This window comes from Rhinopithecus roxellana, chromosome 14 (genome assembly GCF_007565055.1).
Source record: "Rhinopithecus roxellana isolate Shanxi Qingling chromosome 14, ASM756505v1, whole genome shotgun sequence".
Taxonomy (NCBI): Eukaryota; Metazoa; Chordata; class Mammalia; order Primates; family Cercopithecidae; genus Rhinopithecus; species Rhinopithecus roxellana.
The window spans coordinates 32938780-32999727 of NC_044562.1; the positions used below are offsets into that span (position 1 = coordinate 32938780).

The 60948-nt window shown below is 47.7% G+C and overlaps 1 protein-coding gene across 1 annotated transcript; it reads left to right on the forward strand.

Annotated features, from left to right (window-relative positions):
* Positions 1 to 38978: 38978 nt before the first annotated feature.
* On the forward strand, positions 38979 to 60630 carry IGFBP5 (insulin like growth factor binding protein 5). The gene is made up of 4 exons (XM_010362313.2): positions 38979 to 40128; positions 53705 to 53934; positions 54549 to 54668; positions 55866 to 60630. Exons 1-4 carry the CDS (start codon positions 39792 to 39794, stop codon positions 55995 to 55997), a joined length of 819 nt encoding a protein of 272 aa, XP_010360615.1. The 5' UTR covers positions 38979 to 39791; the 3' UTR covers positions 55998 to 60630.
* The last annotated feature ends 318 nt before the right edge of the window (positions 60631 to 60948 follow it).

The window sequence follows — 60948 nt, forward strand, 5'->3', positions numbered from 1 at the left end:
CTATAAAGTTTTATGAAAAACATACTACACAGTCTGGGCATGGTGGCTTATGCCTATAATCCTAGAATTTTGGGAGGCCGAGATGGGAGGATCACCTGAGCTCAGGAGTTTGAGAGCAGCTTGGCCAACATGGTGAAACCCTGTCTCTACTAAAAACACAAAATTAGCTGAGTGGTGTGGCACATGCCTGTAATCCCAGCTACTCGGGAAGCTCAGGCAGGAGAATCGCTTGAACCCGGGAGACAGAGGTTGCAGTAAGCTGAGATCGCGCCATTGCACTCCAGCCTGGGTGACAAAAGCAAACTCCATCTGAATGAACGAATGAATAAAGCATTTGATATCAAAAACATAGGATGAACACAATTTCGTGATAAAGGGTGAGGGTTTTGATTGAATGCCCATAAGTTTTATGAAAAACTTACTACACTGATTGCAAATGGAAAGAGAGGAAGAAGACAGTGGATGGGTGGTCTCCGGCTTGAGAAGAGGTGAAAAAAGGTGGCAGAGGAGGGCATTTACTCAAACAAAGCAACAAAGGAAGCAAGTTTGGGGTAGAAACTTGAATTCCACTTTGGACATGTTGAGCTTGACCAGGACCTGGAAGATAGCCAGGTCAGACAACTGAATATGGAGATTTGGGGCTCAGACAGCTCCAAAATTCTAAAATTTGGGCTATACAGAAAATGCATAAAGAAGGAAATAAAAATCACCCAAATTCTCATAACCCAGAGGCAACTGTGATTAAGACGTCGTTCTAGTTTCTAACAGACATATTCCTTGGTTTACTGAGAGGCAAAGCAGCGTGAAGGTTAAAAGCAAAATCTCAGAGCCAGGAGCTAAGCCAGTTACTAGCTCTGTGACCGCATACCCTTATACAAGTGATGGCCTTCTCTCTACTTCAGCTGCTTCATGTGTAAAATGTGGATCATCATGGTACCTATGCTAGAAGGAAGGAATTTCAGGAAAGGTGACCCCCATTAAGTCCCCACCTTGTTCTTCTCAGTAACCCCTTAATTTAGCACAGTTACATGGCGAGTGCTTGCTAAATATTCAACTAATAAATATGATTTTCACAGATGATATATAAGGAAGGAAGGAATTAAAACCACCCCAAAGAGGAAGTTTAGGAGGACTTCCTAACTCAAAACCATCTAAAACCAAAGCGCATATTCCCCAGAGATATTTCCCAACATGATAGACTTCAGTCAGTTTCAGATGGGAGCAGAGGCAGAGGAATGGCCACAGTGACCCATAACGATTCTAAGGGCCTGAGCAGAGGCAGTATGTCCTAGTTAAAAAGCAAACATTAAAAAATCATCTGGGTTTGAGTCCCAGCTTGTAGAGGTTTATAAAACGTGAGGGTTTATGGGACTTCAGGGATGTTCCCCACTTCCCCCACAGCACACATGCAAATCCCTCCCACACTGTCACCATCTTGCAACCTGACCTCTAATCCCATCTGACCACTTCCACGACGAGGGGACTTATTCTCCAAAGAGCCCATTTTAGTTACAGGTCCTTGGAAAGATCTGAAGCAAACCTCTTTGAAAATATCATTGACATGACATTTTCTGTCCTAGAATGACGAAGCTGGTTGATATCCTAGCTGGAATGTTTATGAGACGGACTCTGCCTTTTCTCTTGCCCATGGGAGATACCACCTCTAGTAAGAACAAACAAACCTACCTCAATAGACGCCATTTTAGAACACTTGATCCATTTTTCCAAGTAGTTTTTTTCAAATAAGAAAAACCTCTGCTAACTCTGTGAACTTGATTAAATTTCTAACCTTTCTTAGCCCTCCATTTCCTCATCTGTAAAATGAGAAAATTAGATTAGACAACTTCTCACTGAAATCTAATCTAAGACTAACACTGCAATCCTGTGATTACTCTTGCAGGCAAACTGGCAGGTGGGGAGAGAACAGGTACACAGGATTTATGTGGGAGTCAAACCTGAGCTCCAGGTATAAACCAGCCATGGCAATTAGCAAAGGCTGGAAACATGGAAAGGAGGTGTATTTGCACTTGAGAGTCAATGGCTGCCCAGGGCTCCAGGTGCACAGAGAAGGCCAGGGTCTCAAGCTGCTTGAGGGCACGCCCACCTGAAGGGAAGGCCCCACCTGCCCGACTGCTGTCAGGGCTGTAAAGGAGGGTGCTCAGAGCTCCACCCAGAAGCCAGAACTTCAGAAAGTGCCCCCCTTCCCAGGTATAGCTCTGGGACTGCAAGGTGATTGGGGAGGCAGGTGACTATCTGGGGAAGGTTTGGCAGGGTCTTTTCTAGGTGAGGTTTCCAAAAGTTCTTGACAAGGCTTGGGAAACCACTGGGCAGATTATAACTGAGGAGGGATTCATACTGAGCATTAGCAGTAAGACATCAGGGAAGGGCAAGCAAAAATAGGAAGTTACACATTCAAGGTCACAGCCCAGAAAATGCCAGCCATAGTATGGATGAGATGGGGATGGCGCCAAAATGCCGCTGCTGTGTTCCCCAGCCCCGTTCCAGCGCAGTGCCAGGGCAGGAGGAGTGCTGCCATGGACAGGGTGGGCTCTAGCAGAGATCATGGAGCTCAAGTCCCACCACACTTTGATTCACAGCTGTGTAACTTGGACCAAAAACTTAACCTTTCTAAGTTCAATTTCCTCGTCTGTATTACGGGCGTAATAATAGTATCTACCTCGGCCGGGCGCAGTGGCTCAAGCCTGTAATCCCAGCACTTTGGGAGGCCAAGAAGGGCGGATCACGAGGTCAGGAGATCGAGACCATCCTGGCTAACACGGTGAAACCCCGTCTCTACTGAAAAATACAAAAAACTAGCCGGGCGCGGTGGCGGGCGTCTGTAGTCCCAGCTACTGGGGAGGCTGAGGCAGGAGAATGGCGTGAACCCGGGAGGCGGAGCTTGCAGTGAGCTGAGATCCGGCCACTGCACTCCAGCCTGGGCGACAGAGCGAGACTCCATCTCAAAAAAAAAAGAAAAAAGAAAATAATAGTATCTACCTCATAAGGTCCTTATGGGGATTAAGTGAGATAATTTTCCAAACAGAAACCTAAGATGCACCCACTAACGTGAGTAGCAGTGGCAGTCAGAGCAGCCGTCATTGTCATCTTACAGATCAGCCCTCCCCCAGCCCTGTGCCAACAATGAAGCTCCCGCTCATTCTCGAAGTTCCAGTGTTTGGAGGAGATGACGGAAGGGAGGAGGCAGGAAGGAAAAATCAACCCCAATGATAAGCCCGAAGAAAGAGTCCTTTTCTTCTCTGCAGGCCACCTCCCACCCCCATCCCCAGACCCAGCTATGCCTCTCATAGCTTCTGGCGAGGAGTCTGCAGAGAGCAGTGGCAGCGGGCCCACAGGCCATCTGGACTCCCACAGGGGCTGCTGGAGTGGTGGAGAGGCTATCCTCATAGGTGACAGACAGGGAGCCTATGGGACAGCAGGGGACCACACACTCAATGGAAAGACAGGAAAAGAAATGTTTTACAGTGATGTGAAAGGGGAGAAATGGGAAAGCGTTGGCTAAAACAGTGTGGAAAGTAGAATTGTCAGATAAAATGCAGGACACCCAATTAAATCCAAATTTCAGATAAGGAATAATTTGTAATACAAGTATGTCCCAAATAGTGCATAGGATATATATTTTTTAAAAAATTGTTGGTTATCTAAATATCAAACTTAACTGGACATCCTGTATTTGTATTTGCTAAATCTAGCAACCTTAGCAAGAAGTACCACTATAGCAGGCTGAAGAGGGTCCTCTGTGGGCAGGAAGAGGGGAGCTGGACTCAGCCTGGCAGAGGAGGGGAGGCGGCAAGGTCAGACCAAGTGTGCAGAGGAGTTGACGGGGAACCCGATGCGTAAGCTGTGAAAGATAACAGAGGCTGCTCAGCCAGAAAAGGAAAGGAAGAGCGCTACAGATCTCATTTACAAAGGCCCAGATTCTGAAATAGCTGGGAGTTTTTGGAGAACCACTGGCATCCAGTGTGGCTGGAGCAGAGGGCATGAAGCAGAGAGGGCCGAGGCAGGCCACCTAGCAGGTCCTCTCGGAAAGGGTCTGGGCAAGGTGACTCTGGTTCAGGATATGTTTGTGTAGAACGTGTTTAGCATCACCATGTGCTGGACTTTCTTCCTGAGGCTACAGTAGTGAACAGACAGACAAGATCTGCTCTTATGGTGCCACTTATTCTAGCAGGAAGTGAGGGCATTCCAGACAATAAACTAGCAAACAAGACCATGACAGAAAGAGACCAAAACTGACCACCACTCCCATGCATATCCGGTTAATTCTAATTCACCTTTAGGTTCTTTCTGGATATTGTGTCATTGAGGAAGCCTTTCCTAAACCCCTTAGCTAAGGTTAGGTGCCCCTCTTGGTTTTCCCAGCACCTCCTGGACTTCTGCCGGCACAGCACTCAGTACCTTGTTGAAATGGGGTGTTTACTTCTCTATGCCACACACTAGATCCCAATACACAGGTGCCCCTTATAATTATGAAGCTTTACCAAACTCAGAATGCAAAGTGCTAGAACAGGGGACCCAAGGATGCTCAAAGTCTCCTACGGTAATTTCCTTAGGAGATTCCTCCTAAGGAAACCCCTCCTCCTAGGTAACCCCTGTCTCAGATTATTTCAAGGGAACATTGACTGAAAGTAGAAGAATATGCTGCAGAATATCTTTAGTTGTTCTTTCTAGATCTACAAGAATTGACGTTCCAGGAGAACCTGAATGGTTTGATATTATTGTTAGTGTGTTTTTCTGTGTGAGATAGCATGAAGTCATGCTGTTTCGTTTTTGGTGTGGTGGTGATGGTAAGGGCAGAGGGCACAATGAGGTGAGTGACTGGAATAACCAACTTCAGGTTTAGTGGGTGATGTCTAATCTATGTATAGATGTGTGTTCAGTGTGCAGGTGCATATGTCAAGATAGACATCTAGACATGTTGGTATGCTGCAGGCAAGCTGCCCTCCTGTTAGAGCACCTGGGATGTACAGATTTGGAAAAGGCCCCCCCATGCAAGCAACTGTCAAGAATGATGGATACTGAAACCTCAGGGAAGAGGAAGGCAAAAACAAGAGGCTTGAGCTTTGGGAACCTGTTGGAACTTAGCTCCATTCTCTCCATCCTTGACTATCAATGACCAGTGATTGGTGGTTCTTTCTAGTTTGCCTAGAGGACATTGGAGCCTAGAAACCAGAGAAGTGATTGGAGAGGTGATAAGAACAGCTATTTGAGGGAGAGGAGCACGGTGGAGGAGGGTGATCATGGGACAAGGAGGCAATGGTGCAGAGACCCAATGGGGAACACCAAGAGGTGATTTTGCATGTTGGAAAGAAAACTGGGATAGTTTTCCTTTAAAACTATTGTTTTAGATAGGAAATCCTATTCTCCAGCTGTAATACTGAGTATCTTTCTCCTGATTTTCAAAGCTCAAGAGCCTTTTCATGGCCTTCCCAAATTTCCCTGCCCAATTTATCTTTCCTTTCACTTCCCATTCCTTTGTTTCCCACTTCACATCTAAAGGAGACCAGAAAATAAGCAGTCAAAATGTTAAAGTCAACAGGCACTATTTCACCAAGTTTTAAAATAGCAGCAGTCGGCTGGGCACAGTGGCTCACGCCTATAATCCCAGCACTTTGGGAGGCTGAGACGAGCAGATCACTGAAAGTGGAGAGATCGAGACCAGCCTGACCAACATGGTGAAACCTCATTTCTACTGAAAATACAAAAATTAGCCAGGCATGGTGGTGGGCGCCTGTAATCTCAGCTACTCAGGAGGCTGAGGCAGGAGAATCGCTTGAATCTGGGAGGCAGAGGTTGCAGTGAGCCAAGATCGTGCCACTGTACTCCAGCCTGGGTAACAGAGCAAGACTCTGTCAGGCAGGCAGACAGGCAGGAAGGGAGGGAGGGAGGGAGGGAGGGAGGGAAAGAAAGAAGGAAAGGAAGAGAAAGAAAATAGCAGCAGTCCTTTTCATATGTATGGTAATTACCAGATTGGAAAGCATTTCCATGTATGCAATCCTATCTGATTGTCAATCAGCCCTCTGAAATAAGAAAGGCAGTCATTATTTTTCTTGAGAGATAAGAAAACAGTAATGGAGAGGCCGAGTGCAGTGGCTCACGCCTGTAATCCCAGCACTTTGGGAGGCTGAGGCGGGTGGACCAAGAGGTCAGGAGGTCGAGACCTTCCTGGCTAACACGGTGAAACCCTGTCTCTACTAAAAATACAAAAAATTAGCCAGGCATGGTGGCGGGTGCCTGTAGTCCCAGCTACTTGGGAGGCTGAGGCAGGAGAATGGCATAAGCCCAAGAGGCGGAGCTTGCAGTGAGCCGAGATGGTACCACTGCACTCCTGCCTGGGCCACAGAGCGAGACTTCGTCTCAAAAGAAAAAAAAGAAAAGAAAAGAAAAGAAAACAGTAATGGAAAACTAAAGACAAGTGTTCAAGATGATGTGTCTGAAAAGGAGCAAAGTGGAGAGAGGTGAATCCCTTTCTTCTTAATGTAAATTCAGAGTTCTTTCCGTAACACCACATTGCCTGAAACCTATGCTCTTAACTGCTTACCAGAAGGGAGTGTGATTTACTCTGGACAAGAGGAAAGGAGTAGAAAATAACATCAAAGTTTCTTGGAATGGTAGCCCATTGCAAATGCTCCTCTGATAAGGAGATACTGCCTGATCCATCCATTCTGAAACTATGTGCAGAACCACTGATACAGGTAGCTGCCCCTCCTCCTTTACCATGTAGCCCTTGTAGGTTGGGTGGAGTGTGACCCACCCAACTCCAAAGACAGGCCCCGATTGGTCTAAACCAGTCAGATAATCCCTTTCAATTTACCGTAAGAGTTGATCCAGGAATGAGCAATAATCCAAATTTAAGTGAAGCAGCCCATGGCATTCCCCTGGGAATCACAGTGATGGATTCAAATTGGCCCAATGGGAGTGAACCACAGGACCAGCCCCAACCTCATGGGCACGTGACCTTTGAGGTCAAGGCCCCATACTTACTGGGTCCCACAATTGGTTTAATACTCGGTTTTGCCTCCTTGAAATTCTTAACCATTGTTGAACAAGGGGTCCCACATTTTCCTTTCACACTAAACCCACAAATTACGTAGACTGTCCTGCACAGGACTTTGGTCTGTTGGCAGAGGGAGGATAAGAACAAGAAGCATGCAGCCATGGTCGTGGCGGGCTGCCATCTTCAGCCATTGGGCGAGTCAGCCTGAGGATGCAGCCAACATTTAGAGGAGGACAGAGCTCAGAGAATCACAGTGAGCTGCGGTCCTGATAGAGCCTGACCTAAAGCAGCCGCCACTCAGTCGGACTTCTCGATATTAACAACTAAAACATCCCCTTCCTGGTTTAAGCAAATTTCAGGGAAATTTTCTATTACTTGCAATTGAACATATCCTAACTGATACAATGACTAAGGATGACTGTCAGTGCAGTAACTTAGCATCACACCTCCAGGGCAGGATGCAGTGGCCTCAGCTACTTCCTCTACATATTCGCACTCGGTTCTCTCTCGTGCCATAAAACCTGTCCTGTCCACTCACTCTAGGCCCCAAAGGAGCCCCCATTCCTCCATATTCCCAAAACAATTCAACCAAATCAACACACGTTTCTTGATCATTTGGCATAAGACGCGTGCTAAAGACCAAGCTGGGCTGAGTCATTCATGTGCCTTATAGTGTGTGTATTTATACAAAAAGCATTAGAAGTGTAATATTTAGAGCTGGACATGATCTATCAGATCGAGTCCAACACCACTGCATTTTCCAGAAGGAAGAAAGCCCACAGAGAAAGTGGCTTGTTCTAGGGCACAAGTGAGTCAGAGGCTGAGCCAGGCCTGAGTCTCCACCCCTTACCCCCAGCTTTCTCCACGCCACTCTGCCTCTGGAACTGTCCAGGTATTTCTACACATAAGTTGAAAGATTGAGTTTAGTCCTACTAAAGTTGAAGAAGGTGCAGTAACTCTGCCAGTCATAAAGAGCTTGGTTCACAAAATCCCTTCTACCTTCTCCAAGAGTTAGACTCCACCATTTACAAATGTCAAAAATCTTCCCAATATCTATCATAATAAAAATTGCTTCTTCTCCCTATTGCAATTTATTTATTTTTAATTTTATTTTATTTGAGACGGGGTCTCGCTCTGTTGCCCATGCTGGAGTGTAGTGGCTCAATCTCAGCTCACTGCAACCTCCGCTTTCTGGGTTCAAGCAATTCTCCTGCCTCAGCCTCCCAAGTAGCTGGGATTACAGGTGTGTGCCACTATGCCCGGCTGATTTTTTGTATTTTTAGTAGAGACAGGGTTTCACCACGTTCACCAAGGTAATCTCAATCTCCTGACCTCGTGATCTGCCCACTTCACCCTCCCAAAGTGCTAGGATTACAGGAGTGAGTCACCACGCCTGGCCCCTATTGCAATTTAATTATTCATCTTCTGGTATTAAATTATCTGGGTTCATTTCCTGAAATCTTGCACTTACTAACCCTGTGATACTAGGCAAATTTTTCTGCATCTCTATGACTCAGTTTCCTACCCTGTAAAATGAGATAATAGTTCCTACCTCAAAAGAGAAAAACAGGGATGAAATAAACTAATGAATATGAAGTACTTAGAGCAGGCCTTGCACATAGTAAGTGCTTAGTAAAAGTTAGCTATTATTACTATGATTATTATTATACTCTCCCTAGTGATATGGCACATGGCTGTCTTGCATTGACATTTAACCCTTAAGTTGATGTTTATCTTTTCATAGATATGCGCTTTACCCTCTCCCAAAGCTCCTTCAGGACAAAGGCCATGCCATAATTGATTTATTTCTCCTATAATACTTGACCCACCTCTTCCTCTTCTACTAGTTGGGATCCAAGAACTTCCTCCCCATAAGCTTTAGAAAAGCCTAGCTTTGCAAGATGGGGATCCAACCAATGAACTTTAAAAGCTGGCTAGTTCAGAGAAGAGTCCATGGGCTCCTTGAAGTGGTAGAAATAAGTTACCTGTCCTTCATGCCAAGGTAGACAGGACCAAAAACAAGAGGGCTCCACTACAGCTGAAGAAATTTGAGTTAGGTATCAAGAAGAACTTCCTCATGGTATTGGGCTCTGATAAACTTTCAAAAAAAGGATCATGGTGTTTTCTTTTCTGGATATTTTTAGAAAAGGCAGAGACTGCTTTATTTCTAGCATGATTAGCATGAGGTCCTCCCACAGCAGACACGTAGACATCTAGTGTTCTTTTGCGGGCCTGGGATGAAGGCAGAATAAAAACACCAGAGCCCTGGGCCCCAAGTCCTGAAAGCCTCATATCCCAGCAGATCCCCTGGAGCATCCATCCTGGCCACAGAAGCTGGGGTGTCTCTGGATTGGGATGGGAGAGAATAGTTTGGGGACAAGGAAGGCAGGGATGAGGTTGAGAGGAATGAATGACATCATCTCCCTACGGTATTCTGAGCTCCTTGGGAGAAAGGTGTGGTGTAAATAGCAGGTATTATTATTATGAATCAGAATTTCTTCTTTTTAAATCCCTTATACACCTTAATTCTCTTAACAATGGACCATTTCTACGAAAGAGAACAAAAGACTTGCAAGGTGGCCTTCCAAAAGAGTGGAGCATTTGGGATCCCTTCCACCAGGCTTCCCAGGCTTTTCTTCTCTCAGGGATCAAATGTCACCAAGTGACCAGACACCATTCTGTCTAAACAGGAAATTCTCTGTTCCCGACCCCAACCTTCCCTTCCCAACCCCCATTTTACTTACCCTTTGACCTGAACATAACATAAATATTTAATGTCATTTGTTACATGAAAATTATCTGTATTTATCCTGTTTATTTACTGGCAGTTCCTTAAAAACAAAACAAAAACTACAGGATTGGGTCAGACAACACCAGTTTGTCTGATTTTTCCACTGAAGTCGTCATTTCTGTATTTGATTTAAGTCACTGACTAGTTGCTCCCCAAACACACCATAGATTTTTTCCAGCCTTCTTGCTCTGGGCCTTGCTCCCTGCCATATCTCTTCTCTGCCTGGCAAAATCCTACTCACTTTTCAAAACCTATTTCAATACCCCCTCCTCTGCGGAGCCTTCCTTGAGAGACCCCTCCACCCTCTGCAGGCTGGATCCACTGCTGTCCCCTCTGTGTTCCTGCAGTGCTTTGTGTGTCCCATATCATAGGTGTGGGAGGCGAGAAGGTGGAGGTATCCAAGCAGGATTCTGGAATCACACTGCTTGGTTTCAAACACAGGCTCTACAGAGTCCTAGTTTTGAGACCCAAAGCAGGTGTCTTAGCTTTGGGCCAGGGATCCCATCTTAGTTTGTTTTTTTGTTTGTTTGTTTTTTTTTCTTTTTTTTTCCAAGATGGAGTCTTGCTCTGTTTCCCCGGGCCAGAGTACAGTGGCGCAACTTCTGCCTACCAAGATCAAGCAATTCTCTTGCCTCAAACTCCCGAGTAGTTGGGACTACAGGCGCCCACCACCACGCCTGTATTTTTGTATTTTGTATTTTGTATTTTGACTTGAGACGGGGTTTCACTGTATTGACAGGGTGGTCTCAAACTCCTGATCTCAAGTGATCCACCTGCCTCAGCCTCCCAAAGTGCTGGGATTACAGGCATGAGCCACAGCACCTGACCCAACTTTGTTCGTTTCTGCTTGACAAACTTCTGACTCTTAGGAGATACTATGCAGTCCTCAGAGGATGGAAAATAAGGGAAAAAAAGGAAAGTAAGCAGAAGAATAAATAAAGATGGGGCTGGGAGAATGAGAAGGAAAGGGGAAGAAAAGAGGAACAAGTTTTTAAAGAGGGAAGAATCTATCATTTGGCAGTGGTTGAGATATCCAACATCTAACTCCTAAGTTAGTATCCCACACCCTAACCCGACAGCTACTCTGGGCTTCTGGTTTGGGGGCTGCAGCCAATCTGTCAGCTAGCTCTGCGTTCCTGCACCCCAGCGAGGTCTTGGGCTGAGGCTTGCCTGCAGCGACAGGATGAGACGTGAGCAGGCAGGTTACAACAGTCCGCCCTGGCACCGTGTGCAAAGTCTGCCTGTAGGGCAGGACCTGGCTTTGGGACTATCCTGCCGCCTCCCCTACTAAGCCAGATCTGCTTAGCCTTGAGCTGGAAGAAGCCTATAGCTGTAGAACTTGGGAATCAACTTATCCTTTTAACACACAAGCCAGACCATGCCACTCCCTTGTTCTCATGGCTCTCATGGTGTCCTCAGTGCCTTAGGAAACAATCCAAGGTCCTTACCATGGCCCCAGCTCCTGGCTACTTCTCTGCACTCTGTTCTCACCTGGTCTTCCTGCTGTTTCTCAAATACACCAAACAGGCTCCCTTCTAATGGCCTTGCATTTTCAGTTCCTTTGCTGAGGATCCACTCCTCCAGATATACGTGTGGCCTGCTCCCTCCTTTCATTCAGTCTCTGCCCAAATGTCACCTCTTGGGAGACATCTTCTCTAAGGTGGGCCCACCACTCTCACCCCACTTACCTGCCGAGTTTACCTTCGTGACACGCATCTCATCTGACATTACATCCATTACCTATTGCTCACTGCTTTATTTGGTTTTCACCTGCCTCTGCTCTAAATGTGCCCCATGACTGTAGAAGCTGAATCATTGAAGTGCCTGTCACATAGTAGGTACTCAGGGAACAACTGTTGAGGACAGAATGAAGGAATCCATTCTCCTTATTCTTAGTGAGAATCTTGGGACCCAGAGTGGGAAGAACTTGTTCAATGTCACCTTTGCCAGTTTGTGTAGACCTAAGTTCACCCACATCCCCTGGCTCCCAGATGGAGGTTTTGGTGCCCGTTCACACAGACTGTGACCTGGGAAGGGCCGCCTACCCTCACCAGTCACCTACACAGACCCCAAGGTGGACTCTGCAAGGGGGTCTTAAGCACAGAAAGCCCAGTGCATGAGGGCACCTTGCACCCAGGTCTCTTCCTGTGCTGTGCCTAAGTCTCTTCTCATCACTTACCCATTCTGAATCTGAATGAAAAGGTGCTTTTAGACACCAGATCAAGATGATCATGGGCTGGGGGTCACCAGTCCTAGACTAGGTCCACAGAGGATAGGACAAGAGCCCACTGGATTTAGCTGGAGTGGGGTTAGAGGGCAGAAGGCATCCATGACAACACAGGACAGCCAAGTCTGAAGTTGGTGTCCAAGACAGGGTGAAATATTTTGAGAGTCCTTCAGAGACAGGGGAAAGCCACTGCTATACATTTATGTAACGTCCTCTTGGTCCTTCAGCATTTATGTATTGAATGACTACTACAGCATTCTGGTATGTGCAAGGTCAGGTGTGTGCAAGGTCAGATGTGTGACAGATGACTTGTGGGGCCTCTCACAAGCCCAAAGAGCCTGAACCTGTGTAACTTGGTCCTCAAAGAACCTCATTCTAGAACAGCTTGTTCATCAGTGAAGTGCCAGCCCTCAGGGACAGGAAGTGCCCAACAGAGAAAGTGACGCAACCTCCCCACTCTGCTTCAGCAACAAGGGATAACAATGACACCCCCATAGCTGAGTCATGGATGCTGGGATACCTGGGCCCTCCATGGCTCATTTTGACCATCACCCTAAGAATAAGTAATACTTTCTTTCTCCCAGACAAGTGTGGGTCATTCTTGGAGCTTCCTCAGCCTCATTAATTCCACAGCCTCCTTTTTTCAACTTTCAGTGACCAGTGGCCCTTTCCATCGTAAAGTTCCTTCTGAAGTCTGCCTTTATACCTCCCTGCTACTTCTTTTAAAGTTCTTTCTTCAAGTTAGTTTCAGTTATTCATCCTAAACAACTCTCTTGACACCTGGACCTTTTTGCACTGTTTATTGAAGAATACATTTAAAAAATTAATCAATTGGTCCTCCACAAATATGTACTGGGTATCAATTATATGTGAGAATCTATAGTAGTTTTAGGGAGAGGAACAAAGAGAAGGCAGAAGGGAGAGCAGTGGATCTGGAGACAGAGATCTAGGTTGGAAATTCCAGCTCTGATACTTGTCTCCATGAGAGCAAATCCTCATTCTCAGGCCAGGTTTATTATCTGTGAAAAGGGATGAGGAACTCTTGCTCTATCTATCTCATTGGGCTGCTGTGAGGCTCAATAAAAATTGTCAATAATCAGAGACTTTACAAATTGTAAAATTCCATAGAAGTGTAAGTGAAATGCAATATGGTGCAGTGGAAAAATAACTGAACTTAAAACCACAGGTTGAGCAGGGCCCAAGGACTGACTGTGTCATTTGCTTCCCTTGGGACTTTGGGAAAGTCATTTAACCTCAGTTTCCTTATCTATAAAAATCACTTTTGGTGAACATTGAGATGCTGCCTGCAGAAGCATCCATCATTAGCTGCTGGTACCTAGCAGCTCTTCAGTCTGTATTTGTTCATTCATTGGCAACCGACCAAGGGAGAGCTGTGCTTGCAAGTGGACAAAGAAGAGATGCAGCAGCAGTGAGCACCTTGGTCTGACCAGGCTTGAAGGGTCTGCCACGGAGCAATGAGAAATGTGACTGGAAGGACTGTGAAGGAGGCGCGGGGCAAGGGCAAATGCCAGACTAAGGAGTTTGCACCTTAGAGAGTCATTCATGGGCATTAAGGAGCCATTGATGGTTTTAGAGCAAGGGAGTAACAAATGAAAAGTTCTCTGGGGAAAATGGCTCCGGAATGGGGAATGCTCTGGAATTGTCAGGTTCTCTATTCCAGGGCTGCAAAGCTGGAATAGAATGTGGGTTTCAGAGGCCTGACTAGCACCTCCTTTGACATAGCCAAACCAGAGCAAAACCTGTTCAGACTTATGGAACTTAGGCCTTGTATTAGTCTTCTATGAGTGTGTAACAAATTGCTTCAAGAATTAGTGTCTAAAAAGAAAAATCAACACTTGTTATCTCACAGATTCCATGGGTCAGAAATTTGGGAGTGCCCTAGTTGGGTAGTTTGGACTCTGGGTCTCTCATGAAGTTACAGTTAAGATAGCAGCTGGGGCTGCAGTCACCTGAGGGTCTGACTAAGCTGGGATCCACTTTCCAAGATGGTTCATTCACAATTGGCCCATGGGTGCTGGCTGTTGGCAGGAGGCTTCAGTGACTCACCATGTGAACCTCTCCACAGGGCTGTTAGAGAGTCCTTATGGCATGGCATCTAGACCCCAGGGCAAGTGTCCAAGAGAACAAGGCAAAAGCTATAGTGTCTTTGCAACCCAGCCTCAGAAGACACACACCATCACTTTCCTGGTATCCCATTCATCACACTGACCAATCCTGATACAGTGTGGGAAGGGTCTCCATAGGAGAGTGATCAGGGTCATCGGAGCCTGGCTACCATGGTAGGGAGAGTGTCATGTTGAACGGAATGATCCTGGAATCAAATAGACCAGGGTTCAAATCTCAGGTCCTTGACTTACTCCTTGTATGACCTCAAGCAAGTTGCTTAAACGCTCAGTCTTTATAGAGCTTCTTCTCTATAAGGCAGGAACAAATGAAATGGTGCCAGCATCATGGAAAGGCTGTAAAAAGTCAGCAAGATGATGCCCGCACATAGAGTGCCAGTCTAGTTCCAGCTACAGAGTCCATGCTGTTGTTTACTGGTATAACGGACAGGCAGGTTGAAAGAAGGCAATTCTAGATGCACAAACCATCCCTCTGGTCAATTGAAAAATGCCTCCCAAAGATGCCCATGCCCTAATCCCAGAAACTGTGAATACATTACCTTATATGGCAAAAGGGACTGTGCAGAAGTAAACAAAGGATTTGGAGACGGGGAGATTGTCCCAGATTATCTGAACGGGCCCAGTGATATAATTACATAGGTCTTATGATAAGAGAGGCAGGCAGTGGATATAGAGAAAGGAAAGGGTGATGTGATGACAAACAGAGGCAGAGATTGGAGTGATGCAGCCATGAGCCAAGAAGCTAAGGTGTGCCAACAGCTAGAAACTGGAGGAGGCAAGGAATAGATTTTCCCCTGGAGCCTCCAGAAGAAACCAGCCCTGCAACACCCTGATTTTAGCCTCCTAAGGCTCATTTCTAACTTGTGACTTTCAGGACTATAAAAGAATAAATTTGTGCTGTTTTAATTCACTAACTTAGGAGTAACTTGGTACAGCGGCAAGAGGAAATTACTACAATCCTTCAAGGGTACCTAACTGCCACCTGCAGTCTAGGGAGGAACACAAATGGGGAGAGAAAGGATGGCAGAGGAGGAGGGGTAGGTGCACATTACTGAACTGCCTCCAGGGAAATCCATCATCCTCCTGCAAGGCAGAGTGACAGCCCTAATTCTGAAGGCTCTGGAGCTACCTAAGTGAGAGGAATGGGTTCAGAACCCAAAGATGGATGAAGGTAGAAAGCAGAGGGTGACAGCTGTTTTGAAGTTGACTGGCCAGGCTTGTGGACTTAAAGTGCCTTTTTGCTTTGCAAGAAATAAAGCTGTGTTGGTCAGTTCCTGACGGTCTCAGTGGCCCTGCTCCAAGATGGGCATTCTACAAATGTCTTTTGCAGAATGAGACTAGGAAAAGCCATCTCCAGAAACCATGGGGAAGGGGAAAGAAGGAGGCTCTAGTGAGAGGGTACTGTAGACGCCTGTAAAGAAAAAAGGCACAGAATTAAAAGGCAGAAAATTTTCTTTTATCTCCAACTCTGCCACTTGCTGCTTAGGGACACCGAAAAGGTTCATTTCACCTCTCCAGGTCTCAGTTTCTTTATCTGTCAAATGAGATTGTTTCAAGGATTACATAGGGGAATGCATGTGGTATAGTCTACAGAACAGACATATAGTAAGCAATTAATGTTAGCTATTATTATGGTGACCAATTTCATTTAGAAAGCAACTGTTAAGTGTTTACTATACATAAGGCAGTGTAGATGCCAACTGAGTAAGCACAGTCTCCCCGCAGAAGTACCTCATACCAGATGGATGACACCAAAGAATCCTTCTGCTCTCCTGCGACCTGTGCTGCTCACCTGGGGGCCACTGCACAGGAATGATGGCAAAAGGTGAGAACTCAGTTCTAGGCATAGCTGATTGGATAGGGACAGGAGAGGAGTGATCGCCCAGCCGGGAGCTGCACCAGCCACAGTGCCCTCTGTTGCATGCACAGCCACCTCCAGGCATCCTCGCCAGTGGACCCGCTCTGGTTCAATGCAAAGGCAACACCTCTGTATCAACTGTTTACAGATGGAAGTTCTCACTGGCATGGAATCTCAGTCCTTCCTGCTGCAGCAAACTCTGAATGGGACAAGAAGGCAGGAGGGCCCTGTTCACAAACAAAACCCCTGTGGTCTCCCACTATAGCAATAACAGAAGCTGATACCTATGCTCACCATGTACCAGGGGCTATGCTGAGCAGCCTTCTTAAGGAAATATATTACCATTATACCCATTTGCTGGATGAGTAAACTGGGGGACAGAGAGAAATTGAGTAACTTGTTGCAGCTTACGCAGACGGTAAGCAGACTCAGGTTTCAAATCTAGTCATCTGACTTTGAAGGCCCTGCCCCCTCACCACCAGGCCATGCAGGGACACTGTTCCTGGGACCCACGATAGGAGGAAATTACCCTCATTGATGGCCATGGCTGCTCCCATGCTGAAAGGCAACAGGTGCTCACCTGGAAATTCTGGGATTTTAAGAGGCTTTCTGCCTGGAGAGATCCAGCCAGACTGCACTTGTCCCTGCAGGATCCTGGCCCTCCCCCTTCCTCCTTCAGGACCTTCCCTACGACATCCCCCAAGCCCTTTTAGGAGCTGGCTCCTGAGTCACTGTGGAAAGAAGCCTGCCTCGACCACCTCCTTCCCAGCATCTCCAGACCAGCCCTGTAGGAAAGGCTTCTTGGCTGAGGACACTAAAATGTCTCAAACCCCCCACAAGCCCCTCCCAGGCAGGGAATTCAAACAAAAAGACAGAGAGGGAGGAGGAACCATCTGAGAACGGAGTCTTTGCCCCAAACGCCGTGCCAGCCTCACACATCCTGTGGACTGGAGCCCAACAAGTTGCAACTCACCCAGGGTTCTTCCCTCCAGCTGCGTCCACTAATTATAAGGGAAAAGTTGAAAGGAAGGTTTCAAATTTTTCATGATGGTGCAGTTTTCTCTTTTGCTCTTCTTTCTCTCTCCTCCAGTCTCCCTTTCCCATTCCCTCTCCTTCTCTTCTCCTCTTCTGGATCCTGGCGACAGGCTCCCCCAGATAAGTACGGGAAAGGACCATGCGCATTGGGCACAGAATGGTGTACTACAAAATCCTTCCAGAGGTCATGGAACTGAATCTCTGCCTCCTTACATAAAACCATCGCTCACCCCTTAGCACCCTTGAGAAGGAGGTGAACAAATGACCTCTCCCTCTCATAACAGTCTTTAAAAGTTTACTTTAAAGTCTTTATGGTTTATTTCTCACTGTACCAAAAAACAAAAATGCATATCTATATATAAAGGTTCAAAGAAGACTTTTCAGATCATCCATTGTCCCAGAACACAAGATAACACACTATCAATATTTTAATGTACAGTAAACTCTTGACATTCCCAAGGATTATATCTCGAGATCTTCAGTGAATCCCCAAATTTAAGAAAATGGGAATATCAGAGACAACCCCGAGAACCTTTACAAAGTGGTTCTTAACTCTAAGTCTGATCTACATCCGCAAAGGCTTAAGGAAGGGATGTCCTAGTTTAAAGCTGAGTTATGAAGTGCCACCCACTTTACAGACGAGGAAACCGAGGCTAAAGAGATATATGGTTTTGTCTGCGACCCTGAGCTAAATGAGAGTTCAAGGTGTGGCAAAGAGGAGAAAAATGCCTTGGCAGGGTCAGCAGGGAAGTGGCTGGTGCCTGCATTGGCCAGTAAATTGGAGGGACAGGGAAAACAGCAGAAATCCTGCCCTCCCACGTGCACTAACACGTTGAGTCCTCCCATTTGACCAGACCCAGCTTTTCCAGGAGCTGGAGTCAGGCATATTGTCTGGGTCTAGAGAATGAGACACTGGTGGGTTGAACAGCCTGCCCTGGCCCAGGAGGCCCCTCACTCACTGTGGTGAAGTGTGGGCTTCCAGGCATTAGAGCTGGGACCCAAATGTCTCCCAAGAAGGTAGCCAAGAAGGCAAGGAGCAGATGCTTACCCTGGATGCCACAGGAACACTTGGTTCCAGAGGACACGTCCTACCAGGCAAACAGGAGAGCTTGCCAGAGCTGGAAACCTGGAACCAGCTTACTTCCTCACCTCCGTCCCACACTTAACACTACTTAATATTGGTCAAGTCTTCTGACAAACTAGCATCAAACAGTGGCAAATATGCCCTGAACAAAAAGATCCAGACATCCCAGCCTGGTGATGGTACTTACACCGCTATTCCAGGGCAACCAGAGTGCTCTGAGGAATCTGTTTTTTTTTTTTGTTTTGTTTTGTTTTGTTTTGTTTTAAGATAGTCTCACTGTGTGGCCAGGCTGTAGTGCAGTGGCATGATCTCGGCTCACTGCAACCTCCGCCTCCCAGGTTCAAGCGATTCTCCTGCCTCAGCCTCTCAAGTAGCTAGGATTGCAGGAGTGCAACACTATGCCCAGCTAATTTTTGTGTTTTTACTAGAGACGTGGTTTCACCATGTTGGCCAGGATGACCTCGATCTCTTGACCTCATGATCCACCCACCTCAGCCTCCCAAAGTGCTGGGATTACAGGCATGAGCCACCGCTCCCGGCCTGTGCAATCTTTTGGAGTTTGTTGAAACCTGTGATGTCAGGGTGCCCACCCTCCCTCCTCCAGGATCCAGCCAGGGGCTAACAGCCCTCACCTGCCACTCCCTTTGCACAGCCCGGAGCCAGCTGTGTGGAGTCTGCCATTCCTAGACCGGCGGAGGACTGATTCAACTCCTGCCAAACTTCCCTGAGTCCTAGCCCCAAGCTTTTTCTCGCCGCGCCCACAAAGCCCTTGCTGGATACCCCTCTCTCATGCACTCACACCTCTCTAAGGTTTGATTTATTTTTCACCACCACGCCTAAGCTCTTAGGGCTTCTGGCTTCGTATTTTATCTCCTTGGTGGCTCGTCAGAGAGAAGAAAGAGGAGTGCAGGAGAGCGATCCAAAATAATGACAGAAAGAAAGGGGGAAGATCACATATGCCTCTACGACTCCCAGCTAGCTCCTTCTTCCTAATGACCTAGTGGGGAAATTTAATTAAGAAGATCCATCAGTCAAGTTTCTGGAGGGCCTCTGGAATTCTCCAAGGATCTCCAAGGACTTGAGAAATGTTTCGAAATAGAAAATTAACAATTATGGAATCATTCAAAAAACAAAACAAAACAAACACTGAAATGACCTCTGGCCTAGACATTCCTATTTGCTTTGGTACCCCAAATGTCCTACACGCAGATGTACATGCACACCAGCTCCACAAAAACCTGAAGATGCCAGGGACTGGGCCCACCCAGGAGGAGCTGCCAGAGTTAACAAATAAAAATATAGCACACTCAATTAAATTTGAATTATAGACAATTTTTGTGGGCACCTGTAATCCCAGCTACTTGGGAGGCTGAAGCAGGAGAATCACTTGAACCTAGGAAGCAGATGTTGCAGTGAGCCAAGATCGCGGCCCTGCACTCCAGCCTGGGCAACAAGAGCAGAGCTCCATCTCAAATAATAATAATAATTTTCAAAATAAGTTTGTCTACTATGGAGTGGGAGACACTTTTGCTGCAATTTATTTGCTGTTTATCTGAAATTCAAATTTAACTGGACTCCCTAGATTTTATCAGGCTTCCCTAACCCTAAGGCATCTGCTTCTAGGCTCTCCACAGAGGTACTCTCACCTAGGCCCACATAAACATTCTATCCATGAACGTGAACCTCGATCCATTGTGAATTCTCCCTATTTGCATGTAGTCATCTAAAAATTACCCAGGGCTGGGGAGCTAGGGAGTAGTGCATTTTTTTCATGCCTCTTACCACCTCCCTGACCCCTGATCTCTCTCAGGAATGTCATCCGTGACTCGAAATCTAGTCATCTGATTTTGGAGGCCCTGCCCCCTCACCAGGCCATGCAGAGACACTGTCCCTGGGACATGTGGTGTAAGGAAATTGCCCTCATTGATGGCCATGGCCCCTGCAATGTTGAAAGGAAGCAGGTGCCCGCCTGGAAATTCTGGGATTTTAAAAGGCACCCTACCTGGAGAGATCCAACCAAACTGCACTTACCCTTGAGTACTAGGAGTACTCAAACTCACCACATGTCAAAGACCTTTGGCATCCCGGAAGGTTCTTAGCTCACCCGTTCTAAATTCCCCCTCCACAGCAGTCCTGGGAGAAGAAGTTTGGGTTAACAAAAAGGCTAAAAGTATTGGCTCATGTAAAAAGTTCAATTTCCAGATGCTAGAGAAAATCAAAGAAGTGGCTTAGATTGCTTTTTCTGGTTTCTAAGGTAACATCACAGAGATGTCCAGGTCAGTGGGGGTGCTGTCTTGGCAGCTGTCTTGCTAAAGTGCCAGAGGAGTGCTTTGTGCCTGTTATGAATGGTCCCGACCCTGCACTCCATAGAGACAGACCACGGCCCTGGAGCCAGGGTCTCAGGACATCTCTAATTCTTTTCCTGGCACTCAGTCTGGAGAGCTGGGCATCCGCCAAGTGGGTGGGCTGTCTCTCCCAATAGAGAAGAGAAAAGATCTCCCAAGTATCTGGTAGGACTCCTTGAAACATCTCCCTTGGGGCTTTTCCCTTGGTCGGCATGTGAGAACAAGACTCCCTCATGTTTCTGACTCACTCTGAAATGATTTCTGCCTAGAGCTCGGGTCTCTAGTTGGCAGTTTGGCAACGAGCCTGGGATAGTGGGGAAAGAAGGCATTCTTCCCAGGTTCCCAAAACTGACTTGCCTCAGAGACCCAAGCCCCTAGCCAGCCTTCTTCTAGGCTTCTATTTCCAGGTTGGGAGAATGTGTTCACTGAGCCAGCCAGATATTGTGGGAAGGACCAAGAGATGACGTCTGTGAATGTATGGTGAATTCTCAAAAAAATAGGGCTGAGATCCAAAACATCAGGCATCTTGCAAAGGTAAGATATAGTTTAAAACTTTCAAAACAGATTTTATGTCTCCAGAATCTCTCCCTTGAGAAATTCAGAGTCTGATCTGTGGTCTCCTTGAACGCAATCAATTAAAAAAAAAAAAAAAAAAAAAAAAAAAAGAGCTACAAGGCTTCCAAAGGGGGAGGGGGAGAAAGGAACAATGAGGCCAGGCACAGTGGCTCACACCTGTAATCCCAGCACTTTGGGAGGCCAAGGTGGGCAGATCACCTGAGGTCAGGAGTTCAAGACCAGCCTGGCCAACATGGCAAAACCCCGTCTCTACTAAAAATACAAAAATTAGCTGGGTGTGGTGGCAGGCGCCTGTAATCCCAGCTACTCAGGAGGCTGAAACAGGAGAATCGCTTGAACCCAGGAGACCAAGTTTGTAGTGAACCAAAATTACACCATTGCACTCCAGCCTGGGAAACAAGAGCAAAACTCCATCTCAAAAAAGAAAAAAAAAAGAACAATGAGAAGAAGAGTTCAGACTGCAGCAAGAGGAACATTGCTGGATGCTGCAGGAGTTTCCTAAGCATGAAAGTTGTCTAGCATGAAAACTGATGGAAGAATGAACTCCTGTCATGCAGCACCTTGCAGAATTGACATTCCATGAAGACACAGAATCCCCAACCCTTCAAGGTGAGAGAAGAAGAGGACTTCTGTGACAGCCAAGCAGCACTCAAAATCAGAAAATCCATGACAATGTTCTCATAAAGCCTCTTTGGATTGCAAGGAACAGAAACCTTCTCCAACTAATTCAAGAGAATAGAGCAGTGGTTGAAAAGGTAACAGGAAAGTCGTGGGATAATGGGGAAGATGTCATGGGTCCCTGAAACAGGAGAACCAAAAGTCTTTGCGATCCAGGGCCACTGTCTCTTGATTCCATCTTCCTCGCCTGCTACTATGTGTTCATCTTATCCTTGTTCCAATATTCCATCTTCCTAAGCCTTCTCACCTCCCACGACTGCCCCTAACTGATCCTTCCTCCTGTGTGCCTTTCATTCCCATTTATGAAAGAGAGAATCGAATTGTCCCAGACTCACCCATGGGTGGATCCTGATGGGATCAGGTGTCCTGCCTTGAGCAGTCACCGTGATGGGGCAGGAGAGGTTCGAAGCATTAAAGCTCACTCCCCATGAACAGAGGCAGGACAATCATCATTATGCCTGGTACAGAAGGATACGGGAATACACTAAGAGGAGAAGCCAAGGCTATCTTAAACAGAGGGAATACTCTTTGCTATCCCCAGTGAATGTGAAGAGTTGGAACTTCAGATGGAAAGCCCATTTACTTATTGAACAGTATGCTTAAGAATGTTATGTATATTATCCCGTTTCTCATTCCTACCAACCTTGCATTGTGGGTTAAATTATTTCCATTTTACAAGTAAGGAGCACCAAAGCTCAAAACGGAACACACCAGGGTCACTCAGCTAACTGAGGGAAGCGTCGTGGTCCAACTCAGTTTTGCGTGACTCCGAGCCGGTATGTTTTCAGACAGAGTCAGACACTGAACAAGGGTCTCCCTCTGAAAATTGAGTCAAATGAAATGTAGACAATTCAAGTCAAGCTACTCTCCAAATCACCCTACATGAGGAAGAATGGGATGGGAGAGGAAGGCCGGGGGAGGTAAATGGATTTTTCTTTCTGATAAATAGGAAGGATGCAGGGGTAGAAAGATGGAAGATGTGTGGCCTGAGGACTCTGCGGGTAAGGCACGGGGTGGCAAAGAAAAATGAAATCCAAGGCCATAGAAAAGTACATACTTTAAAGGAGTGGGTTTTTTTCTTGTTGTTGTTCTTTGTTCCTGTACCAGAAGTGCCTATTAAACAAATAAATAAATAAATATCTGCTGTTGCTCCAGCAACGAACAGAGCCAGAGCCCTGCAAGGCCTTTGCCAGGTCAAGAGTTTTGTCTATTCCCCCACCCCCAACATTTCTATTGTCAAGGAGGAAGAGCAGAGGCCGCCGAGACACACCACTCAGAAGACTCAGCAGAAACCCAGACCTTGCTTGAACTAGAAGGGAAGTTAAAGACAGGTATAGGGAGGTGGGTGGGGGGAGGGGGATACTACAGACTCTGCCCAGTGATACCTGAAGACAGTGACCGAGGCAGACACCGAAATCAAGCCCTGACGTGGATCTATATGGAAAGTAAAAGGACAGAGAACAGAGAAAAATGCTCAAAGCTAAAAGAGACACACACACATACACACTCCCAGACACCCAGAAACAGACACATGCACAAAGCGAGAAACATGGGCCAGAGAAAGAAAGGAGGGCTGCCTTGTTTATTCTCGTGAAAGACATCTGGATTTCTCGGTGAGGTCTCCACTTGGGTCCTTCTCTCATTTTCCAGCTGGACTGGCTGGTGGAATGCTGGCTGCAGAGGTGCCGTGAGTCAGCACCGGACCCTAGCTTAGTCCCGCTGCCCCTCTGCTCTGCCTTGTGCCAGACCACACAGCCTTCCGCCCCTTCCTGCCAAGCATGGCTCAGCTCCTCGTCCAGGTAACACACTTCAAAGGCACTGGGGTGAGATGGGGCAGGCTGGGCCAGCCTCAGGATGGGAGCGGTTTCCAAAAGGCCCCAGCCCAAACACTCCTCATCAATTTTCTAGAATGTCTTCCCTCTGCCACTCCCTGCCCCACTTCCCTGACACTTTGAATAACCCCTGGAAGTCAGAATTGGAGAACTCAGTTTTTCACTGGGGCTGTCAGCCTCTTCTGCACTTTGAGTCTGTGCAGTTTTAGTATTGTAGGGTTGACCAGATGTCAGTCAGTGTCGAAGCGCAGCCCTATAATAACATAATTGGTATGTTCTTCCCTGAAGCTGGTCATGCTCTCTGGGAGAGTCAAAAAGACAAGGGGGTGTTTAAATGGCTAGGAAGCATAGGACATCTATCAAGGTGTGTGTACCATAGAGACACCCCTGGGAGTGAGTCTTAATCCCCAGCCCCCAGGCTGGTTGCCTACATCTCTCTGAAGATAGTACCTGTATGCTGCTTTGTACTAACTATATGTGTCCAGTCTTCCATAGAAAACCATAAAGATCTCTGCAATCAGGAAACATACTCAACTTTGTGTTCCTGGTAACACAAAACAAAGCACAGTGCCTGGTGCTGAAGTACTCTCATGAAACATCAGCTGACTTGGGTTCATTTGCTGGTGGTTTCTTCTGACTTTTTAAAAACACTACAGAACTTTAGAACCATGAAAACAACTTAATGTTTCTTCTTCTTGTAAGTCCTTTCTCTCTTGTCAATTGGGTTCATGCTTGAGATCCAGCACTGACCCAAGGACTCAGCTTAAGGATGATGGATGACCCATATGTCATCTTGGACATGTAACTTAGCCTCTATAACAATGCCCAGTAAAACTTTTTGCATTTATGGGAATATTCTATATGTGCACTGTCCAATACAGTAGCCACTAGGCACATGTGGCTGTAGAGCCCTTGAAATATAGGTTGCAGTGAGCCAAGATCACGCTGCTGCACTCCAGCCTGGGTGACAAAACAAGACTCCATCTTAAAGAAAAACAAAATAATATAAAATGAAATGAAAAGCGATGGATCTGAACAGACATCTCTCCAAAGATAGACAAATGGCCAATTAGTACATAGAAAGATGCTTAACATCATTAGTCATCAGGCAAATCAAAATCACAATGGATACCACTTTATATACAGTAAGATGATTGTAATCAAAGAGTCAGATAATAATAAGTGTTGACAAGACTGTGGACAATTGGGACTCTCATACACTGCCCCAGAGAATGGAAAAAGATGAGCTACTTTGGAAAACAGTCGGTCATTTCCTCAAAAAGTTAAGCATAGAGTTACCATATGACCCAGCAATCTCAATTCCAGGTATATCACCCAAGAGAAATAAAAACATATGTTCACACAAAAAAACTTGTATACAAGTGTTCACAGAAGCATTATTCTTAATAGTCAAAAACTAGAAATGACTAAAATGTCCATCAACTGATAAATGAATACACAAACTATGGTATATTCATACACTGGAATATTATTCAGCCATAAAAAAGAATGAAGTACTGATACATGCTGCAACACGGTTGAACCTTGAAACCGTTATACGAACTGAAAGAAGCCAGACACAGAAGACCACATATTATATGATTCCATTTACATGAAATATCCAGAATAGGCAAATCTATAGACAGAAAGTAGATTAGTAGTTGCTTAGGGGTAGGGGATGTTGGGGAGATTGTAGGGTAATAGCTAAATGGCTCAGGGTTTCTTTCAAGGTGGTAAAATATTTTTAAATTAATTGTGGTGATAGTTGCACAGCTCTATGAATATGCTAAAAATCATTGACTTATACACTTTAAATGGTTGAATTGTATGGTGTGTAAATAATTATATTCCAATAAAGCTGTTACTAAAAAGGTACCCCAGACTTCTCAACTAGCATTGATCCTGCTCACATTCCCCAGTGGGCTTTAACTGGGCCACACCTTTCTCTTCCTGTTGCTGTCGTATTGTATGGCTAAGAGAAACCAACCTGCTTGTAGCCAATGCCTGTGGCAGAGCCCCATCCGTGTAAGTCTAGAAAGGAGATGGCAGCTTTACTCATGTTTCTTTGAGCCTGCTGGGAATTTGGAGTTGGGTTAGGAGTTGGGGGCACTGGCTACTACCCCAGGAGTTCAGGGAGAATAAAGTACTTGGGTGCCTGCTCTGAATTGGGCCACCTGAGTCGACCTCCTCACTCCCAAGCTCACTGCAGTGCTGCCTGGGTGGTGGCAGGAGGTAGGGCAAGTAGTTCTTACTCTGGGGACAGGGACCACTCTGAGAATCTGAACCTTAGGCATAAATGGCCATCCTGGTAAAGAGTGAGGCTGAAAGCATAGAACTCCTAAGCATGCTTCACACCTCCCAGAAGCTGGTGGGAAAGGAGTGTGCTGAGACGTGTGAGATCACCATGCTCCCGCCAGCCACCTCTCTCTGAAATATGGTTAGAGAGATGGCTCGGCCAGCCCTGGGTCTGGGCAGCAACTTGCTCTGAGAGGATACTCTCAGTCACCTGAGTCAGCCTCCTCATCCTTGAGCTCACTGCAGTGCTGCCCACGTGGTGGCAGGAGGTAGGGTAAGGCGGGGATGTGGGCTCCCTGCCTCCTGCTTCCAAACCACCTCTCTTTCCCATCCTGCACGCCAGGCACAGAGCTGGCAGAGGGAGGGAGAAGGCACTGAGGAGCAAGTTTGATCTGATTTCCAGGCCTCTATCTGCCTTAACCGATTTCTGCAATGCTGGCCTCTGTGGTCAAGTTGAACCACTACCAAGAAAACTTGAGAAATGTAAGTGCACACTTCTCTGGGACTCAGGCTAAGCAACTTCTTGGCAATCTCAAGAGTCTGCCATCCTACCCAGTTTATCCCAGCTGTTTCACACACTCATTTCTCTCCATAGGTTCCAGTCTCTTCTCACCTTGACATGATGACAAGCTCTTGACTTCCTTCACCGTGATCAAATCAAACAGGTGCCCTTTATCCCTCCATCTTTCCTGGAATCACGTCTCTGCCTTCACGCCTGTACAGAAACCAAGCCCCTCCACCCACACCAAAAAGTATCTGTTCCAGCTCTCTTCCTATGTCCACTCCCTGCCTTCGCCTCTTGTCTCCCTTGTCACCAGCTTCTCCATTTCCCTCTCTATTTTGCAGAAAACCAGGGTTTTCCTAGGGCCATTATGTCAGTCAGAGTTCTCCAGAGAAGCAAAACCAATAGGATAGATGAATGGTTGAATGATTGGTTGAATGGATGGATGGATGATGGATGGATGGATGGATGGATGATGGATGGATGGATGGATGAATGGATGGGTGGATGGATTGATGACTAATACATAGATACACAGATACATACAGAAATACATAGATATATAGCTAAAAGGAGTTTTTTTTTTTCTTTTTTTTTGAGATGGAGTCTCACTCGTCACCAAGGCTGGAGTGCAGTGGTGTAAAAGGCTGTTTTTTTTATTGGATTGGTTCATGCAATTATGGAGCCTAGGAAAGCCAGTAGTGTAATTCAGTTTGAGTCCAAAGGCCTAAGAACAAGCAGAGCCTCTGGTGTAACTCCTAGTCCAAAGGCCTGAAAATTGGAGGGGATTGGGGGTGAGACTCAGGGGAACTTTGAACCAGGAGCTCTGATGTCCAAGGGCAGGAGAAAATGGATATCCCAGCTCAGGAAAAGACAGAGCCAGTTCGCCCAATCTTCCTTGCCTTTTTATTCTATTTGGGCCCTCAATGAATTGGCTGATGCCAGCCCATGTTGGTAAGGGTGAATCTACTTTACTCAGTTCACTGACTGAAATGCCAATCTGTTCCAGAAACATCCTCACAAACACACCCAGAAATAATGTTTTACCAGCCCTCTGGGTGTCCCTTAACCCAGTTAAGTTGACACATAAGTTAACCATCACAGTCATCGATCTAGCCACTACCTCTCTCTTCTCTCTTCTAAGAATGATCTCTTAGACTGGTTGGTCTGTACTGATGACTCCATGTGGTGGCTCTCATTGACTTCTACTCTTGGCAACCCACCACCCTTTCCCTTAATTCAGGCTTCAGTGGTGGTTCTTCACCATGTGAAACCAACCATGGCTTCCCCAGGCAGGCAGGTTAGCATGGTTAAGTGTAGAGACTGCCAGCTCAAAGTTCCTGAGCTCATAGCCCAACTCTTCTACCTAGTAGCTGTGTGGTCTTGGGCTTGTTTAAGCCATTCACTGCTTCCAGTTCCTCAGTTATAAAGTGAAGTTAATAAATGTGCTTTCCCTTATAAGGTTGTAGTGACGATTAAGTGAAATAATGCATGTCAGGTGACTCGCATGTAAGAAACCTTCTATGAAAGTTGGCTAATGGTGTTATTATGGTGATTTTCTTCTTTCCCTTAGAGCATTCCTAGTTCAAGAAGGCAGAGACTGATGCCTCAGTTGCTCCTTTTATTTCCAGACTGTTCTTTCTCTGTTCCTCTTTTCCTCTCTAGCAATAACTCAGGCTCTTCTCCTAAGTTCAGACCAGGTGCTCTCTTCTGCACAGTGATTCCTCGTGGAAGGTCATGTTCATGTTGCCACGATTTTGTGGATGATCCCCAGATAGGTACCACCAGCCCCACTTGTTCCAGTCCTGTGGGCTCCCCTATGCTCAGGACGCTTCACCTGGATGTGCCCTCTCCACCTCCTTTTCTCCACCTCTTGCTTCACTGCTTCCTCTGCCCAGATCATCTGCCCCCCACCCCATCCTCTTGTATGTCCAGACTCTGGAACCTCACCTGCATCCTCCACTGACTCACTTTCCCCAAACACTCACTTTTATAGATCACCAAATTTTCTTCTCTAATAGAGAGAGGAATCATCCCCCTCGCTACTTACTAATCAGGAAATGCAGGTGAGTGGTGTTCAGGGTATAAGAAGAAAGATGCCCCATAAACATAATACTGTGCCTGGACTGAAGGGCCATGTTTTCATTCTATTTTAAAATCCAGTCAATGGAAATGAGGGGAGTAGATGTAGCTGTGTATGTAGGGCAGGGTGGCCATGGAGTGATAGGAGAGCCATCTTTTGTGGCTGTTTGAAATTTTCTACAATGAAAAAGTTTGTGTTAATATAATCAAATAACCAGTGAAATTTTTGGGAAAAAAGAAGGTGGGGGAGGGTGAGCCAATGCTGTTTTCAGAGTCCCAAATGGTGACACTAGGCAAAAAGTGAATTGCAACTGTCCCCCTTAAACCCATGTCTCCCAGTCCCCAGCCAGCTAGCATCCTTCCTGTTTCTTTCCAGGGCTGTGTGCATATGTAACCTCTGTTTTATAGCCGTGAGAAACAGGTAGGTAGGTGGATAAATTCATATGTACACAGATGATGACAGTTAATCAGTAATGATTAGTGTGCCTTCAGTTTTCCGTCACTTCTGCTTTGGGGGAGTAGGGGATGCGGTCCAGAGACCACTGCAGAGAGGCTTAGCGTATGACCGTTTATCTCAGGATTTGTAGAACACAGAGCATTTTCTCCCTGTATTTCATATTCCGGGTTCTGCCTGAGTCCAAGATTTATACAACTCCCTATGTGTTTTTGGACCAGAAACCATCTGATGCAGGTGACCAAATCTTTGGGGGCTTTACTGGTGGTGCCTCATTTAAACTTTGACTTTGAACCTCTAGGGCCAATATTGACCTCACTTGTTTATTCCCAGACTATTGAGTAGAATTAAGTCCCATTCATTCCAGACTCCCAGCCCTGGCCCATATCAACCCTTAGGAAATGCCCGAAGTGGACTTCAGCTCTCTCCAACACAGGCATCTCTCCCCACCCCCAATGCCACCCTACTCTCCCAGGCCCTTTCCCATCTGGTTGGGTTTCTAACAGGCTGCAGAGAGCAAGAGATTAGGGATAATTTAATAATTATCAACAAAGAAAATTAAAATGTGTGGGGGTTTTTTGCCTTTAATATTTTAGCAATGTAAAAAAGATAACAAGGAAGAGAAGCTGGCTATTGAGTAATCAAAAAAAAAATGGAAAGAGGAAAGGAGGAAAGAAATAGACTTCATTCATTTACTCAGAAATATTTGAGTGTCTACTATATGTCGGTTGCTCTTCTAGGCCCTGGGCAACACAGTGGTGAACACAGCTGTCAAATTGCCTGCTCTCAAAGCACTTTCTCTCCAGGCATAATTAAGGCCTAGAGAAACCATGAGAAGAGAGATGCAGATCTGAAAATTTTGTCTATAAAAATATTCACAGAGGCCAGATGTGGTGGCTCACGCCTGTAATCCCAGCACTTTGGGAGGCCAAGGCGGGTGGATCACCTGAAGTCAGGAGTTTGAGACCAGCCTGGCCAACATGGTGAAAACCTGTCTCTCCTAAAATACAAAAATTAGCTGGGTGTGGTGGCAGGTGCCTGTAATCCCAGCTACTCAGGAGGCTGAAGCAGGAGAATCGCTTTAACCCAGGAGACGGAGGTTGCAGTGAGCCAAGATGGTGCCATTGCACTCCAGCCTGTGTGACAAGAGCAAGACCATCTCAAAAATATATATATATATATAGAAAGGTAATTTCAAAAGACATTATGAATAATAATTACCACTTGAGTGTGTTATGGATTGAATTGTACCCCCAAAATTCATATGTTAAGTCTGAACCTCCAGTATCTCCAAATGTGCCCTTATTTGGAAATAGGGTCCTTGCACATGTAATTAGTTAAGATGAGGTCATACTGGAGTAGAGTGGACCCTTAACCCAAAATGGCTGATGTCCTTCTCAAAAGGGAAAATTTGGACACAGATACACACACAGGGAGAACACCATATGAAGATGGAAGTTATGCTGCCACAAACTAAGGACCTACCAGAAGCTGAGAGAGAGGCCTGGAAGAGATCCTTCCAGAAGTGATGCCTTCAGAGGGAGCATGGCCCTGTTGATAGCTTGATCTTGGACGTCTAGCCTCTAGGACTGTAAGACAATACGTTTTTATTAAGCCATTCTGTTTGTAGTACTTTGTTAAGGCAGCTTTAGCAAACTAGTATGCTTTGTAGTAGGTGCTGTGCTAAGTGATTTACATAGATGATCTTATTTAGTCCTCACAACACCCCATGGATAGGTACCCTCACTGACTTTACAGAAGAATAAATTGAACCAGAAGAAGTTATGCAACTTGGTCAAGGATGAGCTACTTTAATAAAACAATGATATTCAACATTTGGGCCTCAGAGAAACCCACCTTCCACATTCAATCTATGCCAATTGGGTAAATCCCATATCTCTGTCCACTCAGTCTTTTTGAGTTTGTGTTGTTGTTTTGTTTTTTGAGACAGAGTTTCGCTCTAGTGCAATGGCACACTCCTGGCTCACTGCAATCTCCATCTCCCAGTTTCAAGTGATTCTCCTGCCTCAGCTTCCCGAGTAGCTGGGATTTCAGGCATGCGCCACCACACCCAGCTACTTTTTTGTATTTTTAGTAGAAACAGGGTTTCACCATGTCAGCCAGGCTGGTCTCGAACTCCTGACCTCAGATATTCCACCCGCCTCAGTCTCCCAAAGTGTTGGGATTACAGGCGTGGGCCACTGCTCCCAGCCTGATCTTTCAATCCTTGCTTTAAATAGATGTTCTCTTGGTTGACTTGTGGTTAAGATGCTTTCATTCTCTGCTTGGTAATTGAATTGGTGCATTAACCTGTTGTAAGTCTACACAAGGAGAAGGACCTATTAAGTCATGATGTTTATGCTGTAAACAGTATCTCCCCCTTCTTCATTCAGCAACAAATTGGTAGCCAACTCTCCTGGTCCCATGACATCTCTGTATGTAGCTTCCAATATACCCCCCATCACACATACACACACGAGCCGTAATACTGGAGACTGTTCATGTTGTTTATATTTAATGTATGGTTTTACCCAAGATTTGTCATTTGGTTGTGTGTAGATTTTTTGTCCCAGCTGGTCAAGTGTGTCTGGCTTAGAAAGGAGCTCTCAGAGGATAAGTCCTGAGTCTATTTTAAACCCAATAATTGCCTAGTTAAACTGAGTGACTTCACAGTCTTGCCAGCAGACCAAGAGTTGGAACAGAATCTCTGCAGATCAGCTTCCTGGAGTTCTAGTCAGCTCAAGAGTCTATGAAACTGTGAACCCAGCTTTCGGTTCATGGTCGAGTGTCTGTGTTCCTTGTATTGATGAGGAGGTAACTCCTTGGGCCTGGACCAAAGAAGCAGCCACTGAATACCATTTATGCTCTCCTTGAGTACAGAGCCATCTTGGATGAGAGTGAAAAAGACAGTGTAGGAGTACACCAGTATTTCTCAAACTGGAGTGATCTAGAGATATATTCTATGCTAGTTGTTTTGCAATATATGTGTGTATGTGTCATTTTGCTAATAATCTTGAAAATAAACACATTTTAGTTCATCTGGATGGCCACCTAATTCAGTTCTAGAAGACTTTTTTCATTTTCATTTCATTTTCTAAGGCATAGAAGCCAAGTAACACCACTTTCAATGTCATTTGCTGATGGGCTGAAGAGCAGAAGCAGACATGTTCCTGAGATGATGTGTGGAAGCTGAGTGAAGGCTGGGTGACACGATGCCATGTTACAAAAAGTGAGGGTTTGGCAGTACCATTGTGTTTTGTAAGTAATTTAAGGACTTTTCATGGGGAATCTTGATTATACTCAATTTTTGTATTTCAAGATGACTTTAAAACTAACCACTATGCAAGACATGACTCCACTGTTGTTTAAAAAACAAGAAAACAGTAGTGGGAGGATTAAATCACCAGAAAGAATATCATATGTACATGCCAAGCTCAAAAAAACTTGCACTGTCACAGTTAAACCATAATCACAACATGAGTAGTGATTTATTTTCAGCAAAACATCAACCAAACACCAATCAACACACAAATTAACGTTGTCATTTGCGCTTTGTTGAGTTTGTAACTTTAGTTGGGTTTATTTACATATTAGTTGGATTTTACGGTAAGGTTATCATACAGAGCATACACCTTAAAATGTTTGTACATATTTAAGTTACATTACAATTAACATATTTTAAGTTCTACAATAGGGGTCTATTGGAATTCTTGTAAATGTTTATAAGTTACATTTGCGATATACAGGATTGACCAGACTAGTATTTAAAAGAACATAATAGAAACACATCAACATAGACATTACCAACAGTCAGGCAAAATGATGCAAAGATAAACTCTGGTGTTTAGGAAGATTTTAGAAGATGCTAGAATAATTCAGGGGTGGTAAATGTTTTTCTTTTTTTTTTTAAGACAGGATCAAATTCTGTCACCCAAGATGGAGTGCATTGGTGCAATCATGGCTCACTGCAGCCTTGACCTCCCTAGGCTCGGGTGATCCTCCCAGCCCAGCCTCCTGAGCAGTTGGGACTACAGACATAGGCTACCATGCCCAGTTAATTTTTGTATTTTTTGTAGAAACAGGGTTTTGCCATATTGCCCAGACTGGTCTTGAACTCGTGGCCTCAAGTGATCTTCCCCACCTCGGCCTCTCAAACTAATAGGTGAGAGCCACCACACTCAGTGTTTTTCAATTAAAAATAACGTATTAAGTGCCTTCTGTGCTAGGAGCTATACTAGGGCTCATGACCAAAAGGTAAGGAGAGGAGGAAAACCAAGATGAAAAAAACCTGGGATGCTTCAAGCCTGTCAGTTTAGTAGGGAAGATGGGACTACAGCAGGTAATATTGATCAAGCACTAACAAGATTTACAGGGACTGCCTCACTCAAGGCCCACAACAACGCTGTGGAGTAGATAATATATTCCCCACTATTTTACGAAGAAGACACAGAGGATCCCAGGGGCACCAGCAAAATGCACTTAGGAAATCACACATGACAGTCAGCAAAATCCTCCAAAGTAAATGCAATTTCATCTAGGTCTTTAATGACTATTAGCAGCTCACCAGTTAGCAGTGAAGAAGAAAAGTGTGCCTGTCAGAACGAACAGTTTGTGCAAAGGTGTGGGGACATGGAAAAGCTTGATTTCTCTAAGGAAAGAAGGGTTTAGATTGACCCAGCCGGGAACACAGCCAGAGGCAGCTGCTTTAAATGTTTCAGAACAATCCCTTAGCCCCAGTAATGGATCAAATCATGTCACTGGACCCATGCTTTCCACACTAGTAGAAAAGCAGTGTTTCCTGATAGTTTAGGTACGAAGTTTAGCTCTTCCAACCAGGGCCATTGCATAGAGCTGTGCAGATTGTGTACTGCACAGCAAGGGCCCCAGTTAAGTGGTGCTATTCACAGAGCAAACATGGACATGTACATTCATCATGACAATTTCCTGGAAGAGGCAGCAAAGTTTCCTGTCCTCAAGAATCTGTATTTTATAACAATATTCTGATGGATAGAAGTAAAGTATCTTGAGGAAGGTCTTTTCCTAATTCACACAAATTTACCCTCTGCACTAATAGTGGTAAGCTAGCTCTTACCACTTCTCCCACCTGAATTGTGTGAAATCTCAGCTGCTAACCATGCACTGCGATTTTACTTGGCCTTTTCACGGTTCATGTGAATCATATTAAACCTGCTTCAAGTAATTAACACTCTCTCGCTCTCCTCTTTTTCCATGTGATTCCATTTTTTCTACCTACCCTATCTCTCTCCCACCTAGATCTGGAGCTACCAACACTGTCTCTAAGTCACAACAGATCACTTTTCCGTGTTAATCTCATTTTCCAAAATTGAAGCAACTTCTGAGCGGTCCATTGTAGGAACATGCCAGATCCCATGATCCAAGAAGACAGAAGGGCTCCAACCAGAAACAGTATTTATGGAGCCTGCCCTGCTCTGCCCTATCTGTCTGGAACTGCTCCAGAAGCCTCCTAAACATCAATTCGTGCAGCTATTAACTTATATGCAGCTCACATCAGGATATAAATCACTCTGCGTCACAGCTGGCTCCAGCTCCTTTAACAGCCAGCCTCAGGGTCAATTTAGACTCTAGTTAAATTGCCACCACTGCAAGCACCACTACAAAATTAACTCTAAAGTAGCACGTGGTTTCACCCTCAAAAATCACTGTAATTCTGCTTTATGAGAAACTATACATAAAACCTAGAAAAATATTGTGCAGAAAGGATACAGAGCTATTTCAGGATAGTGGCTACTTCTGTCCAGGGAAGAAGATGCAGGGATGGCATGCATGGGAGGTGAGCTGTGACCTGCCCCACTCTACTTCTAACAAAATCTTTGGCTAGGCACAGTGGCTCACAGCTGTAATCCCAGCACTTTGGGAGGCCAAGGTGGGTGAATCACAAAGTTAGGATTTTAAGACCAGCCTGGCCAACATGGTGAAACCCTGTCTCTACTAAAACTACAAAAATTAGCCAGGCACAGTGGTGCACACCTGTAGTCCTAACTACTAGGGAGGTTGAGGCAGGAGAATCACTTGAACCTGGGAGGTGGAGGTAGCAGTGAACCAAGATCGTGCCACTGCACTCCAGCCTGGGAGACAGAGCAAGACTCCATCTCAAAAACAACAACAACAACAACAACATCTTCAACAATGGCAAAAAGTGAACATGTGTTAAATAAGTATAGAGAGTAGAGGGCACATGCTGTATTATCTTCTGTTCTTTGAATGTTTGAAATATGCCATAATTACCTTTTTTTAAACAGGGGGAATTTTTATGAATTGCGGCTGAAGATCACTTCTGATTATTCCTCAGAGAAGGTTTAGGACATACACCCTTTGATGAACCCAAAGTCATCAAGTTCCTACCCTGGCCATACCTTTTCTCCAAACAAAAGTAATCATGAACATAGCATCCGGTGGGACCCAGAGGGTTTTGCACCTGAGGCTGGCCTGGTGCTGTTGGGGAAACAGTGCAGTGCCAATGCTGGGGTGGCCCGTAAGTGGACCCACAGGGTGTCCGTACATGTCCCTCCATCCATGCTTTTCCTTTCCCCGCTCCCCCATTCCCCTACCAGTATCTGCTTCTTTCCCTTCATGAAAGGAGGCATGTTTCTAATGATGTATCTATCCTGCCACCTAGCCTTCAGCAATATCACTACAACAAAGCTGCCTCATGCTGCTCTTTTATACTGACCTGTCTTGCTGAACCTTCCAGATCTAGGCAAGGACCTGAACGGGTTACTTTCTTTACTGAACATCACTGTGCCTTAGTTTGAGACCAGCACAACATGGCCACAGCATTAGTATTCTTGATGTATATTGGCCTCTCGGAGAGACTGAAGTCAATGTCATGAGGTCTTTAAAAATTGAATAAATTATACAAATAAGCCTGAGAGTGGTGGGAGTGACGCAGAAAAGAGAACGAAGACAAGATCCTTAGCTAACGTTTTTCCATTCTGACCAGCAGAATCCATAATACTTTGTGTCCTACTAAAAAGTCTAGCTTTCCCAAACTGTGTTATCAGGCATCATCCTTGAAAATCACTTAGAAACTCACAGAAAATGACCACAGGTAAGGAGGAATCCGAAGATTTATAAAATAAAAACGCTATCCATACTTTGAAAAGTTATCCAGATAAAAGAGCATGAATCTTTCACTCGGTCGCATTTCTTGAAAGTTGGTTTTGATAAGCGGTTAATCTTTTAAAGGAAAGAGGAGGGGTGATCTCCGGGGAAACGGGACACAAGTGGTTGATATTTAAATACTACTTCCCCGAAAAAGATACAGTTAACAGGTATAGAAGCTACTCTATGCCAGAGTTGGGAAGCCCATGAGAGCAAAAGCAAGCTGGCAGCAAAGGGGGTCTTTAGGAAGGGAACATTTGTATATGGCAGGAATTAATGATCCCCTCCCAATTAACCTGGTTGATGCAAACTATTTTTTTTTTCTAGAAACAATTTTCTAAAGGTGATTGTGAACAGATCTAGACCTCCAGAATGGAGGGAGGGGAAAATGGAATCAAGTAAGGCTCATAGGCATCCTCCATAATCCCGTATCCCGCAGTAACAACACCAACACCTTCCCACTCCACTGTAATATATTAATTATGGACTCAGAAGCAAAACCCATCTGGCCAGTCCTCCATCTTTGGATGAAATTACTACAATCCCAAGCTACTGAGAATTCTTCTCTCATGCCCTCTGGGGAAGCCTATCCCAGGGTCTCTTGGACAACAGGTCCAGTCTCTGAATCCCTCATAACATAAGCCCATTTCTAAGTGGAGATAAAGAATGGCTGCTTAGCACACCAACATGGCACATGTACACATGTATAACAAACCTGCATGTTGTGCACATGTACCCTGGAACTTAAAGTATAATAATAAACAAAAAAGGCTGCTTAACATTTATAGTCTCACAGAGTAACCTCTCTCCATGGCCCCTGTACTGCTCTGCCCCAGGGTCCAGCTTCCACCACATTCTCCTCCTCCCTTCTCTCTACCCTTTTTATCTTTTCTGTGAATGATCCCCACTCCTTTTACCTGTCTTCACATATTGTATTATCCAGCTATTGGAAGTCAGCTACACAAAAAGAGGTGTCACTAGAGGCCATCTCTCTCAGAATACAGGGTGGCTGGAATGAGGCAACTCGTGTTTCTTTGGAAGGGGTACCACAATTTCCCCCAATCATCTTAAAAGCTACCAGTGTGCCTGGAGCAGGCTGAGCTGCTAAGGGTGTGCAGAAAGAAATAGGAGCAGGCAAGAGAACGTACTGCACACATTCTGCTGCCACTCTTGTAGTCTGAACTTGACACAAATGAGAAAATAACACATGATCTCCCTCACTTGTAAAATATTTCCATCAAAGTTTTGAATATTGATTTATTCCTATACCTTACCAAGCCCCCAGACAGAGAAAAGAAGAAATTAAGATGAGCCTTGCTGCTATTTTTTGTTTTAATTATTACACACAATTCTCCCTCTCCCAGCCACCATCTAAATCCCCTTTGGCAATACAGGCAAAGACATAACTTTAAACGTTAGCCTTGTTTTAAAATGTGCCTTTCGGCAAATAGATAAGTGAGAAGAGAGATCAGGATCTGGGGGTGTTAACGGCGTAAAGTGAGATGCTCCTGAACTGAACAAGCAAGAAAAAATACTTTCTTAAAAGCAGTCCTCCAGAAAGAATTCTTATCATAGATAAGGGTGCAGTCTAGTGGCAAACTTCATGAAATGCAGCCCCTTCTCCAAAGGAGAGTTAAAATCCTTCTCAAGGGAGGAAGCACAGTGTGAAAGGTGTCACAGCCCACCCCAAGTCCACCCAGCAGGCGCAGTGACAATGGTCATTTCTCTCTGACCTGCCTATGAGGTTCATGACCCACTCGTGTCAATTTCAAAAAAAAAAAAAAAGCGAAAACCACCACGTTCGCTTTTTCGAGGCCTTAGTTTTCTTTCATTTTATTAAAGAAAGAGGTCTAGTGGCACGACTCGGTTCCTAGTCAGGACCTCTTCCCAGCAGGTCCTGTGGTCTTGTCAGCTCATATTCCTGGGATGTGCCTACAAGCACCAACTCACCTATCACAAGGTCTCCTCCCGCTACTCTGCCACCCACTCCCTCCAGGGATGTGGCCCTGCCCAATAGAAATACCTCTGCAAAATGACAGAGAGGGAAGCGTCACTCCAATCCACCTTTCTTCCCTCTAAGAACCCCACACACAAGGACACTTTAGGCCACCATGTAAGGTTTTCAGACTTAGCATTTCCTGCAAAGTGTCCATCTCTGCAACTCACTGCTCTTAAAATGTATGAACGTCCATTCTTGCAGGTACACAACACACACACAGAGAGAGAGAGAGAGAGAGAAAGAGAGAGAGAACCTCCCTGGCCAATGTAGCTGAAGGAAAGTGGTCACCTCTTCATCATGAGTACAGAAACCCCCTGATTAAATCCTCTTCTCCAGACCTTTAGTGGAGAAATTCAGTTTTTCTTCTTTTTAAAAAAAAAAATTTTAGCTCACCAACCATCACTGGCCATCCTACAGTACCTGTCCCCCAAGCACACACATGGACACACACACCCCACATGGAAACAGACACCGGCATACAGTCAATTGCAGAAGCTTAGGAAGATTTCTTGGGCATGGTATATCCGGTTGGCTAATAAGAAAATACATCTCCCTTCAGCCTGTGCCTTGACTAGTTAAGGGATAGTAGGGAGGGGGAGACCAAGTTACTCTCCTCATTGTGTTCACCCTGCTCCGAAGAACTCTGCCTTCCACTGGCCCCTCCACCTCCTCCCCACACTCGGTAGCCCCAGCCTGTCCCCCTTGCCCCTTTCTTACATTCCGGGGGGAGGAGGGCGCTGTTCAGGGGAGAGGAGAGCGCTGTTCAGGGAGAGGGAGCGAAGGGGAGCCCCCTTGTGTCTAGAAGGCCTCTCCCCACCCCCACCCCGTGTGAGTTTGTACTGCAAAGCTCCTTGGCATCCTTGCCTGAGTTGGGTGTTGGGAAGCTCAAATTGCAGCTACAAACTGGCTGGCAGCCAGGGGCCGGCTATTTAAAAGCGCCTGCTCGCCCGGAGCCTGTAGTCTCTTTGGAAACTTCTGCAGGGGAAAAGAGCTAGGAAAGAGCTGCAAAGCAGTGTGGGCTTTTTCCTTTTTTCGCTCCTTTTCATTACCCCATTACCCCTCCTCCGTTTTCACCCTTCTCCGGACTTCGCGTAGAACCTGCGAATTTCGAAGAGGAGGTGGCAAAGTGGGAGAAAAGAAGTGTTAGGGTTTGGGGTTTTTTTGTTTTGGGTTTTGTTTTTTGTTTTTTTTTTTTTATTTCTTGATTTCAACGTTTTCTCCCACCCTCTCGGCTGCAGCCAAAGCCTCTTACCTGTTCCGCGCCGCCGCGCACCGCCGGCAGCTGAGGGTTAGAAAGGAGCGGGGTGTGTTTTAGATTTTAAGCAAAAATTTTAAAGATAAATCCATTTTTCTCCCCCAACCCCAACGCCATCTCCACTGCCTCCGAGGTCACTATTTCGGTGGTTGCTTGGGGGTGAACAATTTTGTGGCTATTTTCCCCCTATAATTCTGACCCGCTCCGGCCTCCGCTCACTGAGTGCACCTGGCGCTGCCCTGCTTCCCCCAACCTGTTGCAAGGCTTTAATTCTTGCAGCTGGGACCTGCTCGCGGGCACCCCAGTCCTCCATCTCTCTCTACATTTTTGCAAGTGTCTGGGGGAGGGCACCTGCTCTACCTGCTAGAAATTTTAAAACAAAAACAAAAAAATCTCCGGGCGCCCTCTTGGCCCCTTTATCCCTGCACTCTCGCTCTCCTGCCCCACCCCGAGGTAAAGGGGGCGACTAAGAGAAGATGATGTTGCTCACCGCTGTCCTCCTGCTGCTGGCCGCCTATGCGGGGCCGGCCCAGAGCCTGGGCTCCTTCGTGCACTGCGAGCCCTGCGACGAGAAAGCCCTCTCCATGTGCCCCCCCAGCCCCCTGGGCTGCGAGCTGGTCAAGGAGCCGGGCTGCGGCTGCTGCATGACCTGCGCCCTGGCCGAGGGGCAGTCGTGCGGCGTCTACACCGAGCGCTGCGCCCAGGGGCTGCGCTGCCTCCCCCGGCAGGACGAGGAGAAGCCGCTGCACGCCCTGCTGCACGGCCGCGGGGTTTGCCTCAACGAAAAGAGCTACCGCGAGCAAGTCAAGATCGGTGAGCGCGCTCAGTGTGCCAGTCAGTTACGCGGCGCACGGGCGGGGGACACGGGACCGGCTGGGCCCGCGCGCTTTGCGTAGCAAGTGGCTTCGAGCTGGGGTGCAGCTCGGGAGTAGTCGGGGAGGGTCCTTGCACCTCGGAATTGGAGCCCTGGAGGATCCTGCTACCCTGGGGAACTGTCTAGCCAAGTCTATCCCAGCTTTCGCTCTTTCTCCTTCCTCCTACCCATACCTTGCCCGCCCCCTCCCCCACCCCCTCCCCCTACTCTGTCCGAATACTGATTCTGAGTTCCCATTCGGTCACAAGGTCCAAATCCCCTGGTACCCTATCTCCAGTCTGAAAGAGTGTATGTTACATTATCAACTCCCTCCTCCACCCACCTCGCGCCCCGCATACGTTTTTTTCTGGACTTGGAAAAAAATCTTTTGTTAAAATATTATTTTAACTGCGGCCTGGAGAGAGAGGCGTTACCCATCTTCTGAGCTAATTCCACCTTTGTCCCTTTTGGCCTCTCCACCCCCGTGCCTCCAGGCGTTTCTATCCCTCTACCCCTACACACACACCACAAGCACCCCACATTCTTGGTAACTAATGCCTTTCGGGTGGAAGCCGTGAAGCCCCTCCCATGTGCATAACCATTGCTTTTGATTGAAGATGATTGCCTGTGGTAGATGGTAAAACATACTTAACTGCAAAATGACTTTTATCCCAGGAAAGGAAAAAATGCTTTAGGAGCGCGGGGGTGCGGGGTGGGGATGGGGAAGAGTAGGAAGGAAGGGTTTGGTATTCTGTGCCTGGTGTTCGTTTCTGAATCTAATTCCTTTTTCCCCCTCTCCAATTCAGATTTTACCTAGGATGAAAGGTGGACATAGGGCTGGGAGGCAAAAGGGGATGTGAGATTCAGACCTTTCAACTTCCTCGCCTATGCAGATTCCCGGCACCACCACCATCTCCACCCCCGCCCCGCAATTCCTCCCTCCGCAATCCCCCCCCCACCCCGCCCTCCCCAATCTCCTAAACCAGATCAGAAGTGGGTGTGCAGTAAGTGCATGAGGGGCCCTGGAAACGCAGAATGCAAAATTCAGGGGGCGGAGACAGAAAAGCCACGCACTGGAAGCCTCGCCTCCGCTTGCCCCGCCCCCGGGTTGCCTCGCCTCCTGGTTGCCCCGCCCCCAAATTCTCGGCGCCAGAAGTCTAGGGTTGAAATGATTGACACAGCTACTTGTTCAATCAGAACAGTTCTACCCCCTTAGACTGAGTTTCTTTTTGGAAAGAGTTACCTGATCTTTAGTTTAAAAAAAAAAAAAGTTAAACTACATAAAAGTCTGGGTTCTAAGACGTCAAACTGGCTATTGATTCTCTCCAAAAGGGGTTAAAACTTGGCTAAACAATGTTTAATTGGCGTAGTTTAGTTAGGGGGACAGTTTAGTTACGGGGGCAATCCCCTTCTCCCTCCCTGTCCCTTTCCATTACTCACGAGCACCCTAACATGAGTTTTCTGAAGTGCAAACTTCAGTCACTTTAGTGCAGGAGAGGAGTGCGTCCGCTCTTGCCAGGAGGCCGGAGAGCTTCCTGTGTTCAGCCTCTGTCCTCGCAAACCCTGCAGTGTTTGAGTGACGCAGGCGCCAGCCCCTCCAGCTTTGCAAGAGGTAGTCGATCTCCAGGTTGCAGCCTGCAAAAAGAGGAAAAGAGGAGGACGCGCAGGCCCTGGGAACCCCAGAGACCGGCTTGTGAGGTTATTTTTATTAAGATCCACTTTTCAAAGGCGGTCCTGCCTGCCTTCATCTTGGGGGATGTGGATTTGGAAAAGCCTAGCGGAGGGGGAAAACATTAATTGATTTCCTGGCTTGGAAGCGACCGCCCTGGGTAACAATCCAGTCACATCGAAAGTACGTAAGGTGTCACTCGGCAGCATCCTGGCTCCACTTATTATTTGCCAAGCGTGTAGTGTGATGTGGCTAGTGTGAAGGGTGTGCACGCAGGGCGCACGCGCGCGCAATTGCTAGGCGAGCACGGAGGGCGCATCACTCACACACACACACACACACACACACACACTTCAGTCCCAAGCAAGATCCCCTGTAGAATTCCCTGCCGCCCCTTGCCCAACCCCCACCTTCTGAGTGCCTTTGGGCCAACCCGAAGCAGCCTCTTCTACCCGCCCCCTCCCCAGCACTCCTCTCCGACTCCACCCCGCCGAAGGCAGGTGCCCGGCAGGCTGCTGTTGCGGGTTGGCGGCGCTCCACCGCGGCTGCTGCCGACATCTTCGTCCGGAACAGATGGGTTGGGAGTGGGCGCTCCTGGAAAGGGCGTTTTAGCCGGACAACCATTGGGCGGGTCCCCAAAAAGTTGGAGATGGTGTACAGACCGTTCTTAAGAAGAGAGAAGTGGACAGAGAGAGGGAGAGTGCCCTTTTGGTCCTTTAGCCAAAATTCCTGCTTCCCAACCCACCTCCCTCGTCTCCCCCGCCCGCCCGCCCGCCCCGCCAAAATCTGAGCTTGCAGATATGGATTCGCCCCCTCCCTCCTGCAGTTGCAGCATACACAGACACACACACACACACGACATATTATATCTATATAATGCGTATTATATATTGTATATATGGTATATACTATATTATATATATTTATATGTAACCAAACATATGTAGAACCCAAAAAAAGGTGCATTTCTGGAATCAGAAATGGGGAGCAGAGGAGAGTGAGGTGGCAGGCAGCCAAAGCCTCTGGGAGGGCGAGGAGAGGGTGTTTTGCTAGGTTGTTGCTGAGCAACTGTAGAGGGAGTGGGCCCGAGAGCCGGGTGCTGAGAGCCAGCCTGGCTCTGCATTTCATTCCGACCAGTTCAGGAGCAGAGATAGATATGGAAAAAAGAATGTGTGTGAGGCTGGAGGGAGATGATAGACGGGAGTTATTTGTTGGGCAAAGCTCAGTAAATAGCGGTGAGTGGAGGGAGTCAAGGAAATGCTGGGTTTGCTTTCCGGCATTTTTGGTGGGGAATGAGGTTTGATGAGCTGGTCCCCAGCATAGATACTGGGGTTCAGGTAGGTCTCCTCCGTGCTGGTGAGACATTCAGTTTGAGGTGTAGGGAACCATGGGTTCTGGGTTTCTGTTCTGTCATTAAGAAATGAGACACCGTGGGACAAAAAATAGACTTCTGGAAAAGAAAGCAAAAGCATTACCTAAATAAAAATGAATTCAGCCTTTGCTACTTTGAGGGGTTTGGCCTCCATCACCCTGGCTTCAACTCCAAGCTTGGTCTAAAATGCCATGTTGAAGTCAAGTTCCAGAGTTAGGTTTATTGGCCAAATTTATGTCTGGGTTGAGCAAGATCATGGAAAACTGAAGGAGCCAAATTCCTTTCCCACCCGCACCCCCTCCCTCTGAAACAAGTCTTTGAGAGGATGGCCGTACCCTGAGCCAACCAAAACGGGAGTCGGGAAGACGAGATGGGGCTTTAACTGGACTTTTCTTGCCACCTCCGCCCACCACCACCCCTTTCTGCTGTGTCAGCTCAGACTGGAAGAACAAGCAGAGTTAGCCCTAGTGAGAGCTCATTTTCTTTCCATTTCTCTTTTTCCCCCTTCTCGCCCCTCCCTCCTACTCTTTCCTCCGCCCTTCTCTATCCAACCCCCAACCCCCACCCCAACTCTAAGGCATCCCCTGAGGGCTTGAGTTTTAAGTCAGAGCAGCTGTGAGTTAGTCTGGGGCTTGGTCTGGATTTGAGCAGGCAGGTGGGCCTGCAGCTGCAGAGGGAGGACCAGGCTGACCCTAGGAGCCAGAGGTCATCGTGAGGGTTACAGCAAAGGGCATGGGAGCAGGAATTCCCTGCAGAAGCCCTGGCCCCCTTAATGGAGCAAAGAAGAAGCCAGCGGGAAGGGGAGGTAATACTTGTGTAAAGTTTCTACTTTGTACCTAAGCAATGCCTATGAAACTTTTAAGATATTTAGTGTGTGGAAAACAAAAACTCTGGAGAAGAGATCACCACACTCCAGACCCACTACATCCAGAAACTGGAAGAAGATCTTAAAGAGCAGGTACCAACCAGGAGCCGGAGCAGAAGGAAAGAGGGCGGGAGAATGGCTGCGCTGAGTCAAGCAGGGGATTTGGAGGGGTTTGTTTAGTTTTACATTTGCTTTTTCTCTACAGTTGGTCCAAAAGCTGCAATTCCCAGATACCATCCTTAAATTGCAATCTGGACATGTTATTCAAAACAGTAAGATTGATTACACATTGATTACATATTTGCAAAAATAAATAATCAAATAAGGAAGGCAGTGTAGGCTTCTACCCCCTGCCCCCCGCAATACCAGCAAAACCTCCCCTTTTATTTCCAGTTTCATTTATTTCCATAAATTCTGTTATGATGTCATTTCTCTCTCTCTTTTTTTTTTTAAAATATAAATCCAGAGGAGTGACTGAACATCTCTGGGAGGGGGAGAGGTTATACTCCCACCTTGGCTACTATGCTGTTGGTTTAGAGCACCTAACCAGGTTGGTTAGTGCCTGGCCACTCAGCTTAGCTCAGTCCGAGTGTCTCTCCAGGAATTGTCTGGGTATTGGCCAAAGAATGTTAAAGCTGGAAGGAACCCACAGCCATCATCACAGTCAAGGTCCTCGTTTTAGGATGAGGATAATGAGGCCCTGAGTGGGGAGTCACTTGCCCAAGATGTGGCAGCAGGGTTAGAGGCAGAAAAGGGGCTGGGACTCAGCTCTTCCCCGCAGGGGCTCCGGCACTGCATTCAGCCATTCCTGGCTTTCTCGCTAGTCACTGGGGCTCGTGCCTGGGCCTGGGCTAACCTGCAGTGAGGCCTTTGGCAAACACTGCCAGATGCTATCACCCCATGACATCATAACCCACAAGCTGAAGGCGCTGTTTTAGGGGCAGTAGGAAAAGGAGTGAAGCAGCCCCAAAGCCCTCCCCAAAGGAGAGAGAGCCACACTCTCTCATTTTCACACTCACTTCTGTCCCTTTTTCTACACAGTCTTGCATACAAGCCTGGCTTAGGCTAGTGGTTTGTCAGGGAAAGAGGACCTGGAGGGTGTGAAGGATGGGTGTTCAGTCCAGCTTTCAGGTCCATGCACCAAACCTCATTTTCTACATTACAGGAAACTCTCCTGATGTGGAGAGGCAGGCAGGCCCTGGCTGCCTCTGGGCTGTGCAGCGGCCTGTAGTCTTGAAGAACAGGGTGCAGAAGTGGCCTGCTTCCAACAGCACAGTCCTCACGTGGTGCCAACAGAAAGCAGAGATTGAGGGAGGGTGCGGTTGGATGGGGTGAGTGCAGTAACTAGGGAATTTCTGCATCCGAAGGAGAGAAGGAAAACCATGCACTACCAAAGTTGATAAGGAACAGAGCATGAGGACCCCTGGCTTTCATGGGCAGGTGCCTCTGAGATCTTTCAGCAGGAGAGGAGAGATGTGCTTCCAGAGGGCAGCTGGGGACTTCCAGTTGCTGCAGGAAGTGCTGAGAGCCTTTCTAATACATCCTGGAGGCCGTGGCAGCTCTTCCTCTGGGATGCTTAGGAAGGAGGCAAATAAGATAGGCTGTGGGCCCCCTTTTCTCTATACATCTTTAGGGAAGGAGACTGAGTCCCCTTAACGCTGCATGAAAGAATGGGGTTAGGCAGAGGAAGGACTCCCAGTGGGAGCTCTCTAAGTGGAGACGGGTCCATAGAGCACCTTTGCCAAGTCCTTCTCACCTGGTGTTGGCCAACAGACCCCCAGAGACAAGGGTCAAGCCAACACTTTCTGGCAGACCTTCCTGCAGTCCAAGGAGCCTTAGATCTTGTGGTCTACAAGTAGGTGTCTGTCAACCAGGTGCTGTAGCAACCAAATTTTTAGTTGATGATTGGAACTAGGGAGGTGAGAGGTAACGGAGCACTACAAAGGCAGAGACCTGTGCTGAGAGTGAATTAGCACACATCACCCTGAATAATCCTCGGAATATAATGGAGAAGGGGCCATTGCTATCCTCCCCATAACTCAGGTGAGAAAACTGAATTGGAGAGAGGAAGAAGACAGTAAGGTCTTTGGGAGGCTGAGGCAGGTGGATCATGAGGTCAAGGAGATCGGGACCATCCTGGGTGTGGTGCTGCGTGCCTTTAGTCCCAGCTACTACGGAGGCTAAGGCAGGAGAATCGTTTGAACCTGGGAGGAGAGAGTTGCAGTGAGCCGAGATCGTGCCACTGCACTCCAGCATGGCGACAGAGTGAGACTCCATCTCAAAAAAAAAGGTCAAAGTAAATCTGTACCAAGGTTTGTTTATTTATTTATTTTTAGAAACAACGTCTCATTGTCACCCAGGCTGGAGTGTAGTGGCACAATCATGGCTCACTCCAGCCTCCAACTCCTGGGTTCAAGCCATCCTCCCTTCTCAGACTCCCCATTGCTAGGACTATAGGTGCACACTGCCACGCCCGGCTAATATTTTATTTTATGTAGAGATGGGGTCTTGCTGTGTTGCCAAAGCTGCACCAAGGTTTACTGAGCTATTGTCAACAGCTTCATCTTCCTCCCAGAAAGGGCAACTGAAGGTTTAGGGTGGCACAGTTTGCTGTAGCTATTTAATAGAGGAGCTGCGATTTGAACCCAGGTAGTCTGGTTCCTGATTCTGAACGGTTATCCACTATACTACATGGTGTCTGTATTCTCTGGTAAGGATAGAGATATTATATTCCCAGCTTGGCCAGCTTTGCTGTTGGTTTAGAGTACCTAGCCATGCTAGTTCTCCTGGCCTAAAATGGGGTAGGGGGGCTCAGTTGGGTACACCTATAGCCCTCATCATCCAGTCAGTAGGACTCTAGGTCTGCTCACCTCCCCTCCAGGGTCTTCCTCCTGGCTTTCCTCCATTCTTACAACTGCTTTTTAGGATGATAGCTTTGGGGGTTTGTTTTTTTCTTGGAAGGTTAGTGCTCATTTCCTCCTCAGCCCATAATTCAGGTTAAAAAGAACCCAGAACATGCACGTCTGTTTCTGATGATAGAGTAAAAACAAAAACAAACAAAAAACAAGCAAACAAACAAAAAAACAGTGTCTTCTGAGAGAGACTGGCACCAGGCAGATGCTGGTCAGAGACGGGATGGGTAGGAAAAGCGATGATGTTGCCGCTTACCTGGAAGCCTCCACAGCGCCTTCCCCGCCGCCCCCGCCATCACCCCTGTGACCTTTCTCCTTCTGCAAATGCACACACACAAGCGCAGAAGAGCCATTTGACATCCACAGCTGGGAAACAGACTTCAAGAGACTGAGACAAGTCTTAACATTTTTTAAAACAGTGAGCAGCCAATCCCTCATGCTTCCACCAGCCTTGTGTTGTAGGGAGGAGCTGGTGGCTGCAAGTTGGCTAGGGACTTAGGGTTGGCAAGGGAGGAGGGGGACTACAGAACATTCTAGACTGGGCCTCAGTATTTTCATCCATACCCAGGCAGAGGCCAGTGCCATCAGGCCAGCACTGACCAGTAGGACTTTCTGCAATGATGGAAGCATTGTAGGTCTGCAGTGTCCATATGTGGCCACGAAGTCCTTGAAATATGGCTAGAGTGACTGAGGAGCTGAATTTTTCATTTTATTTAATATTTATTAATTTAAATAGCCACACTGGCTAGTGACTACTATATTTTAAACATATATATATGGTTTTATGTATATACATATATATATATATGGTTTGGTTTGGTTTTGTTTTGAAACAGAGTCTCACTCTATTGCCCAGGCTGGAGTGTAGTGACACGATCTTGGCTTACTGCAACCTCTGCCTCCCAGGTTCAAGTGATTCTCCTGCCACAGCCTCCTGAGTAGTGGGATTACAGGCACACACCACCACGCCCAGCTAATTTTTGTATTTTTAGTAGAGACACGGTTTCACCATGTTGGCCAGGCTGGTCTCAAACTCCTGACCTCGTGATCCACCCGCCTCAGCCTCCCAAAGTACTGTGATTACAGGCGTGAGCCACCATGCCCAGCCTAAGTAGTACATTAATATGTAGCAGCCTTAGGCCAAAGAGAAGCCCAGTGAATCCAGGAGCACCCCTGCTGTTTCCCACACTATTGAAGCTCATCTGTCTGCCTCCCTGTCCCCTGCGGCAGGGTTATCCTGCTTCAGGGCAGGGGCATGGATGAGATAACCTCCCAAGGCATGCACTGGGCTCTAAGCCCCAGCTTATATTACAGAAATACTTTCAGACCTACTTCTCTTTGCCTCTTGGGCAGATTTACACATCTCTCCATTTAAAGATTATTTATTGAATACTATATGCTGGTGAGACAAAGAGAAATGACGAAGCTCTGCCCTTAAGAAGTTGGCTATTTAAATTCCACAGAGGGGACTAGAATGAAACCCAGAAGAAATTCAGATCCCTTTTCCATTCTTTGTAGAGAGATTCTAGGCGTCCTCATCTTATCTTCTGTCTAGAAAAGGAGATGGGAGAATCTCCCCAGGTCTGGGTGGCCTGGCAAAGCCCGACACTCTTCCTGGACTGTGAATTTCAAGGATGCCTCTGTTTCTTCGATTTTTGTAAGCTAAGGCACAATATCTGGGTCACCTAGTTTTCTCTTACAATTGATTATTAGGTCAAGCAAGATAGAGTGATAAACTAACACCAGCCCAGGAGCAGGCTGTTAATGGCACTGGAGTGTGACTAAGAGGTCCGGGGGTGGGGGGTTTAGATTTTAGGCAGGCAGGTCTCCACCTGGATCCATCCATTGCTATGACTAGCAAGCAAGGTGGAGTCAGAACCCTTCAGAAGACCATGTGCCTGCCTCTGCTGAAAGAGAACAGCCATAAAGGGCAGGTTTGGAGAAAGTGGTTGAGCTTGGGCACGGTACATGCATTGTGCAATTGTGCAGACTGTAGTATTTCTCACCCTAAGATGCCTCTGGGTCTGTAGCAGCTGGACTTGCACCATGACACTCTCTGTGTTTGCCAGGACATAGAGAATGGTGCAGTCCTTAAGCACGTGTTCATGTTACCGTGGGGAGAGGCCGATGTACCGTGTGTGCCTCTGTGGATGCTGCTGCACTGGGGTGAATGGGGAATGCCTTACGAATGAAAGAGGAACTGAGTTGGCCACCCAAAAGTGGCAGGGGCTAGAGGCATTGGAGAGCCAGTGGGAAGGACTGGAGGTATTGTATAGAAGCCAGAGATTTAGATCCCACCCCAAAGGTAAATACTGTATCCAGATAATATTATCATCATCCCCTCCCTTAGTCACTGAATAGGATTATGAAGGTAAAGGTCCAGCCTCCATAGCTCCCAGCAGGAGAAATGGATGCTGAGCATTCCACATTTCCCATGCTCTGCAAAACCCTCTCAGAACAGCATCTCATGGGCAGGGAAGCCTGGAATATGTCTCTCTTCCTTCCTGGATCATTTTCCAGTTGCAGGTTACAGAAACAGCAGAATGCCATGCAGAAAGAAACCCTGTTTCCCCTCTCCCTCACCTGCCTTCACTCTCCCACACACGGTTCTCTCCAGGCCTCGCTTGTTTGTCTCCCTGACTCTTTAAATATATGCTGCAGACACACAAATGAAGGAAGGGATTCGAGTGATTATTACAGAAGTAGGAGAGGGAGGCACCCAAATTCCAGATTTTTTTTTTCTTCGAGACAGGGTCTCACTGTGTCACCCAGGCTAGAGTGCAGTGGAGCTATCAAAGTGGAGCAATCATGGCTCACCTCAGCCTCAACCTCCAACCTCCCGGGCTCAAGCAATCCTCTGGTCTCAGCCTCCTGAGTTTCTCAGACTACAGGCACACGCCTCTATGCCCAGCTAATTTTTGTTTTTGTTTTTGTTTTTGTTTTTGTTTGTAGAGACGGTGTTTTACCAAGTTGCCCGGACTGTTCTCGAACTCCTGGGCTCAGGCAATCCACTCACTTTGGCCTTCCAAAGTGCTGGGATTAGAGATGAGCCACCCCGCGCTTAATTCCAAATTCCAGATTTTAAAAACGTTTCCAGTCCCTAGAAGTGAGTGAGCCCATGCTGTGTGGGCGTCAGTCTCCCACGCCCTCTGCTGGCCACATGGAGATATTGACCTGTTTGTCAAACAGGTTCCAGTGCTGACTGTTGAGTTTTTTTGCTGTTCACGTGCAGAACAATCTTCACCAGGAAGTCCTCCTGGGTATCCTGCCTAGATCCCTTCTGCAACCTCAGTTCGTTTTCTCTTGATGAAATAGCTCAAGAGTAGCCAGTCTACTTGTTCCTTCTTGTTTTATCTAAAACTTAAACCCTTCCAAAATTGAAAGCCTATTTATGACTCAGCCACAGAGCAGCTGAGTCGGGCTAGCTGCTTCTGGCACGCAGCTCCGGTCTTACTTTCCAGCCCTTTAATCTCCGTGGCTCTGCCCTGGCTCCCCTCCAAGTTTCCACTGTCTCTCTGGAGCCTACAGGTGACCACAAGACCCTGATTAGTATCTTCGACCCTGGACTCTGCTGCTGCCTAAGGAATAGGTCCCATGGGGTTAAGTGGCACCAGAAACCGGGAGGCACATCAAAATGTTAAGCCTGCTCTTCAGAAGCAGCCAAAAAGCTTGCAAGCTGGGGAAGGTGTGCCCTCAGGAGACTCATCTTGGGGAGGCTGGGAAAAGGAGAGAGTTTGCAAAAGCGTTTTTAGTTCCTTAAATGAAGAGAGATACCAGAATCTACATGTTGTATGCCAGTATCATGGTTGCTTGGCCCCGGGGCAGTACTTGAACACTTTCAAAGAAAAGAGTAAGAGAGGTCAAAATAAATTTACCCCAAGGTTTGTCAAACCATTGTCAACAGCCCCATCCCCCTCCCGGAAAGGGTGACTCAAGGGTAAGGACAGCCCACAGCAGTTAGAAAAAGTCCCAAAATGTGAAGGGTCTTGAGAAGAGCTGTTGAGGGAAGGCTGTGGGCCACCATGCTTCTGTGTCCACCAAGGCCAAAGAGAGAGAGTAAGCTGCAATGACAGCTGGAGAAGGGCACCCTCTGACCAAATGGACAGAGCCTCCCCCAACAGGTAGCCAGAGGAGGATGGAATGGCACCCCCATTTCAGATGTCCTTAAGAACTAGAGATAGATGCTTATTTCTGCTTGGACACGGGGGGATTGGTTAAATGGCCTACAGAAAGGATTCCAGGAGCTGCTACACCAGCCACAGGAGAGGAGCCAGGTTCCCAGGCTCTCTCCCCTTGAAGAGGTGACAATGTGCTGGCTCTCTGGGCCGGGCTGGGGCAGCCCACTGAAGGAGATGCAGAGACTCGTGTGTGCGCTGGTCAGCAGCCAGCCCACTCCCCCACCTGCCCTCACTTTATCCAGTTACAATCTTGTTTGGGGAAGGGGTCCGGGCTTCTCCAATCTGAACACCCATGCCCCCAGGCTTTCAGTAGCCACCATTTCCTGCCTGCTCCTCCCCCCACAGTAGTCAACTACTTTTTGAGGATTAGAATGCTTGGTGATGCTGAGGTTGAGTGGTGCGGCTCCAGTCCCTCAATAAGACTGGCCCGAAAGCCCTTCTGTGCGATGGTTAGCGCTCCCTCTCCTTACTCCCTCTTCTCCAAGATCTGAGCCTCCAGGCGAGATCTGTGTTACTAGGTAACGGAACCCCAGCCTTTCCATTTGTACAGAGTCCCCAAACCAGCCTTGCTTCTCCCTTCCTCCTGCCAATCTCACTTGCTCTACAACCAAGAAAAGTCAGTTTACCCCAGAACATGACCCTTTTAACTAATCCCTAAAATCCTGCCTTCCACCTACCAGGGATGTCACCCTATTGATGAGTCGTCACAGCAGGGTTTGATAGAGGAGAATCGGGGTACTGGGACATCAAGACACGACTGGGAAGAGGGGGTGAGAGGCCAGAAGGGGTGCCAGGAATCTCAGGTTGAATTTTGTTCGGGGAGAGCCCGCCCACCACCTTGTTATTTGTTTTCTCCGAGTCATGATCTTCCTCTCCAGTAATTACCTCCCTTCCTTTCCTGTGAATAAATACCCAAAGCAACTCACCACCAGGAATGCTGCAAACCCTTGGAGGTTTCTTTAGGGCAGGGACCTTCTCTGCCAAGGCCTTAAAGATCAAATACCTATTTCATGAGACTTGACAAATCCTGAGCCAAGAGAGAAACAGATGCTTGGCTGCTTCCTGCCACCTGCCATCCTGACCAGGTTAGGCCAGGTGTTCAAATGCCTTTCCTAACTCACACCTGGAACTTGCCCAGGGCTGCAAGCTCAGAAGTCGGGTTCTATACCTGTCCAGAGGCATAAAACAGTGTCTTCTCAAAAAGCTTCTCTTTTCCCCACCCCCCCTTCCTTGAATTCTACCCACTTCTTCTGTTCCCCATCCCAGATGTCTGGCGGTCACTCTTCCTGGGCATCCCAGCGATCATGGAGTGGGTGGAGAACAGAATTTTCTTTCATCTCATTTTGGTTATTTAATATCACTCAAAGCTCTATTTTCTCTTTCCAGTATTTGAAAAAAGAGGGAAGCAATGAAGACAGGGCCCCCCACCTCCACTCACCCCTGCACCTGGTCCCACTGTGGGGCATTGTGGCCACACCCCGCCTGCCTGGAAACAACAATCTAAAGTTCCCCCACTCTGGTTCCTCTGAGGCTGGGTGAGGTCAAGGAGCTGAGAGGAGAAGGGGACCCAGGGATGGATGCCTATGAGATAAGAATTTAGGGGAAATCTGCGCACCAAGAAAAGGCCAGACGGGTAGAATTAAGGATCAACAAATACATGAACAAAGTCTTACTTCTCTAAAGGTCAAAAGTCAGCTAAGTATAGACTGTCACCAAGCCATTCCTATATATAACTGTCCTGGTCTCAGCCAGCTGTCAGCCTCTCTCAGTCCGGAGCTGAGTAACGTCCCAGCCTCCCAGGCCCCCGAGCACGGCACCAGTTCTGAGCCAGAGCGGGAGTGAGGCCTCTGACTTCTACTTGGCCCCATGCCAGTCCCCTCCGGGCCCACATTTCTGGCTCTCCCCTCCCCTCCCTTCCTCCTGCTGTGTATGAAGGTCCTCACCACCCTGCTGCTCCAGACCCCAGGACCCCCTCCTCCCAGGTTCCCCAAGTCCAAAGAGACCTTGACATCCAGCAGCTCTGAAAGTGCAAAGATCTCACTAACAGGACAGATTTGGCCCTTCTCGTCCACGCCCTGGCTGTGTCATCTTCCTCCGTGGACCCAGATTCCCGGGTTCCTACTTCTCAGCCCCACCTCCAGCCATGTCCCATCTACTTGGCCATCCCCCAGCAAGCAAACCGCTCACTACCACCTTCATCCTTGCAGGGGCCACTTTCCTTGCCCTTCCTCCTTCCTGCCCCCAGAAGGTCCACTCTGTCCTCACCCATCCGTCCGTCAGTCTCTCAGTTCTCCTCTGTGAAGTCTCTCTGCCTGCACTCTCTGCGTGACTCCAAGCATGCCAGAAACTTTCCCACTTACATGAGCATTCACTCTGCTTCCTGGTTCTTATCCCCCTGCTTTCAGGGTGTGCCCCAGGAGGGCAGAGACACATCTGCTTCAGCCTTTATTACTCCCTTCACCCCAAACTGCCCAGCCCTGGGCTCTGGCCATGTGCACCTTGGCCCACAGGGGCTGACCCTCCGGTTCCTTCTCCTGCAGAGAGAGACTCCCGTGAGCACGAGGAGCCCACCACCTCTGAGATGGCTGAGGAGACCTACTCCCCCAAGATCTTCCGGCCCAAACACACCCGCATCTCCGAGCTGAAGGCTGAAGCAGTGAAGAAGGACCGCAGAAAGAAGCTGACCCAGTCCAAGTTTGTAGGCGGAGCTGAGAACACTGCCCACCCCCGGGTCATCTCTGCACCTGAGATGAGACAGGAGTCTGAGCAGGCACGTCTCAGGGATTCCCTCATTCCCTCCTGGCTTTTGACCTTTCCCTGCATCTAAATGGACATTCATGGCAGCAGGAGGTGCTTAGGCTAGACCCGGCAGAGGACCTGCAGCAAACCATGGTGGCTCAGCTTAGGACGTGGGAGGAGAGTTTCCAGAGCATACACTTGTCAGGGCCAAGGGCTTGTGCTAGTAAGTGGGAATAGAGACAGTGCTCATTTGAGGAGAGTGTGTGCCAGCCCAGTGGCCACGCGCCAGGTACCTGGGCCCTGCAGCTGTGTCCAGTCCGAGGCAGAGACTGAGTATTCTCCTAGAGCATCTAGACATGGGCACCTCTGGACATGGTTACTCAGCAGAAGAGAAAAGCTGCAGGGGAGGGGGTGACCTGGAACACAAAAGAGAAAGTATGGATACCTGGCCAAAGGCAGGCTTTGTGATCCCAGCGCATGTGACAGGTGACAGGGAGGAAAGAGCTTTGGCAGTAGACGATTAGCACCAAAGGTGGTGACTTTCCTCCCGAGGCCCTTCAGCCCCCACCCCCTGGGCCACTTGTCAGCGCAGCTGGGTGGTTTTCCTTTGGTCTCGCCATGCCTCTCACCCTCCTGTCCACACAGGGCCCCTGCCGCAGACACATGGAGGCTTCCCTGCAGGAGCTCAAAGCCAGCCCACGCATGGTGCCCCGTGCCGTGTACCTGCCCAATTGTGACCGCAAAGGATTCTACAAGAGAAAGCAGGTACGTCCCCTGCCCTGAGCTCCCAGGCTCACATGGCTCCGAAAATGGCACCTGCCAGGAAACTCCACCTTGGGCAAGTGCCTAAGATCTCCACCGTTAACCGCTTACTGTTTCCCAGGCCTCAGATACCCATTCGTATACCACGATCACGACTTTCCACATTCCCCACTAGGCTGCAGTCCATTCCCTCATTCCCTCGTGTGCTGTAATCCACTATGCTTTCCACGGGTCACCTTAGCTAGGTGACTTCATCGCAAGAGGAAATTCTCTAACACTATCGCACAGCACGGATCATTGGTGTACCACACACTCAGGAGTTTAAGCCGTATTTTCTCTGTGTACCACCTGAAATCAGCTCGCGTCCCTTCACAGCCAGGCTCCCCTTTGGGCAATGATCCCTGGAGGGCATGGCTGAAGGCTGGGCCCCACCCCTGCAGTTTCTGATTGGTAGACCTGGGGTGGACTCTGGGGTGGACAGGTGACCGTGATGTTGCTTTAAGGGCACCAATAATCTAAATGTAAGAGCCAGGCCACACTGGGGCAAATCGTGGCTCTGCCACTTACTAGCTGTGTCCCCTTACTCATCATTTAATATCTCTGTGCCTCCAGACCCTTGTGTAAAATGGAGAATGAGGAGTAAGTGATTGATCTTTGTAGAGCACTTAGAACAGTACCTACTGCATACCAAATGTTGAGTGGTGGGTACAGGATAAGACCACAAATGATGCCTCCTCCTGTTATTATTATTACCGTTGTCATTATTATTGGATCATAACTCTCTTGAGAATCTGCAGAGTTTCAGGCTGAGGGAGACTCGAATGGGTAATATTTTAAAAGGGACTCTAAGCCAGGCACAGCGGCTCACGCCTGTAATCCCAGCTACTCCAGAGGCTGAGGCAGGAAGATCACTTGGGCTCAGGAGTTCTAGACCAACCTGGGCAACATAACAAGATCCCATCTCTGAAAAAGAAGAAAAGAAAGGGATTGAAGGAGCTAGCCAAGGGTAGGCTGCCTACATTCACATTTTTCCCTGGGTCTTTCCATGAAACAGGGACACTAGAAACCCAAGGGTCGGGTCTAGCGCCCTCAACTCTCTGGAGATGAGAGTCTTGTCTTGGGGTAGAGAAGAGGCAGGACAGGGAGGAGCAGAGCCCCGGGGTGCGGCGTCCTCACAGCCTGTTGCTCTACTCACCCCAGTGCAAACCTTCCCGTGGCCGCAAGCGTGGCATCTGCTGGTGCGTGGACAAGTATGGAATGAAACTGCCAGGCATGGAGTACGTCGACGGGGACTTTCAGTGCCACACCTTCGACAGCAGCAACGTTGAGTGATGCGTCCCCCCGAACCCTTCCCTCACCCCCTCCCACCCCCGGCCCCGACTCCAGCCAGCGCCTCCCTCCACCCCAGGACGCCACTCATTTCATCTCATTTAAGGGAAATATATATCTATCTATTTGAGGAAACTGAGGACCTCGGAATCTCTAGCAAGGGCTCAACTTCGAAAATGGCAACAACAGAGATGCAAAAAGCTAAAAAGACACCCCCCCCCCTTTAAAATGGTTTTCTTTTTGAGGCAAGTTGGATGAACAGAGAAGGGAAGAGAGGAAGAATGAGAGGAAGAGAAGGGAAGGAAGTGTTTGTGTAGAGGAGAGAGAAAGACAAATAGAGTTAGGAAAAGAAGGACAAGCAGGTGGGCGGGAAGGAAAGGCACCGAGACCAGGGAGGGGCCCAACTTTCACGTCCAGCCCTGGCCTAGGGGCGGGAGAGGTGGGCGCTAGAAGATGCAGCCCAGGATGTGGCATTCGATGACACTCGGGGTTTCCCAGTATGGATTGGTCAGGGGGAGAAAGGAAAAGGCAAACCACGCCAGGACCTCTCCCAGATCTGTCTCCTCCTCTAGCCGGCAGTATGGACACCCGGACCCCTGAACTTCCTCTCCTCTCACCTGGGCAGAGTGTTGTCTCTCCCCAGATTTATAAAAACAAAAATGCATTCCATTCCTCTGAAAGCAAAACAGCTTCATAATTGAGTGATATTAGATAGAGAGGTTTTTGGAAGCAGATCTATGAATATGAAATTCATGTGCATATTTCATTCCCCAGGCAGACTTTTTTTAGAAATCAATACATGCCCCAAAATTGGAAAGACTTGTTCTTCCAGGGTGACTACAGTACATGCTGATACGTGCAGTTTCAGCCCTCATTTAATTCAATTTACAAGTAGCACAGCAGCCTCTGTGGGGGAGGATAGGCTGAAAAAAAAGTGGGCTTGTATTAATCTACAAGACTCCATATAGTCATATATAGGCATATAAATCTATTTTTTCTTTGTTTTTTTCTTTCTTCTTTTCTTTCAAAAGTTTGCATTAACTTTTCAAAGTAGTTCCTATAGGGGCATTGAGGACTTCCTCATGCTGGGAAAACTGAGAAAACCCATATTCTCCTAATACAACCTGTAATAGCATTTTTGCCTGCCTCAAGGCAGAGTTTCCCGTGAGCAATAAACTCAGCTTTTTTGTGGGGCACAGTGCTGGACTTGACAGTGATTCCCCACATATATTCTTCTGCACCCACCGAGCCAGGCAGAGGCCAGTCCTCTGTGGTGCAAACAGCATGCACCTCAGTCCATCCCATTTTAGTCTTTAAACCCTCAGGAAATCACAGTCTCCGGACATCACACCACATGAGCCCAACAGGTCCATGACGGATCCACCAGTCCCGCCCCAGCCTTTTCCTTTCGTCTGAACAGAACGTGCATTTTTGGAAGCCTCCCTCACTCTCCACACTGGCAGAGCAGGAGGGAGACTGAAGTAAGAGATGGCAGAGGGAGATGGTGGCAAAAAGGTTTAGATGCAGGAGAACAGTAAGATTGACGGTTCCGGCCAGAGTAGATGTGGGGAGGAACAGAGGGCTGAAGGGACTGTTCCATTCTAGCTTTGGCACAAAGCAGCAGAAAGGGGAAAAAGCCGATAGAAACTTCTTTAGCTTCCCCACCCTGTATGTTTTCTGGGATTCGAGAGGAAAGAGAGGAAAATGGGGGAATGGGTTGCAAAATAGAAATGAACTTAATCCAGGCCACAGAGCCAGGGAAGGCGGGTAACTTTAGGAGGATGCTAGACTTTAGAAGCCAGATAGGAAGAATCAGTCGAAACTGGCCATGCTTTGGAAGGGACAAGACTAGGCGCTCCGCGGCCCACCTTCAGCCTGCAAGGAGGGATGGAGGCCCACGAGTCTTTCCGGCTCTTCCTCCATTCTGGCCAGTCCCTGCGTCCTCCCTTGGGTGGAGGATGGAAGGAGGGCCGGAACAAGCAGGGAACGCATGATTCAGGGATGCTGTCACTCGGCAGCCATATTCTGAACCAAGAAAACTCCCATTCTCCAATGACTTCCTCAGCCGGTGGGTGGCCTTGTGACTGTTCTTTAAAGCTGAAGATATCCAGGAAAGGGGGCTTGGACACTGGCCAAGGAGACCCCTTTGTGCTGCGGACACAGCTCTCTTCACTCTTTGCTCATGGCATGACACAGTGGAGACTGCCTCCAACAATGAATTTGGGGCTACGAAGAGGAATAGTGAAAAAGCAAATCTGTTTCAACTGATGGGAACCCTATAGCTATAGAACTTGGGGGCTATCTCCTATGCCCCTGGACAGGACAGCTGACTGGGGACAGGAGAAGTGCTCAATCTTCATGAGACAAAGGGGCCCGATAGGGCCAGCAGCCACAAGGACTTGACCTGCCGAGTCAGCACGCCCCATCTCTCTGCACAGCTGTCCCCTAAACCCAACTCACATTTCTGTGTGTCTTAGGCCAGTATCCCAAACCTCTTCCATGTCACTGTTCTTTCCACCTATTCTTCCTTTGCATCTTGAGCAGTTATTCAACTAGGATCTGCCAAGTGGATACTGGGGTGCCACTCCCCTAAGAAAAGACTGAGCCAGGAACTACAGTCTCCCCCTACATTCCTCCCAGCCTGGACCTGAGAGGGGCTCTCTCTTCGCCCACTGTGTCTGGACTTTGGGCGGGCTTCTGCCCCTCGCATTGGCTTTTTGCTGCCAGCCATCAGGTAGGGGATTAGAGCCTGGTATGAGTGTGCCAGACTCTTCCGGTTTCCAAAGTTTGTGCCTGGTAACCCAAACCTGTGAGTCTCTTCTGCATGCAGGGTATTCTCATGGGCAGTTGGTCACTCCCTAGAGAAGCTGGGCCTTCATGGACGCATGGAACTAAGCCTCCCAAATGGGAGGTCTGGCTGGGCCCAGGGTGGGGAGACCCTGGGAAGGGAGGCACTGGAGGAAGACAGCACCTCTTCCCCCATGGCAGGGTGCAAGGTAGGCAGGTTTGGAATGGTGTGGGCATGGCAATCTAAGCAGGGCTCTCTTTGACTCCAGGCTGGCCTTTGGCCGACTGCCTGCTGACCCAGAGACCTGGGACTCCGGGCTATCCATGGCTCTGGGTCTAAGTGCTGCCCACTCCCACACTCACACCCACAGAAGAGACCCACAGAAGGTCTCTCACATCCCCTTTAGACTCGTGCCTCACTCCAGCAGTGGTGAAGATCCTCTGTCTTTCCCATGACTGCTAGGAGATAGGGAAGTCCAGCCAGGACTGACCCTCCTTCCTCCAGCCTGCCCCAACCCACCTGGCAAAGCAGGGCACATGGGGAGGAAGAGACTGGAACCTTTCTCTGACAGCCAGGCCTAGACAGACAGGCCTGGGGACACTGGCCCCATATGGGGAGGAAGGCAGGCGCACGAGGTCCAGGGAGGCCCTTTTCTGATCGTGGCTCTTCTCTCTCACCCCGTCTCCCCACCACCACCTCTGTGGCCTCCATGGTACCCCCACAGGGCTGGCCTCCCCTAGAGGGTGGGCCTCAACCACCCTGCTCCCACCACCCAGCGGTTAGCGAGACAGAGCTGCCACGGCAACCGCCAAGCCCCCCTGAAGGTGGGACAGTACCCCGGACCCATCCACTCACCCCTGAGAGGGCTCTGGCCCAGGATGGGAACCTCAGAGAAGAGCTCTAAGGAGAAGAAACCCCATAGCGTCAGAGAGGACACGTCTGGCTTCCAAGAGAAAGGAGGCTCTGTTTTGCAAAGTGGAGGAGGGATGAGGGACGGGGGTTTCACCAACCAGCAACCTGGGCCTTGTACTGTCTGTATTTTTAAAACCACTAAAGTGCAAGAATTATGTTGCACTGTTTCTCCACTTTTTGTTTTCTCTTAGGCTTTTGTTTCTATTTTAAAACATACTTTCTTGGTTTTCTAATGGAGTATATAGTTTAGTCATTTCACAGACTCTGGCCTCCTCTCCTGAAATCCTTTTGGATGGGGAAAGGGAAGGTGGGGACGGTCCGAGGGGAAGGGGACCCCAGCCTCCCTGTGCCCGCTCACCCCACTCCACCGGTCCCCAGTCACCAGCCGGAGTCTCCACTGCCACTGTCACACAGTAGCCCACATGGATAGCACCGTTGTCAGACACGATTCCTTCAGATTCCGAGTTGCCTACCGGTTGTTTGTTGTTGTTGTTGTTTTTTGTTTTGTTTTTGAAGACAGCAATAACCACAGTACATATTACTGTAGTTCTCTGTAGTTTTACATACATTCATACCATAACTCTGTTCTCTCCTCTTTTTTGGTTTCAACTTTAAAAACAAAAATAAATGATGATAATCTTTACTGGTGAAAAGGATGGAAAAATAAATCAACAAATACAACCAGTTTGTGAGAAAGAAAAAAAAAAAAGCAGAAAAAAAACACGAAAAAACCATCTGAATGCGGAAGAGCTTGAGCTCGGCTCCTGTTTAGCATTTTGTACTTAAGGAAATAAAAAACCAACAAAGGCTCTCACATTTTCTTACAAGGTGAAGATTGCTGTATACTATTTATTCAACTTATAATTTATGTTACTCCTTGATCTTTGTCTTTTGTCATGACAAAGCATTTATTTAATAAAGTTATGCATTCAGTTAGCCTACGTCAGCTTCCTCCGAGGGCTCAGGGAAGGCAGGCAGTGGGGGACGCGAGCCCCCGATTCTCCTCGGGCCACAGCCGGGAGGGGATGGAGAAAGGCCCCCGGCGGGATCCGGGCTGAGCGACTGCTCCGTCCAGAGAGAACCCCCCATCCCCCAAGACAAGCCCACCCACTGGAGCTCCAGTGGCCCCTTCCCCACCCGTTGGAAAGCCACCACAGTCATGGAACCCAGGGCAGCCTACATCACCTCCTCAGGCCTCCATTCCCTTGTGGGTAAAACCTCATAGAGCTGCTGTGAGGATTCGGCCAGTTAATG

Coding starts and splice junctions, on each gene's coding strand:
- IGFBP5 (XM_010362313.2), top strand. CDS start 39,792: ATGATGTTGCTCACCGCTGTCCTCCTGCTGCTGGCCGCCTATGCGGGG. Junction 40,129..53,704: donor CCGCGAGCAAGTCAAGATCG/GTGAGCGCGCTC, acceptor CTTCTCCTGCAG/AGAGAGACTCCCGTGAGCAC. Junction 54,669..55,865: donor GATTCTACAAGAGAAAGCAG/GTACGTCCCCTG, acceptor TACTCACCCCAG/TGCAAACCTTCCCGTGGCCG.